Genomic DNA, 72,089 nt, shown 5'->3' on the forward strand with positions numbered 1-72,089 from the left:
ATGCAAAGTCCTATCATTTTTCTTTTTCTTCCTTCTAGAAGAACTAAGTACATCTATACTATTTCTCTAAAAATCTTGCTCAATTCTCTTAGGGTGACCTTCAGGATACAAAGGTTCCTGAGTCATTCTACCAGTTCTAGTAGCCACTCTAACAGCATTAGCATTATTTTTACTATTCAATTCACTGAGCAAATCATTTTGAGCTTTAAGTACTTGTTCTACTTGAGTGGTAACCATAGAAGCATGTTTACTAATAAGTTTAAGTTCACCTTTAACATTAGCCATATTATCACCCAAGTGTTCAAGAATATTTGAATTGTATCCCAAGTGTTCAAGCATTAAAGTCTTCTTGCTTAGCCATAAATTTATCAAACTCATCTAAGCATGGGCTAGCAAATTTAGTAAGTGGGATTTCAGCTTTATCATATATGTAGAGAGAATTTACCTTTACTACCTGTGTCGGGTTATCAAGACCATGAGTTTCTTCAATAGGTAAAGGATTAAGATTATATGTTTCTTCAACATGCGGTAAATTAATACCATGTATTTCTTCAATAGGGGGTAAATTCTTAACATCTTCAGCTTTAATACCTTTTTCTTTCATAGATTTCTTTGCCTCTTGCATATCTTCAGGACTGAGAAATATAATACCCCTCTTCTTCAGAGTTGGTTTAGGAATAGGCTCAGGAATTGGCTCCGGAGGTGTCCAATTATTTTCATTTGTCAACATATTATTCAATAGAATTTCAGCTTCATCTGGTGTTCTTTTCCTGAAAACAGAACTAGCACAACTATCCAGGTAATCTCTGGAGGCATCGGTTAGTCCATTATAAAAGATATCAAGTATTTCATTTTTCTTAAGAGGATGATTAGGCAAAGCATTAAGTAATTGGAGAAGCCTCCCCCAATCTTGTGGGAGACTCTCTTCTTCAATTTGCACAAAATTATATATATCCCTTAAAGCGGCTTGTTTCTTATGAGCAGGGAAATATTTAGCAGAGAAGTAATAAATCATATCCTGGGGACTACACACACAACCAGGATCAAGAAAATTAAACCATATCTTAGCATGACCCTTTAATGAGAATGGAAATATTTTAAGGATATAAAATTAGCGAGTTCTCTCATCTTTAGTGAACAGGGTAGCTATATCATTCAATTTAGTAAGATGTGCCACTACAGTTTCAGATTCATAACCATGAAAAGGATCAGATTCAACTAAAGTAATTATATCAGGATCAACAGAGAATTCATAATCCTTATCAGAAACATAGATAGGTGAAGTAGGAAAAGCAGGGTTGGGTTTCATTCTAGCACTTAGAGATTGCTTACTCCATTTAGCTAATAACCTTTTTAGTTCATTTCTATTTTTGCAAGCTAAGATAGCGAAAGAAGCTTCTTGATAAAAACATAACCCTTAGGAATAACCAGTGATTCTTCATCATCACTTTCATCAGTATCATCAGATTCAATATTTTCAATTTCTCTAGCCCTAGCAATTTGTTCATCAAGAAAATCACTAAGTGGCACAGTAGTATCAGGCATAGAGGTAGTTTCATCATAAGTATCATGCATAGTAGAAGTGGCATCATCAATAACATGCGACATATCAGAACGAATAGCAGAAGCAGGTGTAGGTGTCGCAAACTTACTCATCACAGAAGGTGAATCAAGTGTAGAGCTAGATGGCAGTTCCTTACCTCCCCTCGTAGTTGAGGGATAGATCTTGGTTTTTGGATCTCTCAAGTTCTTCATAATGATAAGCAGATATATATCCCAAGTGACTCAAAGAATAGAGCTATGATCCCCGGCAACGGCGCCAAAAAATAGTCTTGATAACCCACAAGTATAGGGGATCGCAACAGTTTTTGAGGGTAAAGTATTCAACCCAAATTTATTGATTCGACACAAGGGGAGCCAAAGAATGCTCTCAAGTATTAGCAGCTGAGTTGTCAATTCAACCACACCTAGAAACTTAATATCTGCAACAAAGTGTTTAGTAGCAAAGTAATATGATAGTAGTGGTAACGGTAGCAAAAGGTAACACTAGTAAAAGTAATGTTTTTGGTATTTTGTAGTGATGATAGCAATAGAAACGGGAAAGTAAATAAGCGAAGAACAATATATGGAAAGCTCGTAGGCAATGGATCAGTGATGGAAAATTATGCCGGATGCGGTTCATCATGTAATAGTCATAACCTAGGGTGACACAAAACTAGCTGCAGTTCATTGATATAATGTAGGCATGCATTTCGGATATAGTCATACGTGCCTATGGGAAAGAACTTGCATGACATCTTTTGTCCTACCCTCCCGTGGCAGCGGGGTCCTTACGGAAACTAATGGATATTAAGGCCTCCTTTTAATAGAGAACCGGAACAAAGCATTAACACATAGTGAATACATGAACTCCTCAAACTACGGTCATCACCGGTAAGTATCCCGATTATTGTCACTTCGCGGTTAACGGATCATAACACATAATAGGTGACTATAGACTTGCAAGATAGGATCTAGAACTCTCATATATTGATGAAAACATAATAGGTTCAGATCTGAAATCATGGCGCTCGGGCCCTAGTGACAAGTATTAAGCATAGCAAAGTCATAGCAACATCAATCTCATAACATAATGGACACTAGGGATCAAACCCTAACAAAACTAACTTGATTACATGATAGATCCCATCCAACCCATCACCGTCCAGCAAGCCTACAATGGAATTACTCACGCACGGCGGTGAGCATCATGAAATTGGTGATGGAGGATGGTTGATGATGACGATGGTGACGGATTCCCCTCTCCGGAGCCCCGAACGAACTCCAGATCAGCCCTCCCGAGAGGTTTTAGGCTTTGGCGGTGGCTCCGTATCATAAAACGCGATGATTTCTTCTCCATGATTTTTTTCTCCTTGAAATACAATATATGGAGTTGGAGTTGGAGTCGAAGAGGCAACAGGGGGCCCAAGAGGTAGGTGGGCGCGTCCTAGGGGGCAGGCGCGCCCCCACCCTCGTGGAGAGGTGGTGGGCCCCCTGGCCTTCATCTTTTGCAGGTATTTTTCTTATTTTCTGAAAAGTGGCTCCGTGAAGTTTCAGGTCATTCCGAGAACGTTTGCTCCTGCACATAAATAACACCATGGTAATTCTGCTGAAAACAACGTCAGTCCGGGTTAGTTCCATTCAAAGCATGCAAGTTAGAGTCCAAAACAAGGGCAAAAGTGTTTAGAAAAGTAGATACGTTGGAGACATATCAGTACACATGTCAGTGGCACTGATCCATGCTTCAGCCCGGAGGAACAACTCGCTTCCACCGTCGTTGACTTTGGGCGGGCTCTGGCCAAGATGAAGTGCCCCAGCAACTACCTCTGAGGACTTACCAAGTATGTACTCGCCAGGTCAATCTTACCAGTACCAGTTGCAATTAATGGCTATGTTCTGTACGGTCGATGTATTAAGCATGTTCTAGTAAACAGGCCTAACATGTTTTGGTACTTTCCCTACCTTTTTTATAGACATCTGGACCATTCTCTACTCTAGTAGCACCTTCCTTGTGATTTTTAACTATGCCAATTGCATTTTTATCAGTACTGGTTTCAATTTGTATTAAGCCTGTTGCAGTTAACAATTGAATCCATTTTTAAACAGTTGTATTCCAATGGCTACAAACTTACAAAACATGACTTAGGATGCTGTTAAGCCTGTTGCAACTAACAGTTGTATCCATTTTCAATATGTCCATTTGTTACCATACTACTCTCCGCAATGAAGATATACTAGAGATGCTGCCCATTTTCTATTTTTGGTGGATGCTAACCCTTTTGTACTTAAACATGCTTGTCCATGTGCTTACGCAAGGTCATAACGGTCGATGCTGTTGTTTGCCGTTGAGGTTAGCTGCATCCCATGTCTTACAGTATTTCACATCATTTGTGCAATTGCAGTTTAACTTCTACCATTTACTGGTTGCCTGTAGGTACACATGTCAGTGGCACTAATCCACGCTTTGACCCGGAGGAATATCTCGCCTCCGCCGCCGCTGACTTTGGGCGGGCTCTGGCCAAGATGAAGTGCCCTAGCAACTACCTCTCAGGACTTACCAAGTATGTACTCACCAGTTCAATCTTACCAATACCAGTTGCAATTAATGGCTATGTTTTGTACGGTCGATGTATTAAGCATGTTGTAGTAAAAATTCCTAACATGTTTTAGCTATTTTCCCTACCTTTTTATAGACAACTGGTCCATTATCTGCTCTCGCAGCACCTGCCCTGTGATGTTTAACTGTGCCAATTGCATTTTTATCAGTACCGGTTTCAATGGCCATTAAGCCTGTTGCAATTAACATTTGTATCCATTTTTAAAGAGATGTATTTCAATGGCTACAAACTAAGAAAACATGAATTAGGATGTTGTTAAGCCTGTTGCAATTAACAGTTGTATCCATTTTCTAATCCGTCCCTTTGCTACCGTGCTACTCTTTCGAAATGAAGATATCACTACAGATGTTGTCGTTTTATTACCATTTGCTATTTTTGGTGGATGTTAACCCTGTTCCTAACATCTGTAGTTACCATTTGCTATTCTCATTTGTGCAATCTTAGTTTAGCTTCTAACATTTACTGGTTGCTTGTAGGTACAAATATGAGCGGTACTGATCCACGCTTCGATCCCTTTTGCGTATGGGGCAATGAGATATTCATGAACAAGCATCAAGTGAGGAAACTAAGAAAGATTGTTAGGCGAAAGAAACTGGTGATTGGAATTAAGCTCTTTATTTACACTTTGTCGAAGACAACGGTGAACTTTAGGATGGTAAGTAATGTGTTGCCTTTTCCCCCTTCCCACAACAAGTTACTCTATTAGACCTCAGTATCTGATATTTTTCTCTTTTCAGTGGTTTCCGAAGCTATTTACTGATGATTACTTGTAAACTACATGACCGGATTGGAGGCAACTAAGGTTAAAGTGTATAATTCATTCTACCATGATAATGCTCTATAAGTCTTCCTGAAGGCGGTGAAGTATGGGCGGGCGATCGTCACAAGGGGTTGGACAAAAGTGGTTCGTGCCTATGGCATGCTGGAAGGCACATTATGGGCATTCCAATTCTTCAACACCGTCGGCAGTCAAAATGGTTTACACTTGTCTCTTCACCTTTACCGCCTTTAAATACTATGGTTCATCATAGTTAATTGCCACCTAATCCTGTAATTACTGAACATATTGTACTGGCAGTTTTATTTATGGATTTGTTGTTGAACCATTGTGCTGAGAATTTGAATTGCACGTTTCATATTTCAACATTTCCAATTCTAATAACAAATTAAAGGCAAAAATAAAAAGAGAACAGACGGTCATGGAACTTTGCAAATGGTTCTGGCAGTAAAAGCGCTTGTGATGGATAGCCCAATGCCACACAGTTTTCTACATCAAATCGTGTGTGATGTAGTTAATGAAAGCAAACAGTTAACCAAGGCAGAGCATGTGTGATAGATACACCTTTCACACATGAGCGTATACATAAAACCATGTGGGATGTACATACGAATGGAAACGTTTTCCCTGGATTGACTGTGTGGGATGTACATAAGAGCAGAAACGTATTGCTTGGATTGACTGTGTGTGATATACATACGAACGGAAATGTTTTTCTGGGATTCACCGTGTGAGATGTACATACCTGCGGAAATGTTTTTCTCGGATTACCGTGTGGGATGTACATACCTATGGAAATGATTGGGTTTCGATGCCTCGCCTGATCGCACATGGCTCTAGCCTATGTCCCAGGAGGGCCTATCCCCAACGATTTCCGGGTCGTGTGGGAAGGACCACCCTATCGCCCACACTCACTTGGCAACGGTTCCAAATGTCGTCGCGGAAAGGGGTTAAAAACCATTTGTATAGTACCGACGCGCACCAGTGGCCGTCCGATTTATATCTGACAAATAGGAAGGAAAGTATGGCAATTTTGCAAAAAGGTACCCACACACCTATCCTGATTTGCAAATAAGGCCTTTCCTCATTCATACTTTTCTCTCACAAGATAAACTAGTCATACAAATGCATCTTGATGTTATGTGCAACGCACGGGCATCCTGCTAGTAAGAATGAAAACAAACGACAAAAAAATATTGGACGGTGGTTCGAAGTCATGACCGCGGGCACAATAGACAAGGTGGCCTTGTATTGGTATGCTCAGCCATCTGTTTTAACACACAGGAGCTGGTGTGGTGATTATACACACACGCACGCATGCACACGAACTGCATGCACGCAACACTTACACGAACACATGCAGCCACGCACACACGCAACACTCACACGTACACATGCAGCCACGCACGCACGCAACACTCGCACGCACACACGCACGCATGCATGCACACACCACACGACCAACACACACTCTCACGCTCAAGTGATCAACCTATACGTGCATGCGCACACATCAGGGCCTGACAGACACATACACAACCAGGTGGTTCCCGCGCACCATTGGAGTCTTGTCGCACCTGCGTAAATTTGTGTTTATCTGACCTTTTTCCTATGCAAACTGACAGGTGGGACCCACAAGGAACATGGTCAATTTAACTAGTCAACATGGTGCCACGCAGACTATTTGGCCGGTCAACAGAGTGCAATCCGATGCTGAACGGTGAGCAAGTGACCGTATAATCACCACAAGACGTATATAGTGACCGTAATGAGTGTATTCTGAAGTTTGGTGACCGTGTTACGCTTTTCTCTCTGTAGGCCCTCCAAAACTACATCTCTACACGTTCTCGCATGTTACATCTAACAACTATGCAATACAGCACTACTACTACACTCTAACACAATAAATCATATGTGTTTTTTGTCTTACTAGATATCATATTGTTACTTAATTATTCAGTTTGCATACATTAAAATTGCCATTGAAATGTATGGCCAATATCATCTACCACGCGGGAAAAATCCCGCCCTTTCCTGTTTAATCGGGTTTGTATCGATGGATCGTGCGAAACAGCAAAACTATAGTACTATAGTACTACAATACAAGTAACAGTTCACTGCGCCGTCATGTCGTGTACTCCTCCGTCGTAAGAGTGGAGCACTCGCTTTCATAAATGTTCTAGTCCCTTTCGCCAACTTGTAGGACATTAAGCTACCGGGTCCACGTGCCATACCGAAATACAGTGCAGAGCAGTAGGGGTGAAGCACCCCAGTCATGGCACCCGCATAGTAATGAGGCGTCAAATCACAAAGCTGCACCTTTCCCGCAGTTACGTTGGAGGGATGAAGTAATAATGCTAAAAAAGAAGTTGGAGGGACGAAGCAACCACCATTTCACTCGTTGCTGAGTCCACTTCTCCCTCATCTTCTTCAAGTTAACCACGTGTTGCTTCTGCCATTGTTCTACCTCATGCGGGACGCGGATCGGCTTTAGTAAGGCACTGACACATGGGACTGCATGTTAGCAAACCGGCAGGCCAAAGTCCTCTTGTCGGTGTCAAAACCGGCGGATCTCGGGTAGGGGGTCCCGAACTGTGCGTCTAAGGCGGATGGTAACAGGAGGCAGGGGACACGATGTTTTACCCAGGTTCGGGCCCTCTTGATGGAGGTAAAACCCTACGTCCTGCTTGATTTATTCTTGATGATATGGGTATTACAAGAGTTGATCTACCACGAGATCGAAGAGGCTAAACCCTAAAGCAAGCCTATGGTATGATTGTATGTATATGTCTATCGACTAGCCTGGCCTCGGTTTATATAATGCACCAGAGGCCTAGGATAACAAGAGTCCTAGCCGAATACGCCGGTGGGGAGGAGTCCTTGTCTTGATCGCCAAGTCTTGTGGAATCTTCCTTGCATGCGGCAGCTGTCCGAACTGGCCCATGAGTATACGGCCACGGGGGTCCTCGGCCCAATCGAACAGATCGAGAGATGACGTGTTGAGTACCCCCTAGTCCAGGACACCGTCAGTAGCCCCCTGAACCGGTCTTCAAGTTAGGGACGCTCCTCGATTCTTCTGAACTGTTCTTCATCTTCGGTTGTCGGTCTTGAAAACCGGTTCAACAAATCTTCTCATCTTCGATCTTGAGGATCGCCGAAATGCATTTGACGAGTTTACATATCGTGTATCCGAGGAGCCCCTTTAAGTTTCCGGCCTTTACCAATGCCTGGTTATTTCTATGCCACACCTCGGGTTTGAAGTTCTTCCCGGGAGGAAGTGTCCTCTTGCGTCCGAGCTCCAACGCCGGACTGCATTCGAGGTATCTTTTGCAGCTGAGCACCAATGCCGGACTGCTTTCCGAGCTCCAAAGCCGGAATGTATCCGAGCTCCAACACCGGACTATATCCGAGGTGTTATATCACCTTGGTTCAAAAAAGTTGAAGGAGTTTAACTGAGCTTAATGCTGGAAATGCCCTCTATGGAGCCAGCCACTAGCGCCCGAGCTTTATGCCGGACTGCTTCTGAGGTGGTGCACCACCCCGACCACGGGCTGATTTATTGTGAATATTTTTTATTGGTGCAATTTATTCTCTGCCGAGGTATATAGCCAGTAGCCCTCAAGGTGTGTATCGGTCTAAAACCCGAGATGCACCTGAAGGATGACGTAAGACCTCTGATCCTAGTAGCCGCTGAGACTCAGGTTGATTTGCAGAATTGGCCTGAGGATTAAGTCCTAGCTCGGCAGAATACTTCGGGACACAAAAAGGGGCGTGCTCAGTCCTCGAGACTCAGGTTGGGTGCGACCGACCAACCTGAGGATCAAAATCTCCTCGGCAACTGTATTGCACTAAAAATTTTCTGCATTGAACAGGCAATGCAGTAGCCCCCGAGACACTAGTCGGGTGGCAACACCAGATCAGGGGATCGATACGCCCCTTTAATATTTGTAAATAATAAGCCCGAAGCCCAGTAGCCCCCGAGCCTTAATGCGGGCACGAGTGGCCGAATCAAGGATCGATATCCAGAGTAATATCACAAATTATGTGTAATGATTCTATGTATCCAAGTACTTTACATCATTAATGCTCGGATCCACATTGTACAAAACTTTGTTGACCGACCATCGGCTTCCACCTCCTCGGCCCGTAGCCGAGGAGTGTTTGTCCTACTTTATAAAGCCTTTATGAGGGCAAAGATTTACGACAAACAAGGCAATCTGGCCATACGGTTTTATAAACAAAGGTACGCAGAGAGATATGTTATATTACTGTTTAACATAAGAAATGTCTTTCAAAGGAAATAGTCCCGCTATCGGTTCCTTTCTTTGGGTTGTCATGCTAAGCATAATCATGAAACCTCAGCTCTAATGTAAGAGCAAAATATCGAGGATTTATTTTGGGAGGCCAGTTAATAGCCCCCGGTAGTGTTCGGCGACAGTCCAGGTCAAGCCGTAAACACTTCGTCCATTGTTATGAATGGCCCGTCATTTAACACAGTCATCGGATTGCTGACCAGTTTACGCTTATTGTGACAGTCAGTTTTTGGCTTTCTCCACTGAGGTGCTTAACCATGTGAGCTGGAAGCACAATCGCAGTGGTTCTCCCTTTGCACGCCTAGCCGAACAAAGCGGAACGTAGGAAGCAAGTGCAGGAGCCAGGTAACCCAACTATTGACCGAAGACACAATTCGAAACCGATGCATATATAGCAATATCCGAGAATGTTTTTGCCGAATCTCTAAAGGTATCCGCCGTTGCATTGTGAGACTTGTGCTGAAAACACACAAATAGTTTAAAAGTGCCATAAGCTTGGAAAACCAAAAAAATTGTCAATAAAAACTTGACGTCCGAACAAGATCAAGTGTTCGGTGCCAATCCGAAAATTGGTCTTAGAAAAAAAGTGCTTATGTCATGCTTTAACATGACACATCCTATCTCAAGACTTCAAGCGGGTCAGCCTACGGCTTCAACCTCCTATCCCGAAGGCGGAGTACTTCTTATTAGGCCAGTTTAGAAAACTAAACTCTAGCGGCTTTGAGAGAGAAATTAGGCTCCCCGGCTAGTGACCACACACTTGTGTCGAAAAGAGGAGTGATAAATAATAATAGTAAGAAAAAATTTGCAACGACTAAGAAGAAGAACACTTATTATAAAACAGCTCATATAAATTTAATAGCCCCCAAGTGACTTGGGTAAAAAGAATTTTATGTATAATGATTGTATGTACCGAAGTACTAATATCATATCTTTGTTCACCCGAACTTTAAACGCGTCTTAACCGACCGTCGGCTTCTCCCTCTTCGGTCAAGGACCGAAAAGTGTTGTGTACTCCACCTGTCGAGAATATCGATAGTGTTTCTGATAACCAGGCAACCGGGCCATAAGGCTGTAATAGACAAATCGCGCTCAGGGAACTTATGCTATATTACAGACAAAGTGCAAGAAGCATCTTCGAAGAAAATAGTACCCCCACCGATACCTTTCTTCGGTGCTCATTATTACTATGAGACTTGTGTAATAGATTTTTTGTACTCATGAGTTCCGTTGTGTGCCGACCATGATTGAAAACAATAAGAGCGCTAGCTTTCGGCTTCACCCAGTCTGAGGTCAGAGCTCGGAGGACCCGGTCGTGACAATCACAGAGGTGCTCCTTTTACTCCCTAGCCGAACAATCGGGAACGTAGGGGTAAGCACATGAGCCAGGCAACCCGGCTTGCAAATCACTGAAGTCAATATGATGCATATTGTGGCGTAATACACGAACAAGGAACGAAGCCGTACAAGTATAATCATATGCAAGAGGAAAAGCTCCATCAAGGGAGCCCCCAAATAAATGGGGTATTTGAATCTGTGTGTCACAAACAAAGTTTTGACAAGGAGATTCTCTACAAGCAACTTTTTTTCAAAAAGGTATAATGCTTGGTCGAACCAAACACAAGTTAAAAATTTAAAACTTTGAGCATGAAGGCAACTTAGCTGGTTAATGTGTTCGGTATTGATGACGCGGCCCGAGCTTGATGCGGGACAAGGTTCCATCCCCCAAGCCGGTCCCAAGGTGGCGGAGCAAAGAGCTCGGCACTCCGAAGTGGTGACATAGCATGGTCAATGCAGGCCGGCAGAGTGATGCCGAAGTCCCTGGCATGGGGTAATGAAGTGTTGACGAAGCCCCCCGTCCAGATGAGGTGACGTGGTATGTCAGTATGCCGAGTTGACGATACTGCCCAACCCGGATCATTTTTCTGTGCACAAAAAATAGTGCAAACCGGAGATAATGGTAATAATAATAATTAAAAAAGTGTTGCATAATAAATAATTTATGCAAAGTGAGTAATAAAAGAAATATGGCCTGGCGCCGAAGTCAATGTCGATGCTGGGCGTCAGCGTGACGCAGTGAAGGCATGACAAAGCCTGAATTTGCTGGGTGGTCCGGGCTCCGAATGCGGCGTTCGCCGAACTATGTACGGAAACCGACCGAACCACCACGCGATCGTTTTTAATGTGGCTGCCATTTGGTAGACCTGTGTACAGATGATGGAACAAGCGAGAGTAATAATTTCTTAAGAAAAATAAACCCAACAAGCAAAAATTGTTAGGATTAATAGCACCTGGTTTATTTGTTGTAGCATTCCAAAGAAAAGCGACTCCCAAAATCGGGAATCGATCCGCACATCCATTGCCTGATGGGCGATAGTGCGATGGCCTGGTGATGCTGGCAAAGGTTGACTTGTCGAGTCGAAGCCCTCGGCCCAGCTAACGTGACGAAGCTGGTCGGCTGGTGACGCCGAAGTCACCGGAGTATGTTGATGAAGAAATAGCCAAGTCCCTGGTATAGCCGAGGTGACGGAGTCTTGATGTCAGCCGATGAGTCAAAGTAGGTCGGCGTGATGGACACCAGCTTGAAGAAGCAATAGTGCGGCCCTGCCGATGCAGGTCGTGACGTGGTCGATGTCGGCTTGATGAAGTGACCGTGCGGCGATGCCGGTATGCCCACTCCGTGTAATCCATGGGGTGGCGATGTTGGTGATGATTTATCCTTTGCGATGCTGGACTCTTGTTCAGTTTGCCGAGATGATGATCCGAAGAAGTTGAGCTCGGCTCAACAAAGCGACGATGTGTCTAGTGCAGGTCGGCAGCCTTGGAGCAATATTGCCGGACTGGTTTGACACCAGCATGATGATGAAGATGATCTCAGGGGAGGCTTAAAAATTTACGGGCACGTGTTTAAAAACAACGCACAATACCCTAGAAAAGAATTCCTCTAAAAAGGCTGTCCAATATCACGTTCATAAAGAAACATGAATTCGGGTCGAATCCGTATTCGCGCAGAAAACGGATCCGAAAATTGGTCCACTCATCGGAAGGTTCTCGGAGTTTGAACCGTCGGATCGAGCTGAAATTTGGAGGGGCGGTAGATATGGGAATTCCGCAGTAGATGAACGGTTGGATCTTCCAAAGGACCTCTGAGCTGGGCTCTGGAGACCACGCCCTAAACTCGTCCAGATTCCCGTCCAGATTTGACAAGTCTCTGGTATATCATAGATTGTAGGAGATTCCTCCATCGGAACACGACGAAATTTTGCATGGCTGTTGTAGACGTAATTCCGCACTATTACACTGAAGCAATCGTCAAACCGACACTCGAGGAGGTGGTGACGGCGAATACAAGTTCGCTGTCCATAAAAACAGCACGGCCGCTTGAGGGCAATGTTGACGTTGAGCCCTCGAGCTCCATGGATGATTCCTCCCTGATCTTGATAGAGATCGGAGTTGACGTTTGATGAAGACCCTTGTCCGAACATAGTGATCCAAACACAGGGCGTCGTTCTTGGCCGAACCAAGGTGACTGTCGGTGTCAAAACCGGCGGATCTCTGGTAGGGGGTCCCGAACTGTGCGTCTAGACCGGATGGTAACAGGAGACAAAGGACACGAAGTTTTACCCAGGTTCGGGCCCTCTCGATGGAGGTAAAACCCTACGTCCTGCTTGATTAATATTGATGATATGGGTAGTACAAGAGTAGACCTACCACGAGATCGAGGAGGCTAAACCCTAGAAGCTAGCCTATGGTATGATTGTTGATGTGTATGTTGTCCTATGGACTAAAACCCTCCGGTTTATATAGACACTAGAGAGGGTTAGGGTTACACAAAGTCGTTTACAATGGTAGGAGATCTGCATATCCGTATCACCAAGCTTGCCTTCCACTCCAAGGAAAGTCCCTCCCGGACACGGGACGAAGTCTTCAATCTTGTATCTTCATAGTCCAGGAGTCCGGCTAAAGGTATAGTCCGGCCATCCGGACACCCCCTAATCCAGGACTCCCTCAGTAGCCCCTGAACCAGGCTTCAATGATGATGAGTCCGGCGCGCATATTGTCTTCGGCATTGCAAGGCGGGTTCCTCCTCCAAGTACTTCATAGAAGATTTCGAACACAAAGATAATGTCTGGCTCTGCAAAATAAGTTTCCCCATATTGCCAGAGAGAGAATAATATTTACACCAATCTAATCTGCTGACATATTCCGTAGTGTGGCACACCATGGCCAAGCCTTTATCCGAGTCATTTCATTATCCCACCTCAGCGCGTTATGCGAGGCGGTTTCCTTGGCACGTCTTGTTAAAGCAGAGATCGTGTCCCCCTTATTCCGGGATTCTCATCAATATGGGCGTGGGTAACCCAACCACTTCTAGGACTCCTAGATTATAGGCAAGTCCAAATGGACATAGAGAGGACGCTTGATATCCACCCTCTTTATAAAGGGACAAGGCTTTTATTTTTCCCTCCCATGCTCAATCGAATCATTCCCCCGCCTCAAGCTCAAACGCCCAAAGTTTAGGTCAGGTGCTCCGAACCTTCAATCATGTCCGGATCTAGCCTTCAAGGCCGATGGGTGCCCTCCTCCGTCACGGAAGAAGACATCAAAAAGTTGAGGGAGGCAGATATCTGACCGCCGAGATCTTGCATTGGCTGCCTCCCCGGGGGCAGGCCGTCCCTTCCCCCGAACCCAACGAGAGCATCGTGTTCGTCTCCCACTTCCTCCGAGGTCTAGGCCTTGCTCTAGATCCATTCGTCAGGGGCTTGATGTTTTACTACGGGCTAGATGTCCATGATCTAGCTCAGGACTCCTTTCTTCATATCACGACATTTATCATCGTGTGCGAGGCCTTCCTCCGGGTCACCCCTCACTTTGGCCTGTGGCTCAAGACCTTTGAAGTAAAGCCGAAGATGATCAAGGGGCAACAGGCGGCGTGTGGAGGTGCCTCAATACGCAAGGTGACGGGAGCTCCGTGGCCCAAAGGTTCCATTCCAGAGGTGTCTGAATTGTGGCAACATGAGTGGTTCTACATCACGGCTCCTAGAAGTGCCAAGTGGGCGGCCGCCCCCGTTTTCCGCTCGGGCCCTCCACCACAACTGATGTCATGGATTAGCAGAGGACTGAGCTGGGGTCCAGCCAAGGATGTGCCTATACTGCAAAGCCGCATTCGAGATCTCTTTAATGGAGATTTTAGTTTGGTTGCGGTAATACAAGTTATGCTGGTCCGTCAAGTCCAGCCTTGCAAACGCCAGCCTCTTTGCCTGTGGGAGTTCAATCCCGAGGGACTGCGTGCCATTCAAAATTTTCTCGGCCTGACGCATGAGGAGATGTACAAGTCATTCTTCAGACCTCAGGTAGAGTGTCCGGAAATCACCGAGGACGTGGGCCTGAGTAGTAACGGCACCGCCGAACAGGTAAGGAATCTTCCGGCCGAATATACTATCTCTCATTTGTTACGAAGTTATCTCTGAGAGTTCGCTTTTTGACCAGGACTGGCTAACAAAGGCGAAGTTGATTCGGTGTCCGCCCCCCCTCCCTGAGGGTTTGGAAAATCCAATATTGGAAAAGATGCTCCAGACCGCACCTTGCCCGGAGCCCTTGAAGGAAGATACTGTGGAGGATAATACGGGCGGACGCGGGTCCCCAACGCTGCCCATTCTAACTGAGGGAGCGAGCGTCTCCATGAGGGAAGACGACCAGAAGAGGAAAAGGACTGCACCCGGGGATTCAGAAGCCGGAGCTTCCAAACGGGAGAAGAAGTCTCCCACAGAGGGTCCTACCCTGGGGGGCGATGTTGCTGCACAAAGTCCGCGGGGGGATCCATTCTCCCGCGAGTCGTAAGTGACCCAAAATACTTTGATAGTACAGATATGCCATCTTTTTCTTTTGAGAAAATAACCACCGCATATATCTTTGCAGTTCGGGCCTCAGCCCCTCTCAAATGAGCTCGTCTTCGGGGGATCTTCCAGAGATGATGGAGAGTGAAACGCCTCCTCCGAACTCCTCCCCTCCGGAAGAGGGCGACCCTGAAGTGTCGTCACGGAGGGCCTCTCCGATTCCGGTGAGGCCAGAAGATAATCCCATTGACCCCTGAAGCTCCCAATGTCCGGCTCCCGAAGAGAGCAGACAAAAGAGTCCGGCACCGTCTAGTGTGCGATCGGATGTTCTGAGGGAGTTGGTGGGGCGAGCGGCCATGTCAGATGAACACCGTGTGCTGATGAATACGGTGATGGAGAGAATATCGTCCACCGAAAGCGGATTGCATGAAGCTTTTATGAGTCAACTGACAGGCTTTGAGGTACGTAAAAGAATGTATGATAATCCTGCACATGCTAGGTGTGCCCTGTGTAGATAGTAGCCCCTGAGACTCTGGTTGTCATCGGAAACGATGACGAACAGAGGATCTTATTCCCAGGAAATAAGCATACTGCCTCTATGTGCAGGTGATGGAAGCTCCGGTGGCTAGCCGGACTAGTGAGTTTGCCCATTTAGAACGGCAGTTGGATGCGGCAGAAGCCGACATCGAGCTTGTTAACAAAAGGCTTGACGAGGCACAGGGTAAGTGTCAATATCTGGTAAACGCCACATAGGAAGAGCAGCATGATGCCAGTATCTTAAATATGATGTGACTGCAGATGGAGCTGCCACTATTGAAGCCTTGTGGGCAGAACTTGCCCGAGCCAAGGAACAAGCGAGGTTAGCTAATGCGTCTGCTGTGAAGGCGGCCGAAGAGTTGCAAGCCGAGAAGGCCGTGCATGGCAAGACCCGAGACAAGATGGCCAACATGGCTGTAGAATTAAAAGCCACCGCCGATCATTGCCAGGTTCTTGAAAAGGAAAACCAAGCGAAGGCATCGGACCTTGAGAAGGCTGCTGCGATGAAAAAGGATCTCCGCTCTGCTATGAGGGCAAAGAAGGAGGAGCTGCGGGAAGCCGAGGATATTGTAGCTGGGAAATCCTTTATGTTGCGAAGGAAATTCGGAGATCCACGGTATGCCCCTCTGGATCGGATGTGGAGTTCGGAGGATGCGTATATGGACTTGGCGGCGAGCGCTGCCGATGCGGCCAAGTACTTCCAGGGTCAGACGGACCGTGGAGTAGACCAGCTGTTTTGGAGGCAATTCCATTCTCCCGAGCGTCCACTTTCATTGACTGACCAATTAGCTGAATGGGCCGAACTAAATAGGTTGTCCGGACTCTCTATGAGGTCTGTTGTGGATCAGCTATGGCCGGGAAGGCAAAAACCGAATAGCTATTTCAGCTTGGTACAGCAGGTCCTTGACGTGGTGCCGCGCATTAATGCGATGAAGAGGTCGGCGTGCATAGAAGGCGCACGGATGGCCTTTGCCCGTGTTAAAGCATACTGGGCGGAGATGGATGCTACCACTATTGCGGCGCGAGACTCGGCCATAGGTCGAAGGGTTGCTGAGCACTACTTTGAAGAGGTTCTTGAGGGTGCTCGTTTGATAGAGACCCAGTGCTCAAAAAATATTATGTTTGAGTGATATGTAATCTCATTGTAAGCGAAATGCTTGTATAAATTTTTATAAGGCTATTTTTATACTTTTTCCTGAAAGTAATATGATGCCTCCTGGGCGGCCGTTTATGTATACATGTGTATAACCTGAAAGATTGCAGCCGTCGGCTTCAACCCTCACGCATATAATGCGGAGGTGCTCGCAAAAACACGTGTTCACACTTAACCCAACGTCTTGGTCCTATTAAGGAGGTGATAGCGGAGCGAGCGAGGCAACCGGACTATAATGCTTTAGCACTTTCACTTAGCCATAGGAGTTTGACAGTGGGGCTACTAGATAACCCCTAGTGGCTCCGCACTCTCCCGATCCCGGGGTGCGTACATGCCTGGCCGGAAAACGACCCTTCCTTAAGGCGTAGGAATTCTAACATTCCGACAGGTCATCGAGTGGTTGACCAGTCTCACGCTATATCATGACAGTCAGTTTTCGGCTTTCTCTACTGAGGTGCTCATCCGGATGAACCAGGGCACAATCGCAGAAGTTCTCCTGGTGCTACCTTAGCCGTTAAAGCGGAACGTAAGGCACCAAAACACAGGAGCCGGGCAAACCCAACATTTGACCAAAGACAATGATTCGGAGCTGATGCATATAAGGCTGAACTCGCGACGCCGAACACTCCCTAAGGTATTCGGTCTTAGTGGTATAAACCGGGCCTAAATAATGGCCTTTGTAAGAAGCCCCTTCTATCCAGGTACGTGCATTGTTCTAGCGTGGCCACATGCCAAGACGTCAGCATCCTTCGATGGATATGTATCAACAAGAGACAGTAAAAAGGGTTTACGCAGGGTCTTAATCTAAAAAGAATCCTTGGAACGGGTCTCTGTTGCACGTTTGCGCCTGTGTCTCCGTTGTGCCGTATCCTGGACGGGTGTAGCACGGTGATCGTCTGTAAAAGAGAGGAATTTAGGTGAAAAAGTTGTCGTGCAAAAAGATAGTTTAAAGAAACCATGCATAATTCAAGATGAGAAGAAATTGCCACTTGTCTGCGCGCTTTGAGCCCCTTGTCTTGACAAATAGGGGTGTGACCATTTGTTTGGTATAAGTAGTGGCGCCGGACTCGATTAGTTGTGTCTGAGGTCTTGATGACCTATTGGACACTTTCTGGTCCGGGCGCCTTTAGCGTGCGGCTGCCAAGGCAGCCTCGCTCTCTTCGGCGCGCAGAGATCGCTTGATATTTCCGTGCACCATAATGATGCCACGTGGACCGGGCATCTTGAGTGTGAGGGAGGCGTAGTGTGGTATTGCATTAAAGTGAGCGAAAGCTTCGCGTCCGAGCAGTGCTTGATAGCCACTTTGAAACAGAGCGATGTGGAAAGTTAAATGCTCGCGACGGAAGTTATTGGGGGAGCCGAATGTAACTTGTAGTAGGAGGGAGCCCGTACAGCGAGCCCCTGGGCCTGGCGTTACTCCTTTAAAGGTAGTATTGCTATGGCGAATTTGTGTTGGGTCTAGCCCCATCCCGCGGATTGTATCCTAATATATTAGGTTTAGGCTACTGCCGCCGTCCATCAAGACCCTTGTGAAGTGATATCCGCCAATTACTGGGTCTAATACCAGGGCAGCCCATCCTGCGTGTCGGATACCTGTTGAGTAATCGCGATGGTCGAAAGTGATCGGTTGAGATGTCCAGTGGCAGGACTTCGTGGTGATAGGCACTTGGGTATACTTTCTTGGGAGTGGCACATTGTTTTTTTCCTTGATTACGTGTAACACGTTTACTGTTTTGACTTCCGGTGGAAATTTCTTTTGTTCCCTAGTGTCTTGCTTGGGGGGCTCGTCCTCGTCTTCACTTGGTGTATCCTCCCCCTTGTGTACGGCGTTGAGCTTGCCAGACTGCTTGAAGCCCCAACATTCTCTGTGGGTATGATTAGCAGGTTTACCAGGGGTACTATGGATCTGACACACTTGGTCCAGAATTTTGTTGAGGCTGGACAGTTCATCCCTGGTGCCTTTAGGGGGCAGCTTTTGACCTGGCCGAGAGCTTTTGAATCTAGCATTGACCGTCGTGCCCTTCGTGCTGTCTTCTTTATTCCGGCGTTTGTTATTGCTGTTGCGCCGTGATTTCCCGTTTCCATCTCTAACTTCAGATGTACTGGGGTCGCTGGTGCTACGTCTGGCTAGCCAGTTGTCCTCACCCGCGCAAAAGCGGGTCATGAGGTTTGTTAATGCGGCCATCATTCTCGGCTTATTTTGGCCGAGGTGTCTGGCGAGCCATTCGTCACGGACGCTATGCTTGAAAGCTGCCAAGGCTTCGGCGTCCGGACAGTCAACAATCTGGTTCTTTTTAGTAAGAAACATGTTCCAAAGCTTTCGGGCCGACTCTCCGGGCTGTTGAGTTATATGACTTAAATCGTCCGCATCCGGAGGTCGGACATAAGTCCCTTGAAAATTTGCCCGAAAGGCCTCTTCGAGCTATTCCCAACTTCCAATGGAGCTTTCGGGGAGGCCTTTGAGCCAATGACGAGCTGGCCCTTTGAGCTTGAGGGGTAAGTACTTGATGGCGTGGAGATCATCTCCTCGAGCCATATGGATGTGAAGGATGCAGTCCTCAATCCAGACCCCAGGGTCTGTTGTTCCGTCATATGCCTCTATGTTTACGGGCTTGAATCCCTCTGGAAATTCATGGTCCAGCACCTCATCGGTGAAACATAGGGGGTGTGCAGCACCCCTGTAGCTAGGTGTACCGCGTTGTTCGGATGTTTGTTGTGTTGCATTGTATGCTGGGGCGCGCTTGCGTGGTACATAGATGGATCTTGTTGCGCTGTCCTTTGGGTGCAGGCCCTCGCATGGGTCGCGTATTGTATTGTGAGCGGCGTTGTATGCCGCTCTGTGTTGGTAGAGGGGTCGTCTATCCGACCAGGTGGCTGCTTTGATATTTGGTTGTGGGGGTTCTGAGGCCTCCTCATCGAATTCGGGTAGCAGCTTCCGCTTTGGGTAGCTTTTAGAAGGGCGATTTTCTCCGTACCTTGCTGTAGTGCTGAGTATTTTACTCCATCTGAATTAGAGTGTGTCTTGCGCGGCCTTGAGCCTTTGTTTCTGCTTTTTCAGGCTCCTCGTGGTAGCAACAAGCCTTTTACGGGCAGTCTGTTGCTCCCGGTGTTTGTCCGGCGTTATGTCGTCCAGACCATTATCCTTGATAGGATTTGTTTGTTCGGTTTGATTATCCGGATTGTCGTTGTCCGGCAGAGGTTCGCCCTGCTCCAGCGCTGGGTCTTTGTGATTGCTATTTCTATCGAGGCGGGATTTGGGGCGGCGCTTGCGTCGCCGCTTTGACTGCTTTTCAAGGGAACAGGCCTTCAGTGCGTCCTTCCGGTCCTCGTCGTCATCTTTTGGTGCGTCCACCATGTATACGTCATATGACGAGGTGGCGTTCCAGGGCCCAATAGGCGCTGGTTCTTCATCGTCTCCTTCATCGGCGTCCATACCGTCGATGTCCTCGGAGTCGAAGTCGAGCATGTCGGTTAAATCGTCGACAGTGGCTACAAAGTGGGTGGTGGGTGGGCTTGGAATTTCTTCATCGTCCGTACCCCAACCTTGCTGACCGTAGTCCGGCCAGGGCTCTCCTGATAAAGAGAGAGACTTCAGTGTCTTTAGGATATCGCCGAAAGGCGAGTGCTGAAAGATGTCCGCGGCAGTAAACTCCATGATCGGTGCCCAATCGGATTCGATCGGCAGGGGCGCGGAGGGTTCGGAGTCCGGAGAGGAGTCCGGCTCCTTGGAGTCACGAGTCTCACAAAGTACGGGGCTGGTGTTCGGCTCGATCGTCGTTGGGATCGCAGCCCCCGAGGTGGCGTCCGACCGCCCATCCTCGATCGGCGCAGTTGGCTCCGAATTAAGGGTCGAAGCTGATGCGGGTGCGGCCTCCAGGGCACTGTTCGGCGGCAGAGCTAGATCATGCTCGTGGGGACAGTGCGGCGCGCTCGGCAGTGGCTCGAATCCGTCGAAGATCAAGTCCCCGCGGGTGTTAGCCGTGTAGTTTAAACTTCCAAATCTGACCTGACGGCCAGGGGCGTAGCTTTCTTTCTGCTCTAGACGGCCAAGTGAATTGGCCCGCAGTGCGAAGCCGCCGAAGACAAAGATCTGTCCGGGGAGGAAGGTCTCACCCTGGACTGCATCGCTATTAATGATCGTAGTGGTCATCGAGCCTGACGGCGATGACATAGAGGAACTCTCAATGAAAGCACCAATGTCGGTGTCAAAACCGGCGGATCTCGGGTAGGGGGTCCCGAACTGTGCGTCTAGGCTGGATGGTAACAGGAGACAAGGGACACGAAGTTTTACCCAGGTTCGGGCCTTCTCGATGGAGGTAAAACCCTACGTCTTGCTTGATTAATATTGATGATATGGGTAGTACAAGAGTAGACCTACCACGAGATCGAGGAGGCTATACCCTAGAAGCTAGCCTATGGTATGATTGTTGATGTGTATGTTGTCCTAAGGACTAAAACCCTCCGGTTTATATAGACACCGGATAGGGTTAGGGTTACACAAAGTCGGTTACAATGGTAGGAGATCTGCATATCCGTATCGCCAAGCTTGCCTTCCACGCCAAGGAAAGTCCCTCCCGGACACGGGACGAAGTCTTCAATCTTGTATCTTCATAGTCCAGGAGTCCGGCCATCCGGACACCCCCTAATCCAGGACTCCCTCAGTGACTAGCCGAGCTAGTGAGGAAGATGCCGAAGTCGCAGCTAATCTGCTGGCAAGCCATCGATCCTTTTGCCGATCACACAGCGGAGCTCTCAATGAAAGCACCAATTTCGGTGTCGAAACTGGTGGATCTCAGGTAGGGGGTCCCGAACTATGCATCTAAGGCGGATGGTAACAGGAGGCAGCGGACACGATGTTTTACCCAGGTTCGGGCCTCTTGATGGAGGTAAAACCCTACATCCTGCTTGATTTATTCTTGATGATATGGGTATTACAAGAGATGATCTACCACGAGATCGAAGAGGCTAAACCCTAGAAGCTAGCCTATGGTATGATTGTATGTATATGTCTATCGACTAGCCTGACCTCGGTTTATATAATGCACCAGAGGCCTAGGATAACAAGAGTCCTAGCCGAATACGCCGGTGGAGAGGAGTCCTTGTCTTGATCGCCAAGTCTTGTGGAATCTTCCTTGCATGCGACAGCTGTCCGAACTGGCCCATGAGTATACAACCACGGGGGTCCTCGGCCCAATCTAACCGATCGGGAGATGACATGTTGAGTACCCCCTAGTCCAGTACACCGTCACCTCTAAAAATAAGAAACCTCACCTTCCAGCCGCGCAGCAAAATCACCTCCTTTTTACTAATCTTGATTCTATAATTTTTTAGATCAATATAATTGAGATTTGTATAGATAGCACACAGGAGCAAAAACCAAGTGGTACGGTTAAGGGCATCCACAACTTGTAGCCAAATGTGAAAATAGCTTTTGGCATCGATGGGAACCATTGTGTACGGTGCTGCCAAAGCCAAAAAGATGCAACCGAAGCTCCCTAATTGATTGAAGGAATAGAAAAATGCAACGTCTCTCCTCTTTCTCCCGTGCTTAGACGCATGTACAGTATAGAGTACAGAGTCTACTACCCTGTCCCTTCTATCACAAATCACAAAGCAGTGAGGCATCAAATCACAAAGCACGGATGAAGCAACCATCATTTCACTCTTCGCTGACTCCGCTTCTCCATCGTCTTGTTCGAGAAACCACCTCACCACACTAAGCTGGATGGACGACGCTATTGTGTACTAGTACTTTGGTTCAACGGACTTCCTGGATGCAAATAAGGCGGTTGTCTCGGCTTGCAGGCAGCACTTGTGAATGACTTACCATGGTCTCCCTCAATGGTGTTCGCCGTTGAACGCACTTCGCCAAACCACAACATTCAGACTTACCTTGTTTGCCTCGTACTAGCAACCAAGGACATTAATATACCCTTGCATGCATGCGGAAGTGAGAAGGTTGGTTTGCATGACACTGCATTAATCAAGAGATGAGGAATGAGATGGTTAGCTATAACACCCTCGATGCGACTATAACTCCCACGTGTCGAGGCACGACTTAGAGATATAATCGCATTGAAGGCATATGTCGCAAGTTAGGCAATCTTCACAACATCCCATGTAATATGATAATAAAAAGGGGGATAACATAGTTGGCTTACACTCGCCACGTCAATCAAGTACATTAATAACATTACATCATCCAAACACTCATGGCCCGACTACGGCGCCAAAATAAAAGAGAACCCAACATGCGACACGGTCCCAATCACCCCCAACTGGGCACCACTACTAATCATCGGGAAAAGAAACATAGTATCGTTGAGAGTCTTCGTCGAACTCCCACTTGAGCTCGTACGCGTCTCCTGGAGCGGAATCATCAGGCCCTGCATCTGGTGTTATAGTAATCTGTGAGCCACAGGGACTCAGCAATCTCGCACCCTCGCGATCAAGACTATTTAAGCTTATAGGAATGGCAAGGTAAAATATGAGTGGAGCTGCAGCAAGCGACTAGCAAGTATGGTGGCTAACTTATTCGCAAAAGAGAGCGAGAAGAGGAGGCAAAGCGCGAGCGAGAAACCAGCGAGCAACCTGCGCAAACATTACTCCAACACCGTGTCCACTTCCCGGACTCCGCCGAGAAGAGGCCATCACGGTAACACACTCAGTTGATTCATTTTATTTAAATTAAAGTTCAAGTTATCTACAACCGGACATTAACAAATTCCCATCTTCCCATAACCCCGGGCACGGCTTTCGAAAGTTCAATCCCTGCAGGGGGGGTCCCAACTTAGCCCATGACAAGCTCTCACGGTCAACGAAGGAATAGACCTCCTCCCAAGACGTTCCGATCAGACTCGGTATCTCGGTAACTCAAGACACTTCGACAGGTTAAAACAAGACCAGCAACACCGCCCGAATGTGCCGACAAATCCCGATAGGAGCTGCACATAACATGGCAATATAATGATATCCCCAACAAGTAAATAAATGTTCCAATAAGGAACGGCCTCCAATCTTCACCTGCAACTAGCAACGCTATAAGAGGGGCTTAGCAAAGTGGTAACATAGCCAATCAACGGTTTGCTAAGAAAATGGTGGGTTAGAGGTTTGACATGGCAATTTGGGAGGCTAGCAAGCAAGTGGTAGGCATCGTAGCAATGGCATAGCAAAAGAGCGAGCAAACTAGCATAGCAAAGATAGTAGTGATTTCGAGGGTAGGATCATCTTGCCTGCACAGTTGTCAGAGTTGACTGGATCCTCAAAAGCAAACTCAATGGGCTCCTCGATAGCGAACTTGTCTCCCGGCTCTACCCAAACAAGACAAACAAGCAACAAGGACACAATCAACCACGTGCAAGGATCAAGCGATATGATGCAATGATGATATGCTATGCGGGATGCAAAATGCAAGATATGACAGGAAATGCATGAACCTGACCTCAACTTGGAAAACCAAGTGTGCCACTGGAAAGATGAGATGAAACCGCTTGAAAACGATATAAAGAACGCTGGAATCGGAGTGACGGTTTGGAAATGGCAAGCGATTCAAAAATGACACCGGTCTGCGATTTACAGCAAGTAGGCATCTAAATGCAATGAGATGAACATGCTACAGCACTCAAACATGGCAGGGAAGCATTCAAGATGCTTAACCAAAGTCTAGCACTGAGCTACGGCCAATTCATCCATTAAGAGGTCCAAACAAGCATGGCAAAAACGCAAATGGTAAACAGATCTCAGACTTAGGGAAATTAACACTTGTCTGGAATTTCAGATCATATAGCCCTCTTCGGAGCAACAAAACAACATGCTACAGGACCTGAACATGACAAATAAATACATGGCATGGAGCTACTCAACAATCTTAACAAAAGTCCCTTAGTGACCTTGAGCCAAAACGGATCACAAAATATACTAACAAGCACATGAACATAGCAAAAACATAATCAGTTTTCAGACTTGGTGAAAACTGGGACATGCTGAAACATAACTCACGAAGGCATGTTTACGAGCTCGACGCACTCACCACGGTGCAAGTCATGGAAATACAAGCATACATCCCTTAAGAAGGCACAAAATGCAAGCTGTACATGGCAAGAACAATGGCATAGCATGCACGGATCAACTACAATAACATCGGCAAAATCGCAAATAAGTTGACGATCTGCCCAGATTCGCAACGAAGCAAACGTAGAGCTCGATTGACTCAAGCTAGGGTGCTCCATAATTACAAAAAAAGACATGGATGGATAGAGCACTACAATATTAACAAAACTCCCTTACTGATCATCCTCAAAAGGGGCACCTATCGCTATGAAACAACATGAACATATGGCATCGTGAACTAAACAATCCCAGGACTTAGTGAAATTACTAAGTCCCTGAAAACAGAATTAGCAAGTGCACCACTTTGCAAGCTTGCACAAGTCACCACACACATCCTAAAAATATATGGGTTGCACCTCTAGAAATATGACAAAACCCTTAACAAAACACATGTAGAACTCATGGGCATAGCATGCACACAATAATCATGGCAAAAATGACAAAAGTGCTAAACGGAGTAACAGATCTGACAATTAACTCAAGTAGCCCTCTTCTAACAGCATTTCGGGCATCAAGATGAGCTCAAATGAAAATGATGCAATGGAATGAAATGATGTACTCTCTGAGATGAATATTTTAATATGCTATGTGCCCAAATCGGAGCTATGGATGCAAAGTTACGGGGCCGCGAACAGGGGCATATGAACTAAAAATATCCGGGACTTAGTGAAAAAAACTACCCCTAGGGTTTACTGTAGCAACCCCGATTCAGATTGGATCTCGCGGCACTGTAGCTGGCTGGACCCGAGTTCGCCGGAGCCGGCGTGGAGGAGGGAGGAGGCGGCCGGCGAGGGCGCGGTCGCCGGTGGCCGAGGCGGCGGCGGCGGCCGGGGCTGGGGCGTCGCCGGCGAGCTCCTGCGGCGGCTCGGGGCGGCGACCCCAACGACGAGGCGGCGGCGGACCGAGACAGTGGCGGCGGACGGCTGGGCGGCGATGGCCGGGCGGGGCGGCGGCGGCGGCGGAGGCGGCGGCCGGGCCGAGGAGGGAGGCGGCGCGGGGCGGCCGGCTCGCGGGCTCGCGCGGGCCTCGCCTGGGCCGGGCGGGCCGGTGGCGGTGGGAGGTGGCGGCCGCCACGTGTCGATGCGCGGGTGGATGGAGGCGGTGGGCGGACGCTGTCCGGCCCCGTCCGGACACGTCCGGCGGCGGCGGCGGATGGATCTAGGGTTTAGGGGGAGGGGAGACCCGTGAATTTCGGAGGGGGGTGTATACATAGGCATAGAGGGAGCTAGGAGAGTCCAAATGAGGTGAGGTTTTCGGCCACGCGATCGTGATTGAATGCTCTAGGACATGGAGCAGAGTTTGGTGGGTTTTGGGACAAATTGGAGGGGTGTTGGGCTGCAACACACACGAGGCCTTTTCGGTCCCTCGGTTAACCGTTGGAGTATCAAACGACGTCCAAATGGTACGAAACTTGACAGGCGGTCTACCGGTAGTAAACCAAGGCCGCTGGCAAGTCTCGGTCCAATCCGGAAATGTTTAATTCCCACACACGAAAGAAAGCTATAAATGACCACCGGAGGAGAACGAAGCGCCGGAATGCAAAACGGACAACGGGGAAAATGCTCGAATGCATGAGATGAACACGTATGCAATTGCAATGCACATGAAGACATGATATGAGATGCATGACAACGACAACAACACACGGAGACAAAGACCCGAACCCGAGAAAATAAAATAACTTAACGCCAGAAATGGCAAGAGTTGGAGTACAAATAGGGAAAGTTACATCCGGGGTGTTACAACACTCCACCACTACGAACGGATCTCGTCCCGAGATCTAGGACTGAAAGAACGCCGGGTACTCAGAACGGAGGTGATCGTCGCGTTCCCAGGTAGCTTCATGGTCGGAATGGTGTGACCACTTGACTTTGAGAAATTTGATTGACTTGTTGCGAGTCTTGCGTTCAGTCTCTTCAAGAATAGCAACTGGGTGCTTACTATAAGAGAGATCTTCTTGGAGCTCAATGTCCTCGAAGTTGACGGTGCGTTCAGGAGTCTTGAAGCACTTTCGAAGCTGAGAGACATGGAACACGTCATGAACATTTGCAAAGTTTGAAGGAAGCTCGAGTTGATAGGCGAGGTCGCCTCTCTTGCTGACAATCTTGAAAGGTCCCACGTATCTAGGGGCAAGCTTCCCTTTGATACCGAAGCGACGAGTACCTTTCATAGGAGAGACACGGAGGTAAACATGATCTCCGATCTCGAAAGCCAAATCACGGTGCTTACTATCATAGTAGCTCTTCTGGTGGGATTGGGCTGCTTTAAGGTTATCACGAATGACTTTGCACATTTCTTCTGCCTCTGTGATTAAGTCATTACCCAAAAGCTGACGTTCACCGGTTTCGGACCAGTTGAGAGGGGTACGGCACTTCCTGCCATGCAGAATTTCAAAAGGGGCCTTGCCCGAACTTGCTTGAAAACTGTTGTTGTAGGAGAATTCAGCATAAGGAAGACAATCCTCCCACTTCATGCCGAAGGAGATCACACAATCCCTGAGCATATCTTCAAGAATCTGATTGACACGCTCGACTTGACCGCTTGTTTGAGGATGGAAAGCTGTGCTGAAGCGGATATTAGTGCCCATGGCCTTCTGAAAAGAATCCCAAAACTTCGAGGTAAAGATGCTGCCACGGTCTGAAGAGATCACTTGAGGAATACTATGCAGAGAGACAATACGAGAGGTATAGAGTTCCGCCAATTGAGCTGCAGTGATCGACTCTTTGATAGGCAGAAAGTGAGCCACTTTGGTGAGTTTGTCGATGACAACGAATATAGCATCATTGCCACGCTTGGACTTAGGAAACCCAGTCACGAAGTCCATTTCAATGTAGTCAAACTTCCATTCTGGAATGGCAAGAGGTTGGAGGAGACCAGCTGGCCTTTGGTGTTCTGCCTTCACTCTTCTGCATACATCACATTCATTCACGAATTGAGCGATCTCGCGCTTCATTCGAGTCCACCAATAAGCTTGCTTAAGGTCCTGATACATCTTCGTGCTCCCAGGGTGGATGGAGAGGAGAGAATTGTGAGCCTCGTTCATGATCACTTTACGGAGGTCACCTTTGGGTACAACAATACGATCTTCGAAGAAGAGAGTGTCCTTGTCATCAAGGCGGTAACACTTGTACTTGGACTGACTCTTGGCAATCCCAATCTTCACCTTTTTCACCATAGCATCAAGAAGCTGGGCTTGGAGAATCTGGTCTTCTAAGGTAGGAGAAACTTGAAGGTTGGCGAGGAAACCTTGAGGAACAATTTGCAGATTAAGTTTGCGGAAATCTTCACAAAGCTCGGGTTGATAAGGCTTGAGAATTAGACTGTTGCAGTAAGCCTTCCTGCTCAAAGCGTCAGCAATCACATTGGCCTTGCCTGGAGTATACTCGATACTCGGATTATACTCTTGAATCATTTCGACCCATCGAGTTTGCCTGAGGTTGAGATTAGGCTGAGTGAAGATGTACTTGAGACTCTTGTGATCAGTGAAAATGTCCACTTTTCTTCCCAATAGAAGATGTCTCCAAGTCAAAAGAGCATGCACAACTGCCGCCAACTCGAGATCATGAGTGGGGTAGTTCTTCTCATTAGGCTTCAACTGGCGAGATGTATAAGCAACAACTTTCTTCTCTTGCATCAATACTGCGCCAAGACCTTGGAGAGAGGCATCACAAAAGACCTCGTACGGCTTGGATTCATCAGGCGGAGTCAGAACTGGAGCAGTGATCAATTTCTCTTTCAAAGTGTTGAAAGCAATATCACACTCCGGAGACCAAACGTACTTGACGTGCTTCTGGAGAAGATTAGAGAGAGGCTTCACGATCTTAGAAAAGTTTTCAACGAATCTTCGGCAATAGCTTGCGAGACCGAGAAAACTGCGGAGTTGCTTCACGTTCTGAGGAGGTTCCCAATTCACAATTGCAGACACCTTCTCAGGATTCACGGCAATGCCCTTGGTAGAGATGATATGACCAAGATAAAGAACCTCATCAAGCCAAAATTCACACTTGGAGAACTTGGCGTAGAACTGATGTTCTCTGAGCTTATCAAGAACCAAATGCAAATGCTTGGCATGATCTTCCTTGTTCTTCGAGAAAACCAGAGTGTCGTCGAGATAGACCAAAATGAAATCATTGGTGTAGGCGTTGAAGATTTAGTTCATCATGCGAGAGAACGTCGGAGGAGCGTTGGCGAGGCCAAAAGACATGACAGTGTATTCATATGAACCAAAGCTTGTTCTGAATGCCGTCTTGGGAATATCTTCTTCACGAATGTGAATCTGGTGATAACCCATACGGAGATCAAGCTTGGAGAATACTTGGGCACCTTTGAGTTGTTTGAATAGCTCATTGATGTTGGGAAGTGGGTATTTGTTCTTGATGGTCTTCTTGTTTACTGGACGGTAATCGACACAAAGTCGGTCCGTTCCATCCTTCTTCTTCACAAAAAGAACACCACAACCCCACGAGGAAGAACTAGGCCGAATGAGACCCATTTTCTCTTGCATATCGAGTTGCTTCTTCAGCTCCTTCAACTCTTCAGGTCCGAGCTTGTAAGGACGTTTGCACACAGGTTCCGTGCCAGGCTCAAGATCAATAACGAATTCAACTGGCCGGTGCAGAGGCATTCCTGGATGCTCTTCTGGAAAGACGTCTTGATATTCGCAAACGACTGGAATTTGAGAGATAGCATCCAATTCACCCTTCTCACTGAGAGAAAACAGACGGATAGTATCCTCACGAGCGGCAAAGACAATTACATCCTCAGACGAATGAGTCAATTGAATCTGCCTGGCTGCACAATCAAGCTGAGCCTTGTGCTTAGAAAGCCAATCCATTCCGAGAATAAGATCAATATCTGAGTTACCAAGCACCATAGGAGAAGAAAGGAACTTGTAGTCGCCCAATGTGATAGTAACATCCGGAGCCATCATTTTGGTGTTCATGAACAAACCCGGAGAAGAAACCGCTATCGGCTTAGGCAAATCAATAGTATGCACATCATGCATGGATGCAAAAGGCTTCGACAAAAATGATAAAGATGCACCAGTGTCAAAAAGAACTCTTGCTGGAATGTCATTAACAGGAAGGTTACCCATGATCACATCTGGTGATTCCTCTGCCTGAGCTGCATTCAGCAAGTTGACCTTGGCGGACTTGGGGTTATGCTTGACCACAGCTGTACTTGCCGATCTGACAGGAGGAGGAGGAGGAGGAAGACGCCTCTGGTTGAAACACTTGTTGGCATAGTGACCCTTCTGTTGGCACTTGTTGCACGTGACCTCTGAAAGCGGACGGTGATACGGAGCACTCGATCTTGGAGCTTGAGACGAAGTCTTGTTCTGAAAGCCAGGGTTGGGTGGGTGGGAAGAACCACTGCCACCTTTGCTCTTCTGCTGATACGGCTGATGGAACGGAGGAGGAGGAAGCCAAAACTTCTGCTGCTTTGCCACTTGAGTAGAGGAAGAAGGAGTAACATCTCTGACTCGCTTCTTGGAAGCATCACACCTCAACTGAGCAGCCTCTTGCTTCAGTGCCATGTTGTAGAACTCATCGTATCTCAAGGGCTCAAAGAGGACAAGAGCGAGCTGAATATCTTCCCTGAGACCACCCCTGAACTGGTATATCATGCTCTTCTCATCAGGGACGTCCTGCTTGGCAAAGCGGGCGAGCTTCTGGAACAACTTGTTGTAGTCATAGACAGACAAACAACCTTGCTTCAGATTGCGGAATTCCTCACGCTTGCTTTCAACCACGCTCTGCGGAATATGATGAGCTCGGAAATCTCGACGGAAATCATCCCAAGTGATAACACGTCCACCTCTGGAATCCTTGTACTGCTGGAACCATTCTGCAGCTTGATCTTTGAGTTGGAAGGAAGCGAACTTAACAAAGTCCTCAGGCCTGACGTTACTGCACTCGAAATGCTTGCACAGATCCACAAGCCAATCGTCAGCATCGTTTGCCTCAACACAATTGCTGAAAGTCTTTGGCCCGTTAGCAAGGAACTGGTTGAGCGTAGCAAAGTGACTCTGATTGCTGCCTTGATTCCCTTGACTGCCTTGATTGCGCTCTTGAAGAATTTGCATGATCAACTGTGTATTTGCATTGGTTGCGGCCATCACAGCTTGCCATGCCTCTCGAGGAGGTGGAGGTGGTGGCGGATCAGGATTCGGAGTCGTGCGCGTTGGAGGAGCCATCCTGAAGAGGTTGACCACCATTAGCACATTGACAGATAAATATTGAAGCTGAATCCAACGGAATGAAAATTGCAACATATAGTCTTCACATCCAAACAAAATGAACGAATGCATTCCTCTTGAAATGGTCACATATCCATAAATTGAGAAGCCACGTAGAATTGAGGTAGAGAAATAAATCAACAAGGTACGGATCAAGAACGAATAATCGGTATGAAATCCCAATCTCAAACCAATATCCGTGGAAGAAGAACTAGAGCTACTAGAATTCCCACCTATGAAACTCCCGAACCTTTCCGGTTATGCAATCAGGTGTTGGGGATACAGGGGAAGCATAATATCTCACCCAAACTAGCAAATCCTACATCCAGCTGTATCCATCCTTCAACACATAACCAAGAAACCTTCGGAAACCATCTACCTCAACCTTTGAAAAGCATCCGTTATACAAGTTATGGAGATACTCCCGAACTCCCGCCCCAGTACTGGGTGGCGTCGAGGTTATCTCACCAACGAACTGCATAAAAGAGATTTTCGATGTCGGCATACTAGACTCAGGTATTCCAGAACTGTAACAATAAAATTATGATGACAACACCTTAGAGCTCAACTCCCCGGGACACTTCCACTAAACCCCTGACAGGAGGCACCAAGACAATGTTCTCATCATAAAACCATCGGAACGATTCCAAGATACCCACGTGATCCTAAAGTTTTTTTTAGTGAAATTTGAGAAGAGAAGAGTCAAAACTCTACGTCAGGAAGCCTTACCAGAGCGATGAGGAGACTGGGAAGTAAAAAGAATTCCTAATCTCTCCGATATATAATTCCTAAAAGAATCAAAACACTTTTCTAGACACAACTCGGCCGCTAAAAACGATCAAGCAATGGGGCTCCTAAGGTCGGGGAAGGCTCTGATACCAACTTGTAACACCCTCTATGCGACTATAGCTCCCACGTGTCGAGGCACGACTTAGAGATATAATCGCATTGAAGGCATATGTCGCAAGTTAGGCAATCTTCACAACATCCCATGTAATATGATAATAAAAAGGGGGATAACATAGTTGGCTTACACTCGCCACGTCAATCAAGTACATTAATAACATTACATCATCCAAACACTCATGGCCCGACTACGGCGCCAAAATAAAAGAGAACCCAACATGCGACACGGTCCCAATCACCCCCAACTGGGCACCACTACTGATCATCGGGAAAAGAAACATAGTATCGTTGAGAGTCTTCGTCGAACTCCCACTTGAGCTCGTACGCGTCTCCTGGAGCGGAATCATCAGGCCCTGCATCTGGTGTTATAGTAATCTGTGAGCCACAGGGACTCAGCAATCTCGCACCCTCGTGATCAAGAATATTTAAGCTTATAGGAATGGCAAGGTAAAATATGAGTGGATCTGCAGCAAGCGACTAGCAAGTATGGTGGCTAACTTATTCGCAAAAGAGAGCGAGAAGAGGAGGCAAAGCGCGAGCGAGAAACTAGCGAGCAACCTGCGCAAACATTACTCCAACACCGTGTCCACTTCCCGGACTCCGCCGAGAAGAGGCCATCACGGTAACACACTCAGGTGATTCATTTTATTTAAATTAAGGTTCAAGTTATCTACAACCGGACATTAACAAATTCCCATCTTCCCATAACCACGGGCACGGCTTTCGAAAGTTCAATCCCTGCAGGGGGGGTCCCAACTTAGCCCATGACAAGCTCTCACGGTCAACGAAGGAATAGACCTCCTCCCAAGACGTTCCGATCAGACTCGGTATCTCGGTAACTCAAGACACTTCGACAGGTTAAAACAAGACCAGCAACACCGCCCGAATGTGCCGACAAATCCCGATAGGAGCTGCACATATCTCTTTCTCAGGGCACACTCAGATGAGCAAGACGTCGGGTAGGCCAGCCTAGAGTTGCCCCTGGTAGCCCCGGACATCGCTCGGTGAGACCAACACTCAGAGGAGCACTGGCCCGGGGGGGGGGGGGTAAAAATAAGATGACCCTTGAGTCTGCAGAACCCAAGGGAAAGAAAAGGCTAGGTGGCGAATGGTAAGACCAATGTTGGGCATTGCTGGAAAAGCTTTAATCAAGGCGAACTATCAAGGGGTTCCCATTATAACCTAACCACGTAAGGAACGCAAAAACCGAGAACATAACACCGATATGACGGAAACTAGGGCGGCAAGAGTGGAACAAAACACTAGGCGAGAGGCCGAGCCTTCCACCCTTTACCAAGTATATAGATGTATTAAGATAACATGGCAATATAATGATATCCCCAACAAGTAAATAAAAGTTCCAACAAGGAACGGCCTCCAATCTTCACCTGCAACTAGCAACGCTATAAGAAGGGCTGAGCAAAGCGGTAACATAGCCAATCAACGGTTTGCTAGGACAATGGTGGGTTAGAGGTTTGACATGGCAATTTGAGAGGCTTGCAAGCAAGTGGTAGGCATCGTAGCAATGGCATAGCAAAAGAGCGAGCAAACTAGCATAGCAAAGATAGTAGTGATTTCGAGGGTAGGATCATCTTGCCTGCACAGTTGTCAGAGTTGACTGGATCCTCAAAAGCAAACTCAATGGGCTCCTCGATAGTGAACTCGTCTCCCGGCTACACCCAAACAAGACAAACAAGCAACAAGGACACAATCAACCACGTGCAAGGATCAAGCGATATGATGCAATGATGATATGCTATGCGGGATGCGATGCGGGATGCAAAATGCAAGATATGACAGGAAATGCATGAACCTGGCCTCAACTTGGAAAACCAAGTGTGCCACTGGAAAGATGAGATGAAATCGCTTGAAAACGATATAAAGAACGCCGGAATCGGAGTGACGGTGTGGAAATGGCAAGCGATTCAAAAATGACACCGGTCTGCGATTTACAGCAAGTAGGCATCTAAATGCAATGAGATGAACATGCTACAGCACTCAAACATGGCAGGGAAGCATTCAAGATGCTTAACCAAAGTCTAGCACTGAGCTACGGCCAATTCATCCATTAGGAGGTCCAAACAAGCATGGCAAAAACGCAAATGGTAAAACAGATCTCAGATTTAGTGAAATTAACACTTGTCTGGAATTTCAGATCATATAGCCCTCTTCGGAGCAACAAAACAACATGCTACAGGACCTGAACATGACAAATAAAGACATGGCATGGAGCTACTCAACAATCTTAACAAAAGTCCCTTAGTGACCTTGAGCCAAAACGGATCACAAAATATACTAACAAGCACACGAACATAGCAAAAACATAATCAGTTTTCAGACTTGGTGAAAACTGGGACATGCTGAAACATAACTCACGAAGGCATGTTTACGAGCTCGACGCACTCACCACGGTGCAAGTCATGGAAATACAAGCATACATCCCTTAAGAAGGCACAAAATGCAAGCTGTACATGGCAAGAACAATGGCATAGCATGCACGGATCAACTACAATAACATCGGCAAAATCGCAAACAAGTTGACGATCTGCCCAGATTCGCAACGAAGCAAACGTAGAGCTCGATTGACTCAAGCTAGGGTGCTCCATAATTACAAAAAAAGACATGGATGGATAGAGCACTACAATATTAACAAAACTCCCTTACTGATCATCCTCAAAAGGGGCACCTATCGCTATGAAACAACATGAACATATGGCATCGTGAACTAAACAATCCCAGGACTTAGTGAAATTACTAAGTCCCTGAAAACAGAATTAGCAAGTGCACCACTTTGCAAGCTTGCACAAGTCACCACACACATCCTAAAAATATATGGGTTGCACCTCTGGAAAGATGACAAAACCGTTAACAAAACACATGTAGAACTCACGGGCATAGCATGCACACAATAATCATGGCAAAAATGACAAAAGTGCTAAACGGAGTAACAGATCTGACAATTAACTCAAGTAGCCCTCTTCTAACAGCATTTCGGGCATCAAGATGAGCTCAAATGAAAATGATGCAATGGAATGAAATGATGTACCCTCTGAGATGAACATTTGGATATGCTATATGCCCAAATCGGAGCTACGGATGCAAAGTTACCGGGCCGCGAACAGGGGCATATGAACTAAAAATATCCGGGACTTAGTGAAAAAAACTACCCCTAGGGTTTACTGTAGCAACCCCGATTCAGATCGGATCTCGCGGCACTGTAGCTGGCCAGACCCGAGTTCGCCGGAGCCGGCGTGGAGGAGGGAGGAGGCGGTCGGCGAGGGCGCGGTCGCCGGTGGCCGAGGCGGCAGCGGCGGCCGGGGCTGGGGCGACGTCGGCGAGCTCCTGCGGCGGCTCGGGGCGGCGACCCCAACGACGAGGCGGCGACGGACCGAGACGGCGGCGGCGGACGGCTGGGCGGCGACGGCCGGGCGGGGCGGCGGCGGCGGCGGAGGCGGCGGCCGGGCCGAGGAGGGAGGCGGCGCGGGGCGGCCGGCTCGCGGGCTCGCGGGGGCCTCGCCTGGGCCGGGCGGATCGGCGGCGGTGGGAGGTGGCGGCCGCCATGTGTCGACACGCGGGTGGCTGGAGGCGGCGGGCGGACGCTGTCCGGCCCCGTCCGGACACGTCCGGCGGCGGCGGCGGATGGATCTAGGGTTTAGGGGGAGGGGAGACCCGTGAATTTCGGAGGGGGGGGTGTATATATAGGCATAGAGGGAGCTAGGAGAGTCCAAATGAGGTGCGGTTTTCGGCCACACGATCGTGATCGAACGCTCTAGGACATGGAGCAGAGTCTGGTGGGTTTTGGGCCAAATTGGAGGGGTGTTGGGCTGCAACACACACAAGACCTTTTCGGTCCCTCGGTTAACCGTTGGAGTATCAAACGACGTCCAAATGGTACGAAACTTGACAGGCAGTCTACCGGTAGTAAACCAAGGCCACTTGGAAAGTCTCGGTCCAATCCGGAAATGTTTAATCCCCATACACGAAAGAAAGCTAGAAATGACCACCGGAGGAGAACGAAGCGCCGGAACGCAAAACGGACAACGGGGAAAATGCTCGAATGCATGAGATGAACACGTATGCAATTGCAATGCACATGAAGACATGATATGAGATGCATGACAACGACAACAACACACGGAGACAAAGACCCGAACCCGACAAAATAAAATAACTTAACGCCGGAAATGGCAAGAGTTGGAGTACAAATAGGGAAAGTTACATCCGGGGTGTTACATTAGCTCTTTGGGCTTTGGAGAAAAAAATACGAATTAATTGACACGTCAAACGGGGATTTGTATCGATTAATCCCGCCAAGGAAAACCCCGCCTTTCTTTTCAACACTAGTACTCCTACGTACGTACTTGTATCCTGTTTTGGTCTAGGCCTTGCATTGCCATACTTGGCCACACATTTTTGCCAAGCTTGCCTAAAGTTTTCAAAATGAAAAGGAGGTACACTTGCGCATGGCTGTCGCGATCGCACAACACCCTCACACAGTCGCTCCTGCATGCCGTGGTCGCACCGCACCCTCACACAGTCACTCCTCCACGCCGCGGTCGCACCACAACCTCACATAGCCGCTCCTCCATGTCGCGGTCGCACCGCACCCTCACACAGCCGCTCCTGCACGCCGCTAACCCAACCAAGGGAACGCACTCTCATTGACACGTGCTACCGCATGTGATCAAACCAAACTCAGCCATCCTACCACTGACACATAATTTTCGTTCATACAGTACGTTTATCCAACCACATGTTGGGGAAGATTCGTACGGCCCGTGCGGTGGTCTGTTGGGGAAGAAGAACATGTGAGGAAGAAGGGTTAGGAGACGTAGGATATTCATCCAACCACCTAAAATGGTCGACTGACCCAAATGATGAAAGTCAGGCGACTTGCATAAATATATGTTTTTACACAGCAAAAGATACCTAAAAACAACAACATAAAGAAAAACTATCACTCCTCGCGAAACAAGATGGCCTCGTCGTCTTTGGCTGCCGGCACGAACCAGTCGTAGCTGCCGACATGTGTATCCGCACCGTGGTTGTCCTCGGCCTCTAGCTACTCGCTCACACGGAGCGTGCGGGTGCTCTGCATGTATGAGATCACCACCCAGTTCAAGTCTAGGACGTCCGGTTCCACCTGCACGAGGGCCTCAATGGGAGCGGCATCCGCGCGCTCCACGTAGAGTTGAGCCTCTGCCGCCCGGTTCAAGTCCAGGACGTCCGGTTTCGCCTGCAGGAGGGCCATGATGGCAGCGGCATCCACACGCTCCGCATCAAGTTGAGCCTCTGCCGCCCCGTTCAAATCTAGGACGTCTGATTCCGCCTGCAGGAGGGCCTCGATGGCAGCGGCATCCGCGTGCTCCGCGTCAAGTTGAGCCTCCGCCGCCTGGTTCACATCCACGACATCCGGTTCCGCTTGCAAGAGATCCTCGATGACAGTGGCATGCGCGCGCTCCACGTCAAGTTGAGCCTCTGCCTCCTAGCCCTCCTTTACTATCGCCGGTTTTAACCGCTGGTCTGCCTGCACCATGGGGGACCCAGATGCCGGCATGAAGTCGACGTCCATCGTCTCATACGCATCGGGGGCCTTCTGCGCTGCGACCTCTGCCATGAACACTGGATCGGCTTCCTCCTCCACATAGCCTGGCTCTAGAGAACTTGGGGATTGGCCCGCCGCAAAGCAAGCTTGCGAACGGAGGTCTATGGCGCCGACCGCCACCATGATTTCTGCACGGCGCTGATCTACTTCCACTACTACTCCCTCCTTCCATCTATACAGGGCCTAATGCGTTTTTCGAGGCTAACTTTGACCAAATGTTAGAGTAATAATATATGACATGCAACTTACACAAAGCATACGGTCAAATTCGTATGTGAAAGGAGCTTCCAATGATATATTTTTCAGACTATACATCTCATGTACTATTAATCTTGTCAATAGTCAAAGGCGGTTTTGAAAACGTGAGCATGGTTAATAATGTAGCCGGCTGTTGGCTATAAAGAGATGCCACCTCACTTAGAGCCATCATAAAAAATACTCATATAAGTAATAGTCTTGCTCTTAGAATGGCTATTAGGTTGGCTCTAAGGATTTAATATTTGCATGACCAAGGTATATGATTGGAAGAGAGTTGCATGCATACTATTTTTTTCTTGATCTATGTGTTATAGCCGGGTTGTAGAATAAGAGCCCGCTTCACTCTCTCTCCTCTCTTTTCACTCCTCCAAGTAGGATTTTAATTACATGACAAGTCTTATAGGCTGCTGACTAGGCCTTATTAGACTTGCTCTTAGGCCCTATATAAATGGAAGGCGGGAGTACTATGAGCACTGCATACTCTACTACAGATGCTGTCAGTACTCCAGTAGTACTATTGGATAGGGAGCCTAAAAAAGTTACTAAGGACTGGTTATACATGGTGAAATCCTAGTAGGAAGAGCATGCGCGGGAACAAGCACATTCACATGGTTGAAAACAAATTGGAAACCATCTTTGTTTGAATACAAATCTAGGAGTACGTACGAATCCAACAATATTGATTGGGCGTTGTTGAATGCTGATACTTTTTCTGTAAGTTTGATCAAAGTAGAGATACTTTGACTACACATAAAACTTATATGTAAACTAGAAAGGATCGGAGGGATTATATTGTACGTTCAAAAGCGAAACGAACATTCAATGCCCTTTATATATGATTTGCGGATGCTATGATCATCGATTCAAAAATTTGAATCCGCCTTAGGTATCACACATGCACCCACTCGTTCTCAGTCTATTTCATCTAGGGGTCCATAGATCGATTGAAAGAGGACTAGGGTGGGTGCATTACGTTCGTTTCACTTACGAACGTACAATATACTCCCTCTGATCCCCACAGACCCCCCCCCCCCCCGCGGATCATTTCTATAATAGAAACAGACCAAACCTTTATCTCCTTGCACGGCACACAATTGATCTCTCAACATCAATCGATCTCGTCAAGATGTGTCGGGGCATGAACCGAATGGGATGTCAAAACTAAGATGGGAAGCGACAGGTAGTGGAGGCAAAGTGAGACTTTAAACGAACTGTTTGTTTGTATGCATGTTGGGCAAATTACAACATTGGAAATACAAGCATGGTCTAGGCCCACATGCGAGTGATACTCGGCGGAATGCTCAAATGAGGCATGTGGGAGGATGGACTTGACCGGAGGGTGGCATGATCGACACAGAAGAGGGTTGGAGAGGAATGAGAAATAAGCAACGCCGCATGATTATACTTGAACGACTCAAATAAACAATAAGTTGTCTCATTTTCCCTTCCGTCTTGGTCACGGAGTAAGATACTCCTCTGTTTTTATTTACTCTCCATATTAGGTTTGACTGAAGTTAAACTTCATAAAATTTGACCAAATTTATAGAAAACTAGCAAGTTGCCCGTGCGTTGCAAGGAACAACAAGATCTTGTGGGTGAAAATGATGAACGAGGGAAGGCCTTATCTACAAACGTGGAGAGGAGTGCGGGTAAATTTTCATAGTTCCCTTCCTATCTATTAGATATAGGTCGGACGGCCTATATTGCTAGATGGCAGGGAGACAATCATCACCAACTCTACTTTTTATCTACACTCTTATAAAAAGCAGAGTTGGTGATGATGGTGTGCCTGCCATCCTGCAATATAGGCCGTCCGATTTATATCTGATGGATAGGAAGGAAACTATGGCAATTTTGCAAAAAGGTAGCCACACACGTCTCCACATTTGCAAATAAGGCCTTCACTCGTTCATCATTTTCTCTCACAAGACAAACTAGTCATACAAATGCATCTTGATGTTATGTCCAATGCAGGGGCATCTTGCTAGTAAGAGTAGAAATATGAACATTTACAAAAGCAAATCTATATGATGTGAAAGTATATTCAATAGTGAATCTAATGGTATTGATTTGTTATTGTATACGTTATTATTTCTGTCTATAAAGTTTGTCAGAGTTTACAAAGTTTGACTTTGATCAAAGCTAAAATGCGGAGTAAATAAAAATAGAGGAAGTACGTAGGGACTAGTTACTACTGCCGGAACATGGTAAGTTGGACCCCTAAATGCGGGCACGGACCGGGCACACCTCAATTATTCCTTCAAACAGTCGGACACCTACATTTAGCACACCATCCGACTACTTAGTCAAGTGTTACGCTTCACTACTTAAAAAGGAAAAGGGTGGTACCATACCCAAAACCACCACACTTGGGGCTAGGGTAACAACTTGGTACTGTACCACATTTGAACAAGGGCACAAAAACCACCTGTTCAGCGCCTAATGCGCAACGCGGAGCGCTGACGCTCGAATTTGGCCGGGAAAACAGGGAAACCGATATGTGGGGCACACCTGTCGAGACGACATGGCGTAGACTAGTCCAATGGAGGAGCTGGCCCATGACCTCCTCGCACCGGCAACCATTCATGTGGGTCGTGGTGGCCAGCAACGTGGCGCAGCTCCAGCACCGCCTCTGGACACGGCGACTGCGGTGAGCGACACGCTCATCATCGCTGGACACGGTTGGCTTCAGTGTGCCGAGGGTGGAGCTAGCGCTGTGGCATGACCAGCAGATCAACACCTGGCTCATCGAGGATGCATGGGGCACCGAAGTGCGCCATTGCCGCGACGCATCCGCAGAGTGGTGTATCGCGGGAAACTGCATCCCCAGGACCTGAGACCATGCCGGGTCATCTTGCTTTTTCAATGACATGTGGGGATCGCATGTGAGCAAAGGGCATCTCCAACGTTGCCATGACCGCAACTGACAACCCTGGCACACCAAAAACCCTCATCCCTCGCGTCGTTGCACGGTGTGTTCCCAGCCGGCGCCAGCTGCCCGCATTCATGTTGTCCATCCGTATGCCATCGTTAAGAGTCTCGGTGCCCGAGGAACCAACTCCGGTGACTTAATGATGCACCCGGACGCTTGGCCTCACCGGAATGCGCTACTTAAAGTGGCAACGCCCACCTAACCTCCACATTATAGCACATCGTCCTGTTACCTGGCACCACATCCGCCATGACCGCGAGCGCGACCGCTCTGCGGGAGAGATGCTCTTCGGGGATGAAGCTCGAGGTCGCCGCCCCCGCTCAAGTCGCCACTCGCGATGCAATAGCGGCGTAGCCGGACGTGGACGCGACCGCACAAGCGGTGGCCATGCCGGCGGCCGACGACGGGAGGACCGTCAGCCAAGCGTCCTACTTGCTGCTGTCCAACGTCCAGCATCGCCAAGGTCGGGGACTCCTCCGAGGATGAGTAGGGCATGGGAGGCGGCAGGGCATGGTGTGCCAACTGGCCCGTCCGTCTCCCGTGTTCTACTCTTCCTCGCCGGAGACTGCACCTTCACTTCATGGGTCTTGAACCCCGCCCCCGTACATGGAGATCGCAGATGGAGGACGTCGGTCATCGCTGTAGAATAGGTTTAGGATCGGGTTTCTTTTATTTTTCTATCCTATAAAAGTTCAAAATGTAATGAAAATCTTCCATGTTTGCATTAATCTTGGCCGGTGTATATGAACTTTAACAATAATATAGTATATTGTAGGAGTACTAGCGAGATGCCCGTGCGTTGCACAGAACATCAAGATCTTGTGGGAGAAAAGGATGAACGAGGGAAGGTCTTATCTGCAAATGTGGAGAGGAGTGCGGGTAAATTACTAAATTGTCATAGTTTCCTTCCTATCCGTTAGATACAGATCGGACGACATGTATTGATGGATGGCAGGCACACCATCATCACCAACTCTGCTTTTTATAAGAGTTTATAAGAGTTGATAGATATGGAATGATGATTCGTTTTTGTGTTTATAAACTTAGAAGGTTTGAACCGAGACAAAGCTAACATGTGAAGTAAATAAACACATAGGGTCTACATACACAATTTATCTTGGGCACTCCAATAGTACGTCCACCACACATTCACGCATTTCACATCTTTCTACATCTACGGAACCTACAAAAGGGTTAACGTAAATTGCCTCTCTCTCTCCTCCCTGATTTTCATGGTGGTGGGCCCCTCCCTCCCCCCAATCTACAATCAACAGCTCACACGTCTCACATTATGTTATTTATGTAACAGGGATTACGTAGGTGTAGCATTACTTGTCCTAAAAAACCCAACTAAGCCAACCTCCCATCATATCGCGCGGGAAAAGACCCGGCCGCGCCATTTTAGTCAGGATTACCGGATTACTAGTAGTAGTATCGATGGATCACGTGAAGCACCAATTTGTTTTTTGAGGGGGCGAAGCACCTAGTTTAAAAGGGAAAAAGGCGGTACACTCATAGCACCCCTGTCACGGTCGCATTGCACCCCACACACGTTCGGTCCTGCACACGACTCACGCAAACGGAATGCACTTCGGCTTGCCTCTTCACTGACACGTGGGACTGCACTTGGAGAAACCGACCATGCGCCAAACTCCCCACGCCCACCGCGCGAACCCCCCCCCCCCCCAAAAAAAAATTCCCCCCCAAATCCCAAATTCAACCGCCCTTCGGCCAACTAGCCAATAATATTCCCCAAACCCCCCTCCCCCACGCCCCCTCCACTCCATTCGCTCCGCCAAAGCTGCCCTCCCCGTCGCGCTGATACGTCGGTGCCACAGTTCATTGAGGGGACGCATGGTGATCCTCCTGCTTCCATAGTACGCTCTTGTAGACTGCCGTCCTCTAGTCGCGCCGCCACCACTGATGACTTTCTTGTGGAGACGCATGGTGGTCAGCACCGCCACCGCTGGCGACGTTCGTGTGGAGACTCATGGCGATCAACTTCTCCCACGGTACGCGCATTCTAGACTGAGGCCCCATGCATGTCGGTGTAGTGCTAAATGTTAGCTGATAGACATTGTTAATCTCGCTGTTTGCTGAAGTAGTTTACAGTCAATATGCTCTACTTAAGAAGCTTCCTTGCCCTATTCTGCACTCAATCTGCTTAGCTGAGATGGCATGCCAAGCCCGATTAGTTGCTAAAATATCCTGCCATATATTTATTGTGACGTAGATTGCCATGGTCTAGTAGCCAATCTGTTAGGTGAAATAGCTCTACACCGTTATATACTCGATCTTTGTTGCTGAGATGGCCTTCGATAGTTCGATGGCTGTGTGCTCGGCCTCATTGACTGCTGAAACAACCTGCCATAATTTAGCACTCAAATCTGTTTGCTGAATTAGATTTACATATTTTTCGTTACTTAGATCTGCTCGTCCAAATATCTTGCCATAGCTTTAGACATCGACCTAGGTATTTTTCTGGACTTTATAGAAAAGCATAGATGTTTTTCCTGTAATATCTAGTAGAACTAATTTGTATGCCTAACAGATGGACATGACTTGGATAACTTCTGCTCGAAGATTCTTTGCTACATATGTCGAGGGGGTTGAAAACTTCATGAAATTTATCAGAGCTGAGTATGGTGGTTCAAAATCAGATGTGCTCTGCCCGTGTAGCAGTTGTATGAATTCAGTTACAAGACCCCAGTCAACTGTGCAAAATCATCTACACGTGTATGGGATGTCGGTCACATATACTAGGTGGGTTCATCATGGTTAAGCTGTGAACGTCAATGTTACTGACTATGTGGAAGCAGCAGATCACCATCTTGATCTGCCTGATGCTCAGGTGGAAGAGGAAGAGGAGGAGGTGGTGGCGGATCCAGTGAGTTTGACCAACATTGAAACAATGCTACGAAATGCTCGTGCATTTCGTGAACTTTCACCTGCAGAAGAAAAATGGTGGGCCCGCATGTTGGAACAATGCAACGTGACTGTCACCCCAGGAAATACTCTGTCAGTATTCTCAGCTATGGTCACCTTTCTTCAGGTGAATACATCCGAGGGGATGACCAACAAATCATTCGATGTGATGTTGGCTGCTTTCCGCAAACCTTTCCCAGATGCGTTTGAGCTGGCACACACCTATAGTGAAATGAAGAATTTCCTTCGTGCAGTTGGAATTGGATATGATATGATCCATGTTTGTAAGAATAATTGTGTTCTGTTCCGGAAGGATTATGCCAACTTAAGTGAATGCCCGAAATGCAAATCATCAAGATGGAAAGATGGCGATGCTGTGAAGAGGATTCCACATAATGTTCTGAGATATTTTCCAATTATACCAAGATTGTAGTGGTTGTTTCATGATGCTGAAACAAGAGAGGATGTACTATGGCATTCTAGGAACCAGGAGTACAGAGATCAAAATGTAATGAGCCATCCATCTCACGGTAGTGAGTGGAAAAGCTTCAATCAGAAAGACAAAAAGTTTTCTGCTGACCCGAGAAACATTAGACTTGGCTTAGCTTCCGATGGATTAAACCCATTTGGCCACCAGAGCACCACATATAGCATGTGGCCAGTGCTTGTTATCCCTTACAACATGCCTCCAAATGTCTGCACCAAAGAATCAAACTACATGATGGCCTTGCTCATCCCAGGTCCAAAAAGTCCTGTAAAGGATTTTGATTTATTCATGGAGCCTCTTGTGGAGGAACTTCAACAACTACGGAGGGGTATTCTCACTCGAGACCTATATAGCAGCCCACCAGCTGATTTCTTTCTGCGTAGTGTTATAATTTGGTGCATCCATGATTATCCGTCTTTGGGAACTATGTCAGGGCGAATGACACATGGTTACGATGCATGTGTTCGCTGTGACAGGAATCCGCTGTCATACGCAATACTTAGCAAGATCTGTTACATTGGACACCGCCGTTTCCTTGCCAAGGACAAGTCGCGTCCTACAAAATACCGAAGACATGTGTTCAATGCAAAGCATGAAAACCGTCATGCGCCAAAGAGGCTCACCGCTGATGAGTGGAATTAGAGAAGGTCAGGCATATTAGACTAGGAAACCATCCTAATAATGGTAGCGGGAAAAGGAAGCATGGCAAGGCAGAAGAGATATTATTGTTTACCCGCAGGTCGACTTTGTGGGACTTGGAGTATTGGAAAGATTTGGATCTGCGGCATAATCTTGATGTGATGCACATCGAGAAAAATATATGTGACAGCATTATCGACACACTTCTTAATATTGAAGGCAAGACGAAAGATACCTTAATATCTAGGATTGATTTGACACACCTAGGTATCAGAAAGGATTTGTAGGTGGAAGATGAAGGTAAACCACGGGATACGGCACCAGCTGTGTACGTCTTGGACAAGGTAAAAAGAAAAGAATTCTGTGAGGTCCTGTCACGTGTGAGATTCCCACGTGGATTTGCTTCCAACCCTGAAAGGAGAGTTGGTGCAGATGGAAACAAGGTACAAGGGTTGAAAACTCATGACTGCCACGTCCTACATCAAAGGGTTTTACCTATTATCCTTAGAGGATTGGGCCGCCCTGACTTATACAGAGCAGTTGCAGAGTTGCGACAATTCTTCAGGGAACTCTGCAGTAGAAATATCAAGATAGATGCTTTGGAGCGTCTTAGAGACAAGATACCAACTATCATATGCGACCTTGAGAAGATATATCCTCCAACCTGCTTTGATGTGATGGTGCATTTGGCTGTTCATCTACCTGATGAGGCACTATTTCGAGGTCCAGTACAGTATAGATGGATGTACCCTATTGAAAGGCAGCTAGGCACTTTCAAGGGCTATGTTAGGAACAGATCTAGACCCGAGGGTTCCATTGCAGATGCGTACATTGCTACAGAAGCATTGACATTCTGCTCAAAATACAATGAAACAGCTGATCGGCTTAGCAAAGAGGTGGGTGAAGACAATCCCGGGCTCAATGTTTTCGATTATTCTGTTCGAGTTATGGGGAAGAGTCAACAAGAGGAAAAACCTAAAGATTTGGACAAAATGGTTTGGTATGTGTTGAATAACTATCCTGGGATACTACCTTATATCAAGTAAGTGCTAAGTACTGCAGCTTATACATCGTAATCTACTAAACTTGCAACACATTCTTATATATTTAGATGTTTAACGAGATCTCTATGTCATGGAACATCTACAAAAAGGAGATACTTTCGCAAAATCCAAGAAACATTGACAAACTGGTTATGGCAGGATTTGCGAAATGGTTCAAGAGCCATGTAAACTTTCGAATTGCACTGTCAGTTTTTTTAATATATTGAGTACATAAGATAATCAACTTGTATATTTTCTAACCATAGGTTAAGAAGATGCGGGAGGATGGGCATGCAGTTGATGATGCCCTTTACGCACTAGCAATGGGTCCTGATACTCGGGTAAGACATTATGAATCTTGCGTTGTTGGAGATATGCACTACAACACCCTTCTACGCGACGAAGGCAGGAAGACACAAAACAGTGCCATCATGAGCACGGATACGTACGGCAGAGAGACAACTGAAATGTATGCTAACATAACAGACATTGTTCAGTTGCAGTATATCTCCAGTTTTGAGGATCATCATTGTGTGGTTCTGTTGTGCTGTCATTGGTATAACCTATTTTCCAGGATCACAAAACCTAGAGCTGATGATTATTTCAAATCCATCAATGTCAAGGCGGCGTACTAGACCAACGAGCCTTTTATTTTGGCAAATCAAGCAACACAGATATTTTTCTTGGAAGACACATTTGCACGTAGCGATGACTGGAGAGTATTGCAAATGTTTGAGCAGAGGAATTCGTTTAATGAAGTTGCACAACAAGATGATGCTTACACTGCTCCTGATGTACAAGATTCCACACATGTTCCTAATATATTTGAGAACCATCACGTCAATGACGCTGGCGAAAAGATTGCATGTCGTGTTGTTGACATACAAGCGTTGATCAAGAAGAAGCCAACGTTCGAGGACATTAAGGATGAAGAAGATGATGACATTGTGGGGAATTACGATTCAGATTGATACACATGGTGAAGATGTTGACGCTGCTGCTGCGGATGATGATTAGATTGCTTTTGTCGTATTTGCCTGTCAGAAGATGTTTTTTATCTACTATGTGAAATTCTGTTTGCTATGATAATTGAAACCTGATGAACGTGTTGTTTAGTATTTTGCTGTGAGAACATCACTTGGTATGTATGTTGATTTTTGTTTGGTGATTGTATGACGACTAAAACATGATGACATTTTTGTTTAGTTGTACTCATATTTGGCTGTGAAACTTGAATTTGATGACATAGTTTGCTGTTGGACTACAATTTGCTCGACGTCTTCGAATGGGAACAAAGCTGACCCGACAGGGCCTCTGCTAATTTATTTATTTATTACCAAAAGTGCCTCTGCCATTTATTTATTTATGATAAAAAGGGGATACCCCCCAATTTTTGTTAATAGAAATCATTAGATGTTCACAACACTATGCCCAGCCTGCTACATAGGTTTCATTCATTACTAGTTTCAGCAAAGTGCTCATGTCAAGCCACTGAATACATCACGAGTGCTACATACACTACAAATAAAGAGACAATCATCCTACAGAGCACATCGATTTTTCCCATTATGTTTATAAGCTCTTTCATCTCCTCATTGCTATCAAGGCCATTCAGCAGTTGTTGCTTGGCCATGATCAGAGGAACTGCATCTTTAACCTTCTGCTCTACATCTTCCTCTTCTGGCATTCCTTTAGTTACTTGTCCAACACCCCAACCTGCTCGTATCTGGATTCCTCGGCTAACCAAATAATCAGCGTAGTTGAATTCCCCCACATCAGCAACTTCCTAGAAATACAAATCACACGAATCTTCCCTTTTCTGCATGAATCAAATTGGAAGATCATCAACCAAACTATTAAAAATCAGCAACTGAAAGCAGCAGAACAACACCTAAATGTATTATTACCCCATGATTCGGGCATTTGTAGAAGACTCGGCCAGGGTTGAGGATTGTGGTTGAGACACAACGGATGACTCTGCATGATTAGCAGTAGTGGCACCACACCAGCAGCAGCGGGTTGCGATGAGAAACTGGCCGCGGTGCGCGTGCCGGCAGGGGTGTGATGAGACCCATAGGCGATGGTATGGGTGGCGACTTGGCGCATATCTGGTTGTTCCCTGCTGAAGAGTAGGTGGACGAGCAGCCAACAGACATGGTTGCTGTGGCCAGAGCTTCTGATGTAGGCAGAGTAAGTGGAGAAGAGGAGAAGCGAATGTTGGATATGTCAGTTTCATTACTTGCAGGGTAGCATAGCACCATATATAGACATAGTCTAGGTTTGGATTCGAACCAGCTATAGGAGCACGTCTCCCTTTTTTCTAAAACTCAGCAACGTCTCTTTACTAGTACACTAGCTTCTTCTGTACGCCTTCTCAGGTCTTTGATTTTCTTTCTTTTTTTGCGAGGAAGGAGGGAGGACAAAATTGAAAGTTGCTGGGACTTGAACCCAAGACCTCTCAGTTGAAAACCAAGGGTACTAGTCACTTATGTGACGAACGTTCCTTGGGAGGAGGACGGCAGACAAACACATTTTCCTCGCAGTTTTAGTGCGACGCAAGGTTGAACGGTCGCAGTTTTGGGAATGTCATTAGGTGAACGAGCCCAGTTTTTCTTTTCTTCCTATATATAAATGTAGCGACCCGAATGGATCGAAGTCTCTGTGCTTAAGTGTCATCCCTGGATCGGTATGCTGACACACACAGTACTCGAGGAATTATAACAGAGTTCAATCACACACTTATTACATCGAGGTCCTCATAAAGAGTGATTATTGCAATAATATGGCTGAAGGCCATCTAATAAAATAACTGCGGAAGCTTCGAAGGTAAATGAGTCCATTTAACTCCACAGCAAAACTAAGTGCAAGACAACGACCTATCACACCTTAATCCTCGTCTGGAAATTCTGCAACATGAGACGTTGTAGCCGTGTAGGTCAGAACATGGAATATGCTGGCAAGATCACACTAGAGAGCAAATATGAACAATAGCTACCACTACATGCATATTTGGCTGGTGGAGGCTCTAAGTTTAATATTTGCATAAAGCTAATTTTTTCCCACAACAAAGAAATATATTTTATTTACTACCAAGTTTCTGCCATTATTGAGAAGGTATCCCCAACCCAATCCCAAAATTATCAAGTAATAATAATAATAACCCAACAAACTTATTAAGTGAAGTGATGAGATCAACTAATATCTCAAATACCAGATACTCAAGATGTCCATAACGGGGGCACTACTAATCATGATTAGTTTGTACACTCTACATAGGTTTGCACACTTTTCCCCACAAGACTCGACGGCATCCATGATCGGAAGATCGATACATAGCCTTTCTGAAGAGGTCCCCTTAACCGATAGATAGGCCGGTACACCTACAATTCCCCTACATCTGCTAGCCCGTCATGGAAAGGTTTCCCACAACTTACTTAACTATGCAAGAGCACATACTGGCTTTGACCCTACATCTGCACACGGAAGTTTCTCAGCATGAATAATCTTATCATCACTTTGAGCCTGGGTGGCATTCCATAGGATGATCACACAGGTACCCCGGGATCTCCTAGGACAACACTGGATTCCCCAGGTGCCCGCAACCAATCCACCCAGATGTGTATTAAAGTAGCCACCTTAAGTTTTCCCTTAGTTAATATCTCTCACAACTTGCATGACTCTCTCATACCAATCCCCGTCTATGAGCATGGCTAAGCAATATGAGCAATAACCACATGTTCCCAATCCTACTCATGCAATGTTTGAGGGTGTGACTAATGCAGTAAAACTAGGTAATAATGGGTATGATCAAAGTGTAACTTGCCTTGCTGATGATCGGAAAACCCTAAAGATTCGTAGTAGCAAGCTTCGCACTCCGAAAAATCTATCGTCAACAAATAATAACATACATAAGCACTCAAGCATGAAGATGCAAATAAAACCGAAGAAAATGATATTAATAGAAAGTTTAGGTCGAGAACTTCGATATGCAAAAAGAATCAACCAAAACGGAATTATGAAACTCAAGTTATGATCAAAAGAAGTTCAAATTCAAATATGTTTGAAACCAAATTTTAATCTTTCAAAAACATGTTTAAGTTGGTTATCTGGACAGATGGGATCATAACAAAGAATTTGGCATTGGTTTCAATGGATTTGGATAAACGAGCAAAAAGTTACGAGGGTTTAATGATCAGGGGCTAATCTGCGAAGAAAGTATTTACGGATGGGTCCCTTGCCGAAAATAAATAGAAAAAGAAAAAAAATCTATCGGACGAACGTCCGCTATGAGAGACTAATGAACAAAACCAATCGTTAACAGATCTAAACGAACGAACGTTCGCTAGATAGATGGAACCGAAAAAAAAATCGAAACGAACCGAAACAAAAACCGAACCCTAAAAGAAAACCAGCAAACCGGGGACGGTTTATTACCAGACCGGAAAAACCGGTGGGTCGGGTCGGTGGATCGGGCGGCGGGCGGCTCCGGCGGCGGCGGGTTTCGGCGACAGGCGGCTGGCGGCAACGCGGCGGCGGCGCGGCAGCAGCGGCAGCGAGGCGAGCGGTGGTGTGGGTCAGTGCGGTGGCGGCGGCGGCTACGAGTGGAGGTGGTGGCTGGCAGCGGTTTATAAAGGCACGGGGCGTTGGCTTGTGGGAGGGGGCGACCGAGGCCAAGTCGGCGCCGGACTCCGGCAGGAGTCCCGGTCGGGCACGGGGACGAAGGCGGTTACCGGCTGGGCTTCGACCCAGTTCGGCGGCCCAAAAGTTTTTTAAACATTTTATGAAAATATGAAAAATAGAAAAACCTAATAAAATATTTTTTAAAATTCCAAAAAAATTCTCACAGTCCCTCCTAATTAAATGGCCTAAAGTGAACATTTTTCTGAACCTAAATGTCTAAAAAATAAAGTTTTTAGTACTAATAAAAATAATTAAACACGCAAATAAAATCAAATAAAAATATATTTTTATTCAAAATTAAATTTCCAATATTTCTTTGCTATTTTTGAAGAAGTCATATTATCTTCTCTCATTATTTTATTTATTTGAAATAATTGGAAAAATATTTTTTGAATAAATCACTTTGATCCAATTTGCCAATTTTGAAAATTCAAAATTGGATTTTTGTGAAAACCTCCAACTCACTCAATTGGTCCTTGAGTTGCTTAAGGCTTCTAGGATAAAAAATTCAAATAAAAATAAATTCAAAAATGCACAAGTGATGAATGCTTATGAATGATCTAAATAACATCCAAATTAAAAATTGGGATGTTACAAACCTACCCCCCTTAAGATGAATCTCGCCCTCGAGATTCAGGTTGGCTAGCAAAAAGGTGTGGGTGGTCCTTTCGGAGGTCTTCTTCTCGCTCCCAGGTGGCTTCCTCTTTGGTATGGTGACTCCACTGAACTTTGTAAAACTTGATGACTTTGCTGCAAGTGACTCGGTTGGCGAACTCGAGAATCTTGACGGGTTTCTCCTCATAAGTCAAGTCACTCTCCAACTGAATTGCTTCCAGGGGCACTGTATCTCTTAGAGGAATATTGGCCATTTCTGCATGGCACTTCTTCAAGTGGGAAACGTGAAACACATCATGAACTCCTGACAAACCTTTGGGTAATTCCAACTTGTAGGCAACTTCACCCATATGTTCCAAGACTCTGTATGGTCCCACAAATTGTGGCGCCAACTTTCCTTTGACTCCAAACCATTAAACTCCTCGAAGTGGCGACACACGAAGATATGCTCTGTCTCAGACTTTGTAGGTTACCTCCTTGTGTTTAGTATAGGCATAACTCTTCTGCCTGGACTGGGCTATCTTGAGTCTATCACGAATCAACTTGACCTTCTCCTCAGACTCTCTGATTAAATCTGGCCCGAACAATTTTCGATCTCCAACTTCATCCCACATCATTTTTCGATGTCCAACTTCATCCCACAAAGCTTCAAAAGGGGCCATCTTCAAACTAGCTTGGTAACTGTTGTTATAAGAGAACTCTGCGTAAGGCAAATTATCATCCCAACTAGATCCATAATCTAGCGCACAAGCTCTCAACATGTCCTCCAGAATCTGATCGACTCCCTCGGTCTTCCCATCTGTCTGCGGATGAAAGGTTGTACGGAACTCTAGCCCGGTACACAAAGTTTGGTGTAACTGATGCCAAAAACTTGAAGTAAATTGTGTTCCTCTATCTGATACTATGGTCCTCGGAACTCCATGCAGACATACGATCCTGGTCATATATATCTTGGCCAACTTAGCGCTCGTATAAGTGGTTTTCACGGGGATAAAGTGAGCCACCTTGGTCAAGCGATCAACTACAACCCAAATGGATTCATATCTTGAACGAGTCCTGGGTAATCCGGTGATGAAATCCATGCTAAGCTTATCCCACTTCCATTCGGGTATTGTCAAAGGCTGAAGTAATCCTGTTGGTTTCTGATGCTCTGCTTTAACTCTCTGACATACGTCACATACTACTACATACTCGGCCATATCCTTCTTCATACCTGTCCACCAGAAACGTTCCTTCAAATCCATATACATCTTGGTGTTTCCTGGGTGAATCGAGTAAGGAGAATCATGAGCCTCCTGAAGAATTAACTTCCTGATCTCTGGGTCATTGGGTACATAGATGCGATCCTCAAACCATAAAGTTCCATGTTCATCCTCACGAAAATCTTTGGCCTTTCCTTGACTCATCTTTTCTTTTATCTCTGCAATTTCCTTATCAATCTTCTGGCTTCTTGGATATTTCCCAACAAAGTGGACTGAACTTCCAACGCTGCAACAAAACCTCTTGGAACTATCTCCAAGCGAAGTTCTCTGAGATCATCGGCTAACTCCTGTGGTAATCCTCCGACTATGAGAGTATTGACATAACTCTTGCGGCTCAAAGCATCTGCCACAACATTGGCCTTTCCTGGGTGATAATGTAGTTTCATGTCATAATCCTTTATGAGCTCCAACTATCTCCTCTGCCTGAGATTCAACTCCTTCTGCGTGAAGATATACTTCAAACTCTTATGATCCATGTAAACATCACAATGATTTCCGATAAGAAAATGTCTGCAGGTCTTGAGCGCATGCACTACGGCTGCTAACTCCAAATCATGTGTGGCATAATTCAACTCATGAGGTCGAAGCTGACGTGAGCCATATGAAACAACTCTTCCTTCTTGCATAAGAACGCCTCCAAGTCCCTGTCGAGAAGCATCAAAATATACTTGGAAATCCTTGCGTATATTTGGAAGAATTAGCACTGGGGCTGTAACCAAACATTTCTTCAACTCCTGAAAACTGGCCTCACACTCCTCGGTCCATTTGAACTTGGTACCCTTCCTCAATAACTCCGTCATGGGCTTCGCAATCTTAGAAAAATTCTCAATAAATCTCCGGTAATAACCTGCGAGTCCAAGGAAACTGCGTATCTCTCCAGCATGGGTGCCAACCACTCGATGACGGATTGAACCTTGGAAGGGTCTACAGCTATACCTTCTCCTAATATAAGATGTCCGAGGAATCCGGCTTCCTTCAACCAAAACTCACATTTGCTAAACTTTGCATATAGCTGATGTTCCCTGAGCTTCTCGAGAACCAAGCGCAAATGTTCCTTGTGTTCTTCTTCATTCTTCGAGTACACCAATATATTATCAATGAACACCACAACAAACTTATACAAGAACTCCATGAACACCTTATTCATCATACTCATAAAATAGGCAGGGGCGTTAGTCAAACCAGAAGACATGACCATGTACTCATATAGCCCATACCTTGTGGTAAAAGTTGTCTTGGGTATATCTTGTTCTCGGATCTTCAGCTGGTGATATCCTGATCGAAGATCGATCTTGGAGAAAACTTTAGCTCCCTGTAGCTGGTCAAACAAATCATTGATCATCGGTAGAGGATATTTGTTCTTGATCGTCACCTCATTCAATGCTCGATAATCATATACCATTCTTAAGGATCCATCCTTCTTCTCAACTAGAAGCACTGGGGCTCCCCACGGTGTAACATCCCAAATTTCCAATTTGGAATGTTATACATAGGTGATCATATGCATATCATATTTTATTTGCATTTTGCTTTGCGATCCTCGAAATTCTTAGCAACTCAAGGACCCACACAGAGAGTTGGGGGCTTCACCGTTTTCATATTTGATTTTTCTCAAATATCGAAACAAGGATCATTTCGGTTTTAATTATTTTTCTCTCCGAAAATATTTCATATTAAAAACTATATGAGAGGAGATAATATGACTTCTACAAAACAAATGAAATATTGGAGGAAAAAAATAAAAATCAAATAAGTAATTTTATTTGGATTTTTATTGCTATTTTATTTGAATTAGAAAAATATGCATTTTTGTCAAAATGCATTCTTAAGGCAAGAAAATGTTCACTTTGTTCTAAATGTTTTATTTAGATGGAGAAAATTAGTTTTGGCATTTTTAGAATTTTATTTTTATTTATTTAGGATTTTTCGGCAGAATGTGTTTAATAAACCTCTTTGCGGTTCGACCTGGGCTGAAGCCCAGCCGGCCCATCACCGCCACCGCCTTCCCCGTGCCCACACGCCATGCCCGAGCCGGACTCCGCCGGATTTGGGGACAGCGCCGCTGCCTCTGTTGCCCCCTGCCCAAGTCCAGCCGCCCCTCCCCTTTATATGTTGTCGCCGCCTCGACCCCCCACCTCGCCCCACCTCCCGCAGCTGCGCCATCCTACGCCGCATGACGACGCCTGCGCAGCACGCCGCCCGCGCCCCACCCCGCTGCCGCCCCGCAGCGTCTCGCCTCGCCAGAGCCGCCGCTGTTCCCGATCCGATCCATATCCGCCGGGTTTTTCCAGTTTAGGTAAAAATTGATCGGTTTTTTTAGAAACCCTAGATGCGTTTTTTTATTTTATCGGTTTGGTTTTTCTCGGTTTAGTTATTTAGAGGACGTCCGTCGGTTTGTTCGTTTTTACGAACGCTATTCGCCGGTTAGGTTCAGACAGCGAACGTTCGTTCGTCAGTCTTTTCTTTTTATTTTATTTTCGTCCAGGGACCCATCTGCGATTATTTTTATCGCAGATTAGCCCCTGATCTTCAAACCCTCACTGTTTCTTAACCGTTTGTCCAAATCCAGTGAAACTAACGCCAAAATCTTCGTCTTGAACCCCTCTTTCTGTTTAATCAACTTTAACAAGGTTTTTGACAAATTAAAATTTGGTTGCAAGCAGATTTGTATTCAAAGTTCTTTTGACCATAGTTTCAGTTCCGTAGCTCCGATTCGATTGATTCTTTTTGCAGAACGAATCTTTTCACTTGAGTTTTCAGATTTGATCTTCTTATTTGAAGTTTCATACTTGCATCTTTGCTTGAGTGTTTATGTATGCTATTGTTTGTTTGCGGTAGAATTCCCGGAGTGTGCAGCGTGCTACTACGAGTCACTAGGTTTTGCGGATCATCAGCAAGGCAAGTAACACATTGATCATACACCTCTATTACCCAGTTTTTATGCATTAGTACAACCCTTAAATATTGCATGAGTAGGATCTCTTAACATGTGGGTTTGGGAAGTAGATGATGAGGTAGAACCTATTGCCCTTTTATTTATCAAACCCTTGGGAGTTACTACTACTTTATGCTTATAATTCCATGCTATGCTCGTAGACGTGGTTTGGGTTTGAGTGTATCCATGACAGATGTGAGCTTGTTAATTAATGGTTAAACTTAAGGTGGCTACTTAAATACACATCTGGGTGGATTGGTTGCAGGCACCTGGAGAATCCAGTGTTGTCCTAGGATATCCCAGAGTACCCGTGTGATCATCCTATGGTTCGCCACCCAGGCTCAAAGGGATCATAAGATTATTCATGCTAGAAACTTCCGTGTGTAGCCACAAGCTATTATGGACTCTAGTATAGTTGAGTATGTTGCATGACCTCTTTCAGTGGTGGGCTATCAGATGTAGGGGAAAGTAGGTGTAACTGTCCACCCAGAGTAAAGAGTAAATGTTTTTGAAAGACTGTGTCTCGGTCATCCGTTTCTCAAACATCATGTAGTGCGAGAAATCCAACGGAGGAGATCGAGTTTGTGGGGAAAGGTGCGCGAACCTCTGCAGAGTGTACAAACTAATCATAGTTAGCCGTGTCCCCAGTTATGGACATCTTGAGTATCTGGTTCTTGGATTATCATGTTGATCTCATCACTCTAAATTAATTTTTTGGGTTGATAATTACTTTTAATTGGGGATTGAGTTGGAGGAACCTTCTCAATGTTTAACAACTACCATGATAGTTAAATAAAATATATTCCTTTGTTGTAGGGAATAATTGGCTTTCCGCAAAACATTATAACCGTAGAGCCTCCACCAGCCATATATGCATGTAGTGATAGCATTTATCTTATTCATTGCTCTATTGTGTTATATTGCCAGCATATTCCATGTGCTGACCCGTTTTGGGCTGCAACATATCATGTTACAGACTTTTCAGACGAAGAGTAAGGTGCGCTAGGTCGTTGTCGTGCACTCACCTATGCCGTTGGAGTTGATGGACTCACTTTATCTTCCAAGCCTTCCGATGTTGTCGTATTTAGATGGCCTTAAGCCATATTATTGTATTAAGCTCTCTCTTGAGACTATCGATATAGTAAGTGTGTGATTGCTACTCTATTATAAATCCTTTGAAGTATTGTGTGTGTCAGCATTACCGATCCAGGGATGACACTTATGCATAGAGATTCGACCGTTTGAGTTCGGGTTGCGACAAGATGGTATCAGAGCACACGCTGGATGTAGGACACGACCACTAAGATAAGCCATATGTCACTCTTGTCTACCCATTTCTGACTTCTCTCCATTTTGTACTCTATAGGATGGCAGACACGAGGAACAAGTTTGCACGGCCGGATGAGGACACACCTTTTGGACGACACTTGAAGGAAGTCACTAGGTACCTGAACATTGGAATACCAAGCTTCACCGGGACCTACACTGCCACTTTACCAGAAGAGAACGTTGGATGATTCGAGTTCAAGTTCCAGGAAGGACATTCACGCCAGTCACTGAGCCCATAGAGTTTTCCTTTGATGCACCAACCTGGAGTCTAGGAAAGAGCATGGCAACCCATATCGCCATAGGACACATTGGTGAAGTTTATCACAAGGATCTTAAGGACACTATCTACCAGATATGTGGGCGCTGAGATGAACAATGGGAGATGATCAGCACCATAAAGGGCAGGTCCATTGCAGCTTTTATCCAGGAGTTAAACCAGCACATTCATCGCTAGGAGAACCAAATGTGTACAAGCGTGATAGATTTGAAGAAATTGATGACTAGGAACATGGAGCTGGAAGAGGAACTCAAGTCTACACGCGACGGATACGAGGAGGAAATCACCATACTAGTGGAGAAGAATGACGACCTAACAAGGAAGCTAGGAGTATTCATGGGAGACCCTGCGCCAGGAGGAGATGACGACCATCCCAAGGACTACATCATCATCGACGACACCAACTCCAACCCCAGTGATGATGATTATGAAGACGAAGCAGGAGCAGATATCATGGAGTCTTCTACCGATCAAAATTTCTAGTAGACCACCATATTATTAGTAGTATTTCCCCCCATGTACATCTTAGTAGTCCGAGCACTATAACGATAGTTAGATCGATTGTATGCCCTTGTTTGAATTGTTTTGGAGTGATATGTTTGTGTTTGTCTCATGTGCATATGGGTAGTGTTTTCCCACTAGACCTCATTCTATTCTAATTCTCTCCCCTCTAAACCCATCAGATGCCTTCGAGACGTGACCCCAGATTTGCTTTCCCACCGGAGCTCACTCAGTTGATCCAACAACAGAATACACTGATGCAGTTGCTAGTTTAGAATCAGGGCAACAACAAAAACAATAACAACAACCCATCGCCACCACCTCCAGTTGACAACTTAGCCCGTTTTCTAAGGTTACATCCACCGGTGTTTTCTAGTAGCACCGAGCCAATAGTTGCAGATGACTAGCTACGCAGGATTGGAAGGGAGTTGACCACCACAGGTTGCACAGATGCTGAGAAAGTGCGTTTTGTCGCACACCAATTGGATGGACCTGCAGCCTCATGGTGGGAGAATTACATAGCCACTTTCCCTATAGCCAATGTTACTTGGGAGCAGTTTCATCAAGCATTCCGCACTGCTCATGTTTCAACTGGACCTATGAGCATGAAGAAGCGTGAGTTTCGCAACTTACGCTAGGGCAACCGTACTGTAGGGCAGTACGTGGAGGAGTTTAGCAAGTTAGATCGCTATGCCCCCGATGATGTGGCCACAGATGCTATGAAGCAAGAGAAGTTTATGGAAGGGCTGAATGATGAGATGAGTGTGCAGTTGATGGTGGCAACATTTAACAACTACCAGGAATTGGTGGATAAGGCCCTCATGATTGAAGGAAAGCATCAGCAAATTGAGGGCCGCAAAAGGAAGTATGGATCAGGAAAGTATAATTCAGGAGCTCAGCAGAAGCCCCATTTCGCCCCGAACTCGGGAGGATTTACCCATAACCATGGAGGCGATACTCAAAATGGAGGAAATTCGCATAACCACAGTGGCCCCAAAAATGGAAACGGGAATGGAGCAGGCAGCAACCATAACCACTCTAACCCAAGCACGCCCGCCAAGAAGGATTTAAGTCACATCACTTGTTTCAAGTGTGGGAAGACTGGACACTACGCCACCGAGTGTTTTGAAGCAAAGAATGGAAATGGCAATGGAAGCTCTGGGAAGAAGCCCAACCCTTTCAATAGGGGACAGGTGAGCCATGTGAACGTGGAGGAGGTTGAAGAACAGCCCGATGCAGTAATAGGTAAGTTTTTGGTTAAGTCATTTACTGCAATCATTCTTTTTGATACTGGTGCATCACATTCATACATTTCAAGGGGATTTTGGATAAGTATAAGTTTCCCACCAAGGTTCTTAGGACACCTATGTTAGTAAGCTCGCCAGGAGCGGAGCATATGGCAAGCCAAGGATGTTTTTAGGTGCCATTAACCATAGGTAGACATGTTTTCCCCTCTGGCTTGATAATTTTGGAGTCACAAGGATTGGATGTGATATTGGGAATGGATTGGCTATTGATGTATGGAGGAAACATCAATTGCGCCAGTAAGTCAATTCTACTCACCACACCGGAGGGATAAAGGATTAAGTATGTTTCTCGGCATACACCAAAGAGGACCCACGTAAATTCTCTCACGGGAGTTGTTTAGGAGGAGGTTCCTGTAGTTATGGAGTACCCGGATGTATTTCCAGAGGAGCTACCAAGCATGCCGCCAGATAGAGACATTGAATTTTTGATAGAGCTGTTGCCAGGCACCGGACCAATAACGAAGAGACCCTACCGGATGCCTACGAATGATCTGGAGGAGATTAAGAAACAGATTAAGGAGTTATTGGAGAAAGGTTACATTCGTCGAAGTTTGTCACCATGGGGAGCCCAGTGCTCTTGGTTGAGAAGAACGATAAATCCTTGAGAATGGTTGTTGATTATCGCGCATTGAATGAAGTGACGATCAAGAACAAGTACCCACTGCCGATGATCAATGATTTGTTTGACCAGCTGCAAGGAGCTAAAGTATTTTCCAAGATCGATCTTCGATAAGGATACCACCAGCTGAAGATCCGAGAACAGGATATGCCTAAGACAGCCTTCACCACAAGGTACGGGCTATATGAGTACACGGTTATGCCATTTGGATTGACTAATGCCCCTACCTATTTCATGAGCATGATGAATAAAGGTGTTCATGGAGTTCTTGGATAAATTTGTTGTGGTGTTCATTGATGACATATTGGTATACTCGAAAAATGAAGAGGAACACAAGGAGCATTTGCGATTAGTTCTTGAAAAGCTTAGGGAACATCCGTTATATGCCAAGTTCAGCAAATGTGAGTTTTGGTCGAAGGAAGTTGGGTTCCTTGCACATGTTATATCAGGAGAAGGTATAGTAGTAGACCCTACTAAAGTTCAGTCAGTCACTGAGTGGTTGGCACCAACCTCAGTTGGAGAGATCCGTAGTTTTCTTGGACTCGCGGGGTATTATTGGAGATTCATTGAGAATTTCTCTAAGATTGCGAAGCCCATGACAAAGTTGTTGAAGAAGGACACCAAGTTCAAATGAACAGATGAATGTGAGGCAAGTTTCCTAGAGTTGAAGAAACATTTGACTACATCCCCAGTGCTGATTCTGCCAGATATACGCAAGGATTTCCAAGTGTATTGCGATGCATCTCGCTTAGGACTTGGAGGCGTACTTATGCAAGACGGAAGAGTTGTTTCGTATGCCTCACGTCAGCTTCGACCGCATGAGTTGAATTATGCCAAGCATGATTTGGAGTTAGCAGCTGTAGTTCATGCACTCAAGACCTGGAGACATTTTCTTATTGGGAATCATTATGATGTGTACACGGATCATAAGAGTTTGAAGTACATTTTCACCCAGAAGGAGCTGAATTTCAGGCAAAGGAGATGGCTAGAGCTCATAAAGGATTATGATATGAAGTTGCACTATCATCAAGGCAAGGATAATGTCGTAGCAGACGCGTTGAGCTGGAAGAGTTAAGCCAATACCCTCGTAAGTGGAGGCTTACCAAAGGAGTTGGCCGAAGATCTCAGGGAGCTTCGTTTGGAGATAGTCCCTAGAGGTTTTGTTGCAGCATTGGAGATTCAGTCGACATTATTGGGAAAGATTCGAGAAGCTCAGAAGGATGACAAAGAAATTGCCGATATAAAGGAGAAAATGAGTAAAGGAAAAGCCAAGGGTTTTCGTGAGGATGAGCATGACACTTTATGGTTTGACGACCGTCTTTATGTACCCAATAATGCAGAGATCAGGAAGTTGATACTTCAGGAAGCTCATGACTTGCCATACCCTATACACCCCGGAAACACCAATATGTATTTGGATTTGAAGGAGCATTTCTGGTGGACTGGTATGAAGAAGGATATTGCCGAGTATGTAGCTGTATGTGATGTATGTCAGACAGTGAAGGCAGAACATCAGAAACTAGCAGGATTACTGCAACCTATGTCGATTCCCGAATGGAAGTGGGACAAGCTTGGCATGGATTTCATCACTGGATTGCCCAGAACCCGATGGGGATACGATTCTATTTGGGTAGTGGTGGATCGTTTGACCAAAGTGGCTCACTTTATCCCAGTAAAAGTTGGCCAAGATATATATGACCAGGATCGTATGTCTGCAGGGAGTTACAAGAACCATTGTATCAGATAGAGGAACACAGTTCACTTCAAAGTTTTGGCACTAGCTATACCGGACCTTGGGCACCAGGCTAGAGTTCAGTACAACTTTTCATCCATAGACAGATGGACAGACCGAGTGAGTCAATCATATTCTGGAGGACATGTTGAGAGCTTGTGCGCTAGATTATGTATCTAGTTGGGACGATAATTTGCCTTACGCGGAGTTCTCATACAACAACAATTACCAAGCCAGTTTGAAGATGGCACCCTTCGAAGCATTGTATGGAAGGAGGTGCAGGACACCATTAATGTGGGATGAAGTTGGAGACCGTTAGTTGTTTGGACCAGGTTTGATCAAAGAGTCCGAAGAGAAGGTTAAGTTGATTTGAGACAGAATGAAAGTAGCTCAGTCCAGGCAGAAAGGTTATGCAGACTCAAAACGCAAGGAGGTAGTCTATGAACTCGGAGATAGAGCATATCTTCGTGTGTCACCTCTGCGAGGAGTTAAACGTTTTGGAGTTAAGGAAAGTTGGCCCCAAGATTTGTAGGACCATACCGAGTTTTGGAACGTATGGGAGAAGTAGCCTACAAGTTGGAGTTACCCAAAGGACTGTCAGGAGTTCATGATGTGTTTCACGTTTCCCAGTTGAAGAAGTTCCACGCAGAGATGGCCGATATCCCTCTGAGTGACACGGTGCCCCTCGAAGCAATTCAGTTGGATAGTGATCTGACCTATGAGGAGAAACCAGTCAAGATTCTCGCGTTTGCCAGCCGAGTCACACGCAATAAGGTTATCAAGTTTTGCAAAGTTCAGTGGAGCCACCATACCGAGGATGAAGCCACCTGGGAACGAGAGGATGATCTACGGAAAGACCACCCACACCTATTTTCTAGCCAACCCGAGTCTCGAGGGCAAGATTCACCTTAAGGTGGTTAGGTTTTTAACACCCCAAATTTCCAATTTGGAATGTTATACATAGGTCATCATATGCATATCATATTTTATTTGCATTTTGTTTTGTGATCCTCGAAATTCTAAGCAACTCAAGGACCCACGGAGAGAGTTGGGGGTTTCACCATTTTCATATTTGAATTTTCTCAAATATCGAAACAAGGATCATTTCAGATTTAATTATTTTTCTCTCCGAAAATATTTCATATTAAAAACTATATGAGAGGAGATAATATGACTTCTCCAAAATAAATGAAATATTGGAGGAAAAATATTAAAATCAAATAAGTAATTTTATTTGGATTTTTATTGCTATTTTATTTGAATTAGAAAATATGCATTTTTTCAAAATTGCACTTTTAGGCCAAGAAAATGTTCACTTTGTTCTAAATATTTTATTTAGACAGTGAAAATTTGTTTTGGCATTTTTAGATTTTTATTTTTTATTTATTTAGGATTTTTTGGCGGAATCTGTTTTAAAAAAAACTCTTCGCGGTCCGTGCCGCCTTCCCCGTGCCCACACGCCGTGCTCGAGCCGGACTCCGCCGGAGTCTGGGACACCGCCTCGGTTGCCTCCTGGCCAAGCCGAGCCGCCCCATCCTCCCCTTTATATGCTGCCGTTGCCGCCGCCTCGACCCCCCACCTCGCCCCGCCTCCAGCAGCAGCAGCACGCAGCCGCGCCCGCCACCGCCTACGCCGTCCGCGCCGCCGCACGCCGCCCGTGCCCCGCGCCCCACCCCGCCGCCGCCCCGCAGCGTCTCGCCTCGCCGGAGCCGCCGCCGTTCCCGATCCATTCCGGATCCGCCGGTTTTTTCCGGTTTAGGTAAAAAACGATCAGTTTATTTTTTAGAAACCCTAGATGTGTTTTTTTATTTTATCGGTTTGGTTTTTCTCGGTTTAGTTATTTAGTGGACGTTCGTCCATTTGTTCGGTTTTACGAACACTATTCGCCGGTTTGGTTCAGATAGCGAACGTTCGTTCGTTAGTCTTTTCTTTTTATTTTATTTTCATCCAAGCACCTATCCGCGATTATTTTTATCGCAGATTAGCCCCTGATCTTCAAACCCTCGCCGTTTCTTAACCGTTTGTCCAAATCCAGTGAAACCAACGCCAAAATCTTCGTCTCGAACCCCTCTTTCTGTTTAATCAACTTGAACAAGGTTTTTTACAAATTAAAATTTGGTTGCAAGAAGGTTTGTATTCAAAGTTCTTTTGACCGTAGTTTCAGTTCCATAGCTCCGATTCGATTGATTCTTTTTGCAGATCGAATCTTTTCATTTGATATTTCAGATTTGATCTTCTTATTTGAAGTTTTATACTTGAATCTTTGCTTGAGTGCTTATGTATGCTATTGTTTGTTTGCGATAGAATTCCCATAGTGTGCAGCGTGCTACTATGAGTCACTAGGTTTTGCGGATCATCAGCAAGGCAAGTAACACATTGATCATACCCCTCTATTACCCAGTTTTTATGCATTAGTACAACCCTCAAATATTGCATGAGTAGGATCTCTTACCATGTGGGTTTGGGAAGTAGATGATGAGGTAGAACCTATTGCCCTTTTATTCGTCAAACCCTTGGGAGTTACTTCTATGTTATGCTTATAATGCCATGCTATGATCGTAGACTTGGTTTGGGTTTGAGTGTATCCATGATAGATGTGAGCTTGTTAATTAATGGTTAATCTTATGGTGGCTACTTAAATACACATCTCGGTGGATTGGTTGCGGGCACCTGGAGAATCCAGTGTTGTCCTAGGATATCCCAGAGTACCCGTTGATACGTCTCCGTCGTATCTACTATTCCAAACACTTTTGCCCTTGTTTTGCACTCTAACTTGCATGATTTGAATGGAACTAACCCGGACTGACGATGTTTTCAGCAGAATTACCATGGTGTTATTTATGTGCAGAAAAAAAAAGTTCTCGGAATGACCTGAAACTTCACGGAATGTCATTTTGGAAATAATAAAAAATCCTTGCCAAAGATGAAGACCAGGGGCCCCACACCCTAGCCACGAGGGTGCGGGGAGCGCCCCCCCCCCCAAGGCGCGCCCCCTACCTCTTGGGCCCCCTGGAGCTCCTCCGACCTCAAGTCCAACTCTATATATTTGCTTTCGGGGAGAAAAAAATCAGGGAGAAGGATTCATTGCGTTTTACGATACGGAGCCGCCTCCAAGCCCTAAGACCTCTCGGGAGGGCTGATCTGGAATCCGTTTGGGGCTCCGGAGAGGGGAATCCGTCACCATCGTCGTCATCATCCTTCCTCCATCACCAATTTCATGATGCTCACCGCCGTGCGTGAGTAATTCCATCGTAGGCTTGCTGGACAGTGATGGATTGGATGAGATTTATCATGTAATCGAGTTAGTTTTGTCAGGGTTTGATCCCTAGTATCCACTGTGTTCTGAGATTGATGTTGTTATGACTTTGCTATGTTTAATGCTTGTCACTACGGCCCGAGTGCCATGATTTAAGATCTGAACCTATTATGTTTTCTTCAATATATGAGAGTTCTTGATCCTGTCTTGCAAGTCTATAGTCACCTATTATGTGTTATGATCTATTAACCCCGAAGCGACAATAACCGGGATACTAATCGGTGATGACCGTAGTTTAAGGAGTTCATGTATTCACTATGTGTTAATGCTTTGGTCTGGTACTCTATTAAAAGGATGCCTTAATATCCCTTAGTTTCTACTAGGACCCCGCAGCCACGGGAGGGTAGGACAAAAGATGTCATGCAAGTTCTTTTTCATAAGCACGTATGACTATATTCGGAATACGTGCCTACATTACATTAATGAATTGGAGCTAGTTCTGTGTCACCCTAGGTTATGAGTGTTACATGATGAACCGCATCCGGCATAATTCTCTCTCACCGATCCATTGCCTACGAGCTTTCCATATATTGTTCTTCGCTATGTACTTTTCCGTTGCTATTGCTATCATCACTACAAAATACCAAAAACCCTACTTTTGCTATCATTACCCTTTTTGCTACCGTTACCACTACTATCATATTACTTTGCTACTAAACACTTTGCTGCAGATATTAAGTTTCCAGGTGTGGTTGAATTGACAACTCAGCTGCTAATACTTGAGAATATTCTTTGGCTCCCCTTGTGTCGAATCAATAAATTTGGGTTGAATACTCTACCCTCGAAAACTGTTGCGATCCCCTATGCTTGTGGGTTATCAAGACTATTTTCTGGCGCCCTTGCCGGGGAGTATAGTTCTATTCTTTGAGTCACTTGGGATTTATATCTACTTATCATTATGAAGAACTTGAGAGATCCAAAAACCATGATTTGTCCCTCAACTACGAGGGAAGGTAAGGAACTGCCATCTAGCTCTGCACTTGATTCACCTTCTGTTCTGAGTAAGCTTGCGACACCTAAACCTGCTTCTGCTATTCGTTCTGATATGTCGCATGTTATTGATGATGCCACTTCTGCTATGCATGATACTTATGAAACTACTTCTATGCTTGATACTACTGTGCCACTTGGTGAATTTCTTGATGAACAACTTGCTAGGGTTAGAGAGAATGAAAATATTGAAACCGATAATATTGATGAAAGTGATGATGAAGACTCTCCCCCTAATAAATATGAATCGCCTGTTATTCCTGAGGGTTATGTTTTTGAAAAGGAAGCTACTTTAGCTATTTTAGCTTGCAAAGATAGATACGAGCCCAAGAGGTTATTAGCTAAATGGAAGCAGCAATCTCTTAATGCTAGAATGAAACCTGACCCTGCTTTTGCTACTTCACCTATCTGTGTTACTGATAAGGATTATGAATTCTCTATTGATCCTAATATAATTACTTTGGTTGAATCTGAAACTGTTGTGGCACATCTTACTAAATTAAATGATATAGCCACCCTGTTCACTAATGATGAGAAATCTCGCTACCTTTATATCCTTAAAATATTTCCGTTCTCATTAAAGGGTGATGCTAAGATATGGTTTAATTCTCTGGATCCTGGTTGTGTGCGTAGTCCCCAGGATATGATTTATTACTTCTCCGCTAAATATTTCCCTGCTCATAAGAAATAAGCTGCTTTAAGGGATATATACAACTTTATGCAAATTGAAGAAGAGAGTCTCCCACAAGCCTGGGGGAGGCTTCTCAAGTTACTTAATGCTTTGCTTGATCATCCTCTTAAGAAAACTGAAATACTTGATATCTTTTATAATGGACTAACCGATGCTTCCAGAGATTACCTGGACAGTTGTGCTGGTTCTGTTTTCAGGGAAAGAACACCAGATGAAGCTGAAATTCTATTGAATAATATGCTGACAAATGAAAATAATTGGACACTTCCTAAGCCTATTCCTAAACCAACTCCGAAGAAAAGAGGTGTTCTATTTCTCAGTCCTGAAGATATGCAAGAGGCAATGAAATCTATGAAAGAAAAAGGTATTAAAGCTGAAGATGTTAAGAATTTACCTCCTATTGAAGAAATACACGTTCTTAATTTACCGCCTGTTGAAGAAACATATGATCTTAATCCATTACCTATTGAAGAAACTCATGGTCTTGATAACCCAACATAGTTAGTAAAGGTAAACTCTCTCTATAGATATGATAAAGCTAAAATCCCATTTACTAAGTTTGCTAGCCCATGCTTAGATGAGTTTGGTAAATTTATGGTTAAGCAAGAAGACTTCAATGCTTATTTTGGTAGACAATTGAAATACAATTCAAATATGCTTGAACACTTGGGTGATTATATGGCTAATGTCAAAGGTGAACTTAAACTTATTAGTAAACATGCTTCTATGGTTACCATTCAAGTAGAACAAGTACTTAAGGCTCAAAATGATTTGCTCAATGAATTTAATAGTAAGAATAATGATTATGTTGTTAGACTGGCTACTAGAACTGGTAGAATGACTCAGGAACCTCTGTATCCTGAAGGCCACCCTAAGATAATTGAGCAAGATTCTCAGAGAAATAATATAGATGCACCTAGTCCTTCTAAAAGGAAGAAAAAGAAAAATGATAGGACTTTGCATGCTTCTAGTGAACCTGTTATTGATACACCTGAGAATCCAAATGATATTTCTATTTTTGATGCTGAAACACAATCTCGTAATGAACCGGAAACTAGTGATAATGTTAATGATAATGTTCATGTTGATGCTCAACCTAGGAATGATAATGATATAGAAATTGAACCTGCTGTTGATCTTGATAAACCACAATCAAAGAATCAACGTCATGATAAGAAAGACTTTGTTGCTAGGTAACATGGTAAAGAAAGAGAACCATGGGTTCAGAAACCCATGCCCTTTCCTCCCAAACCATCCAAGAAAAAGGATGATGAGGATTTTGAGCGCTTTGCTGAAATGATTAGACCTATCTTTTTGCGTATGCGATTAACTGATATGCTTAAAATGAATCCTTATGCTAAGTACATGAAAGATATTGTTACAAATACAAGAAAGATACCGGAAGCTGAAATTTCCACCAAGCTTGCTAATTATACTTTTAAGGGTGGAATACCAAAGAAACTTGGAGATCCAGGAGTACCCACTATACCATGCTCCATTAAAAGAAATTATGTTAAAAGTGCTTTATGTGATCTTGGAGCCGGTGTTAGTGTTATGCCTCTCTATTTATATCGTAGACTTGATTTGAGTAAGTTGACACCTACTGAAATATCTTTCCAAATGGTTGATAAATCAACTGCTATACCTGTCGGTGTTTGTGAGGATGTGCCTGTTGTAGTTGCAAACGTTACTATTTTAAGGGACTTTGTTATTTTTGATATTCCCGAGGATGATAGTATGTCTATTATTCTTGGAAGAACCTTTTTGAATACTGTAGGGGCTGTTATTGATTACACTAAAGGCAATGTCAATTTTCATGTTAATGGTAATGAGCATACAGTACACTTTCCGAGGAAACAACCTCAAGTTCATAATATCAACTCTATTGGAAAAATTCCATCGATTATTATTGGAGGTTTTGAATTTCCTCTACCTACTGTCAAAAAGAAATATGATATTCTTATTATTGGGGATGTGCATATCCCCGTTGACGTCACATAGTGTTATTCAAAATTTCCCTTGTTCCATGTTATTCGGAATGAGTTCGTTAACAAGACTTGATCAACCCTATTAGTGGATTCCTTTTTATGAGCATGAGATGGATGAAACTAGAAGGCACAACCTTCTGTACCCTCTTTTTACTTTCTGTTCTTTATAGTAAATAAAGCAAAAATAGTATTTTCTGTCTCATATCTGAATTATCCGTGCAATATAAAAATACCCCGAAAATAAAAGTTCTCCAAATGCCCTGAAATTTAAATATGATTTTTTCTGGAATTTTTGAGAATATTTGGCACTGAGAACACAGCACGGGGGGCATCCACCTGGCCACGAGGGTGGAGGGCGCGCCCCCCTGCCTCGTGGGCCCACGGTGGCCCTCCTCCACTTATTCCTGCACCCACACACTCCTTCTTCCTCCAACAAACACGATTATCTAGTACAAACCCGAGTCCAAGCTCATTTTGCTGCCATTTTCGATCTCCTTGCTCAAAGCACCTCTCACAAAACTGGTTGGGGAGATTGTTCCCTGGTATGTGACTCCTCCATTGGTCCAATTAGTTTTTGTTCTAGTGCTTTATTCATTGCAAATTTGTGCTGCCTAGGTGACCCTGTTCTTGAGCTTGCATGTCAAATTTATATGGTTCCAAGTAGTTTTGATGCATGATATAGGCTCTAGGCACTTGTAGGAGTAGTTGCTATCAATATTGTTGAGTTTGGTTCACTTTTATTTTTGAAGTTACTAAAAATTTAAGAAATTTTTCAGAGGAATAAATATGTTTAGGAAAATGTACCAAGGTGGCTCTTCAAGGAAACCAGAGACCAGGCTTGGAATGCGTGATGCTGATGATGAACCACCAAGGGATGCTCCAGTGCGGCCTTGTGAATGTCCTTCAGAGGACTTCGTGGATCAAGCGGGGATTAAGGAAGAATTTAACGCATATTTGCGTAACGCTGATCTTGTGAGCTTCGAGGAAGAAAAATGCCGTCAGTACCACTATCTCACTAGTTCCTTTGTGAGGAGGTTTGAATTTTCATCTTCACGTAATTCTCAAACTGTCTTGTTTGATCTTTGTGAAAATTCTTACACTATGGACTTAGAGGACTTTACCACTGCTTGCAAACTTCCATGATGGGGTAGTACTAGTGAACCTCGCAAATCTGAATTTAGAGATTTTCTTAATAGTATAACTGTGGGGGATAGAGACATAACACAAGCTACCATAGGGAGCATTCATTTTTCTGCTATACATTATTTTGCTCTCTTCATAGGTAGGTGTATAAATGGTAAAGATGAAGCATGTCATATGTGTGTCCCTGACCTAAGTATTCTTAGGAGTGCTATGTTAGGAGACAAATCTTATAATTTGGGAGCCATTGTTGCACGTAGGTTGCATCCTAGTAGATTTAATGGAGATTTCTTTGGTGGAATTTATGCAACCCGCTTACCTGATTTTCTTGGTGTAACCATACGTAATGATGGTATTGAATTGCCTCCTGCTTACCTACACTTTAATGCTATGGTTCACCACCAGTTTGTCGAGTGGAATGAATCACCTCTCCAGTATCGCTTAATCTTTGACAAATGCCGTGCTGTCCATATTACTCTCCCTACTCCTGCCTTCTTTGATTATCAGGAAAAAGGAAGATATGTTATTACCAGAGAGGAGGAAGATGAGTATGAGAAGAGGGCAGAGGCCGCTGGTCGCCACGCTGCAGCTCAGGAGGCGATAGCCGCTGCATCTCAGTACAACCCCAGCTACAACTATGGATATCCGCCAGGCCAACCATGGCCATAGACCAACTTAGGCCAAAAGCCTAAGCTTGGGGGAGTACGTATTTCTCACCGACATTACATTCATGTTCACACACTTATTGCTAGATGTTGGTGCTCATACTTTTTCATTGTAATATCCATGCTAGTTTATTTCCTATTTTATGCTTTCTTCTTGTGTTCTTAATAAACCTTAAAAAAACCAAAAAATTAGTTGTAGCTTAATTATTTTAATTTCCATGCTTGTAGTAGTAATTAAAAAGAAAACCCAAAAAGATTTCATGTTCTTCTTTTGCTTGTTGGGAGCTTTCCCGTGTATATAGTTTTATTTATTTTCTTTTCTTTGAGGGTCGATAGGAGAAGACCATAATTAAATTGTCGAAGTGGCTCTTATATGCATTATTGCTGATCTGACAAAAGAGCCCATATTGCCTTGCCTTCTCCTGTTTATTGAATGCTTGCAGATTCCAGCTTAGTCCAATGCACGTGCACTATTATTATTATCCACATCGTTCAGTCGTGCAAGTGAAAGGCAATTATGACAATATATGATGGACTGGTTGAGATGAGAAAAGCTAGTATGAACTCGACCTCTCTTGTTTTCGTAAATATGATTAGTTCATCGTTCCTGATTCAGCCTATTATGAATAAACATGTTTGCAATGACAACTAGAGATCATAGTTTCTTGTTGAAGGAAATATGCCCTAGAGGCAATAATAATGTTATTATTTATTTCCTTATATCATGATAAATGTTTATTATTCATGCTAGAATTGTATTAACCGAAAACATAATACATGTGTGAATACATAGACAAACTTGGTGTCACTAGTATGCCTCTACTTGACTAGCTCGTTAATCAAAGATGGTTATGTTTCCTAACCATGAACAAAGTGTTGTTATTTGATTAACGAGGTCGCATCATTAGTTGAATGATCTGATTGACATGACCCATTCCATTAGCTTAGCACCCGATCGTTTAGTATGTTGCTATTGCTTTCTTCATGACATATACATGTTCCTACGACTATGAGATTATGCAACTCCCATTTTCCGGAGGAACACTTTGGGTGCTACCAAACGTCACAACGTAACTGGGTGATTATAAAGGAGCATTACAGGTGTCTCCAAAGGTAGATGCTGGGTTGGCGTATTTCGAGATTAGGATTTGTCACTCTGATTGTCGGAGAGGTATCTCTGGGCCCTCTCGGTAATGCACATCACTTAAGCCTTGCAAGCATTGCAACTAAATGAGTTAGTTGCGGGATGATGTATTACAGAACGAGTAAAGAGACTTGCCAGTAACAAGATTGAACTAGGTATAGGAATACCGACGATCGAATCTCGGGCAAGTAACATACCGATGACAAAGGGAACAACGTATGTTGTTATGCGGTCTGACCGATAAAGATCTTCGTAGAATATGTAGGAGCCAATATGGGCATCCAGGTCCCGCTATTGGTTATTGTCCGGAGACGTGTCTCGGTCATGTCTACATTGTTCTCGAACCCGTAGGGTCCGCACGCTTAAGGTTACGATGACAGTTATATTATGAGTTTATGCATTTTGATGTACCGAAGGTTGTTCGGAGTCCCGGATATGATCACGGACATGACGAGGAGTCTCGAAATGGTTGAGACATAAATATTGATATATTTGAAGCCTATGTTTGGATATCAGAAGTGTTCCGGGTGAAATCGGGATTTTACCGGAGTACCGGGAGGGTTACCGGAACCCCCCGGGAGCTATATGGGCCATAGTGGGCCTTAGTGGAAAAGAGAAGGGGCTGCCCTAGATGGGCTGCGCGCCTCCCCCTTCCCCTAGTCCTATTAGGACTAGGAGAGGTGGCCGGCCCCCTCCTCCTCTTTTCCCCCTCCGCGAATCCTATTCCAACTAGGATTGGGGGGGGGGGGAATCCTACTCCCAGAGGGAGTAGGACTCTCCTGGCGCACCCCTTGTGGCCGGCCAGCCTCCCCCCCTTTCGTCCTTTATATACTGAGGTAGAGGCACCCTAGAACACACAAGTTGATCCACGTGATCTATTCCTTAGCCGTGTGCGGTGCCCCCAGCCACCATATTCCTCGATAATACTGTAGCGGAGTTTAGGCGAAGCCCTGCTGCTGTAGTGCATCAAGATCGTCACCA

The sequence above is a fragment of the Triticum urartu genome, chromosome 3A, assembly GCF_056163025.1.
Source record: "Triticum urartu cultivar PI428250 chromosome 3A, HENAU_Tu73, whole genome shotgun sequence".
Taxonomy (NCBI): Eukaryota; Viridiplantae; Streptophyta; class Magnoliopsida; order Poales; family Poaceae; genus Triticum; species Triticum urartu.